Below are 60948 nucleotides of genomic sequence, written 5' to 3'. Positions count from 1 at the left end.
ACTTAGGATCAGCTCCACCCAACCTGTGCTGTTCCAGGTGGGTTTTCCTTTGCTCACCTAGTTTACACAGAACAGCCTGATTTACACCATTTACTCAGAACGGCTGTAAATGGACAGTCCGTCTGCTGGAGGCAGGCAGGAGCCTGAGGCACAAGTAGCACAGGGCGCCATGCCAGTTAGTTCCCAGTAAGAAGAACCGCCATCAGAGGAGAGATCATAAATGGGGGAAGGAGGTGCCCTTTGCTGGGTTCCTGCAGGCAGCAAAACACTGTGTGTGCAACGATCTCCGCTGTTTTTCCCATCCTCTGGGGTGGTGGAGAGGACAGGACTTGGGGCCTCCAAAAAGTGGGATACTTAGAGGGGAGCAAGAGAAGGGTTATTTTTCTGCCTTGTTTGCATTGCAGGAACAATCAAAGGAAATGCAGGGAAGGGAGGGCCTCACTATGCTGGATGCGCCTGATCTCATCTGATATTGGAAGCTAGTAGGGGTGGACGAAAGTCCCTTACCTTTCCCCGAAGCTTGTTCGCGGTAGGGGGGAGGTGCTTCGCTGCTCTCCCCGCGAAGTTCAGGCCGGGGGGGGGAGGCTTCCCGCCTTGCCCCGGCCGAAATTCAGGCTGGGGGGGAGGCTTCCCGCCTCGCCCCGGCCGAAATTCAGGCTGGGGAGGAGGCTTCCCGCCTCGCCCGGCCGCGAACGTGAAAGTTTAAAAAAAACAAAACAAACGCCCCCTGATAGGCTACGTGACGATTAACGTAGCCTATCACGGCTAGATTTGCAAAGTCAGCCGTGATAGGCTACGTCAATCGTCACGTAGCCTATAACGGGTGACTTAAAAAAAAAAAAAAGCACGTACGCTAATGGCGGCCCACATAGGGAGCCGCCATTCGCGTTCCTTATTTGGTCGCTGTAGTCTACGTAAAGTTTTACGTAGACTACGGCGAAAATAAGGGCAACGCAAATAGCTTTGCCGTTATTTTTGCCATAGTCTACGTAAATCTTTACGTAGACTACAGCGACCAAATAAGGAACGGGAATGGCGGCTCCCTATGGGGGCCGCCATTATCCGTACGTGCTTTTTTTTTTTTTTTTAAGTCACCCATGATAGGCTACGTGACGATTGACGTAGCCTATCACGGCTGACTTTGCAAATCTAGCCGTGATAGGCTACGTTAATCGTCACGTAGCCTATCAGAGGGCATTTTTTTTTTCTTTTATTGCAATGGCGGCGGCGGCGGCAGCCGGTCGAAAGACCGGCTGCTGCTCCCGCCCCGCTCGAACACCCACCGAACCGCCGGCCGGACCCGCTGCCGGGAGGGACATTCGGCGAAGGTAAGTCCCGTCCCGGGGGGGGTGCGGGGTGCAGGGGGGGTTCGGAGGATTTCTCCCTGAAACTTGTTCGGGGGGCCAAACACGTTGGCGCTCGGCCCCCCAAAGTTTCGGGGAGAAATTCTCCGCCATCCCTAGAAGCTAGGCAGGGTCAGCCCTGGTGAGTACTTGGATGGGAGACCGCCTGGGAATCGGGCTTCCTGCATTGAGCAGGGGGTTGGACTCGATGGCCTTGTAGGCCCCCTCCAACCCTACTGTTCTATGATTCTAAGTCTTATGGCACTTTAAAGACTAATGAGGTACATCAGAACCCAGTTCACTGTTAGTTGCAAGCATAAAACTGCTCATCTTTAAGGTGCTCGGGGGCTGTTCCTTTGGGGACTGGCCCAGGGGCAGGGCTATGATATGCCTTTTTTTTTTGGAAGCCTGTAGGAAATCCCAGCACACTGCATTTCTCGAGGAAATGCACACAGAACTGCAGCCTTATAGCCTGCAAAAAGCGCTGCCAAGCGGGGAGAGGAGAACAACTGTTTCCGGAGGGAGAGCCAGCATAGCCTTTTGCAGCAACCCATAAAGAGCGGTGGTGTCAGCTGCCTAGCTGAGCTGGTGGGGTGGAAGGCAGGGCAGCTAATGGCAGGCGGAGCCAGGGGTCACAATAGGCAGGGGTAGGGGTGAATTATGAGTGCAAAGCAGAGGGTTGGGGTAGGGGTCTGACCCACACACCAATACAGAAGAGCACTTCTCTGAACCCACATGTTTCTGCAATCCGAAAAGGCGAACCGAGGCAAGCGTGTTCAAGATCATGAGTGCAAAGCAAAGGGTTCAGGGCAGTGTGACCCATGCAACAACACAAAAAAACATGCCTGAACCCATTTTTTTCTGCTCCAGCAGCAAGCTGTTGAACAGAAAAGGCAAACTGAGGCTTTAGAAAAATACCGAAAGGCTTATATCAAAATAAAGGTATTAGTCTTTGAGGCCTCACACGACTCTGTTGATTTCAAGAAAGAAGTGGCTGGTAGCTTATGTTTCTTGCCAGAATTACTTCCAACATTGTTAGATAAAAAGGGGAGGTCATAAGTAGCTAGTGTAGCTAGTGACTCGGACATGTAGGCATGACATGTGACAGATGGGTCAGCTTAAACAGAGCAGGCAAAGAAACAAAGAACAATGGGTCAGTTTATACTGAGAGCAGGCAAAGAGACAAAGAACAATGGGTCAGTTTATATTGAGAGCATGCGCAGAGACAAGAACTGATGGAGAAGTATTGAGCCGTGGGGGGGGGGGTATAAAAAGATTGGGCATGCCACACTCTGGGTCCAGACTGCTCTGCACCCGTTTTGCAAAACGATCAATAAAACTTTGTTGGCTCCACTGTCGCCTGTCTGGCCTCTCATTTGACCAGAAGCAAGAACTCTTTCTAACAATTTGGTGCCGTGACTCGGATTGTGCCTTCTGGGGCATGTTCTCGTGCGTCGAGCCGAGGGGCTGTGGTGGGGAAGTGGCCACAGGCGGTTAACTTACACTGCCTTCCCCTCCCTGATGGCGGGGAGACGCTCGGGGACCAACGCCATTGTAAGGGAGACCGAGAGCACCCTTTTAAGGTACCGGCAGTGGATCCATGAGGCAGCTGGACGCAGCTGCGGGTGGAGTACTGAGACTCCAGGGTAAGTGGCAACTTACACTCGGGGAATTTGCGGGACAGTGGTGTGTGTGCGTGAGGTTTGTGTGAGACGCCTCTGGGCGAAGCGAGTGAGGAGCCCCGATTTGCATTTCCCTACCCCAGCGACGGACTGGGTCAGAGAGGGGCGAAGCGTACGAATTGTTGGCTGAAACCACTGCTGTCATGGGCGGATCCCACTCTAGGCCTGAAGAAAAGTCTCCAACACCCTTGGGATGTTGTTTGCGCAACTGGAATAAGTTTAAGTTAGATTATGGTGTCAAGATGACAAGAGCTCATAAAGTTTTGTAATGGGGAGTGGGTAACATTTAGTGTTGGCTGGCCAACTGGGGGAAGCTGAAAAAATGTTGTGTCCAAAGTATATAATAAAGTGATTGTTGATAATCATAGAGAACAGCTAAAGAAAGAGATTTGTTTAATGTCTTAAAGACTGTGGCAAAATTAAAAGAACAAAGACAGCAATGTCTGGGTCTGTGTAAGCTTATCTCTGCCAGTCTGCTGAAAGCAGAGCTAAAAGGGGGGGTTGCCTGGCTCGGCTAGAAAATGTCTGTAAGGACCTAATAGAAACAGTAAGATTTGCAAAAGAATTGCTCAAGTTAAAACATCACAGCTAGAAAGCTGAGCAGTCCTTGCTCTTATCTGTCGAAGAATCTAAAAGAGGTGTAAGGTTACACTTTCCCCTTTTAAACTAATGAAGAAACAGAGAGCCTTTACCAAAAGCTAAGCTTTTTTTGTTTGGATCCATTATTGTTTAAACTTTTAAGAGGCACTCTGCACATAGATTAAAACTTTAGACTGTTAAGGACTTGCCATAAACAGTACTGTAAGGCTTGTCATAGCCTTAAACTCCCGTTGTTGTAGTTTGTGTGTTTGTGATCAGATAAGTGCACAGTTTAATTTGTAACTTCAAAACTCAGATAAAAAGCTGTATTTCCAAGGCTTTGATTTCGTTTACCCTAATGAAGCATACAGATGCAAATTGCTAGAGATTCACAGACTACAAATGAAACAGCCTTCAAAAAGTTCAAAGAGAAACTACAAAAGTTAGTTTCCGTTTAGAAAAAGGGAGGGGCAATAAATTCTCTTAAGAAGTGAGAAAGAAAAATCCCCCCCCTTCTCCTGTGGCACTTCTAAGCCCAGCTGTGCTTCTAAAGCCTGAGAAAGTTCCTGCCCCACGTGTTCCAGCTCTTTCTCAAAATCTGAACTGTCTAGACACTCTATATGCTCAGAGGCAAGCCTAACACTCTGTCAAAATTCATGAAGTGTGGAGTTGCCGATGCAAAAATGGTGGCTTAAAACTTTTTGCATATATAAAAATGCCCTTCCCTTGATCTTGATGGGCCCTAACTATGCAGCCGGAAAAACAGTAGGATTGCTAGATCTGCTCCACTATGCCCTACGATGAAAAAAATATTTTTCAGTCATGCTGTTAGATTTCAATAGTGTGAAGGAGAAAAGGCAGAAAAAAAAAGGTCAAACAGAATGCAGCTTTGATTGCAATGGCAGTCACAGGGAAACTCGGAAAAAGCCGCGTTTAAAAGAGATGAATGTGCTCACTATAAAGAGGGGGTGTTAATAAAAGTGGGGCCTGTCTTACAAAAGGCGGATAGCCCAGAGAGTGGAGGGGAGAAGGGGGGCTCCACCTATAATTTGCAAAAGGATCCACAACCACCAACCAAACTGACGGTCCCCATAAGAGAGATCCCAGATCCTACTGCTCAGCATCCCCAAGGGACTATGTTCATATATGTCCCTTTTACGACATCTGATTTGTACAATTAGAAACAGTTCAACCCCCCTTTTGATGAGGATCCTGGGCCGCTCTTATCCTTAATGGAGAATGTGAGGCTTACTCACAACCCCACCTGGGACGACACTCAAATGTTATTGAACACTTGTTTTCTCAGTCAGAAGCCTACTATTCAGAGCTCCCCCTTGTGACCGAAGATGAGATAGCAGTGGTGTTGCCTTTAGGACGGCCTGATTGGAGAGTGGCGACTGCTGCACAAAGGCAGAGGCATGCCCAGTACTTTCGGCTCATTTAAGCAGGCATGAGACAAGCTGCGCAGAAGGCCCCCAATTTACAAAAGGTTTTAACATTAAAACAAGATAAGAACAAAAAGAAAAGAAAAGAAGAAAAAAAGAAGAAAGAAGAAAGAAGAAGAAAAAAAAAGAAGAAAAGCCTGCAGCTTTTCTTCAGAGACTGAGAGAAGCCTTTGGGAAATATACAGACATTGATCTGAGTGATCCCAATAATTTGAGAATTCTCACGACTCAGTTGGTGGGTAATAGTTGCCAAGGTATTAGAAAGAAATTGCAAAAAGTCGAAGGAGGGTTGGCAGCGGACCTGGGAGTGTTAGTGGAAGTGGCCCAAAAGGTGTATGAGAGACGTGAAGAAGAAGAAGATAAAGTGCGTGAAAAACGGCAGGCAAAGCTTATGGCAGCTGTGTTGAAAGGGGAAGAAGAGAAGAAAGGAGAAGGGAAAAGAGGGAAAGGAAGGAGAAAGGGGCCTCCCCTTGGGAAGGATCAGTGTGCCTTCTGCAAGAAAACTGGGCATTGGAAACGTGAATGTGAAGCGTTGAAACAAAAAGAGAGGGATGACGCTGAGGGAGGAGCTCAGGGAGTCCTCCATGTTAGGGAAGGCTAGGACAGACCGGGGCCCGGCCCCCTCCTGGCCATAACAGAGTCTAGAAGGGACCCTATGGTCAGAATAAAGGTTGGGGACCGTCCTTACAATGCCCTCATAGACACGGGGACCGCCCTGTCCATCCTCCCTCTTGCTCGGCCAACAGGGGGAACAGGAGGGACTACCACCATAATGGGCGTTGAAGGGAAAGCTGCCCGGGTGCCCTTGTCCCAACCACTCCTCACAAAGGTTGGAAACACCCATTTAGGGCATGTGTTTATTTGTACCCCCTCTTGTCTGGTGGCATTATTAGGGACGGACCTATTGGCTAAACTCCAACTCGAGATTGCATTTACCCCAGATGGGGAAATGGAGGTGCGGCTCCCCAAACAGCAGAGTAGCAGTTATCAGATGGCACTATTAAACACCATACCAGAACCCCATGCAGAAAAGGGGGGAAAATGGAAAGATAAAAAAAACCGAGTTAATCCCCTGGTTTGGGCTAGAAAAGGAGGGGCGGCCCGCACCAAGACAGCTGCACCCTACAGAATACCTCTTAAACCAGGAGCCAGGCCAGTTCATGTGAAGCAGTACCCCCTATCGCGACAAGGAAAAATTAGACTGCAGCCAGTAATATCAAGACTGCAAGAAGAGGGACACCTAATCAAGGTAATGTCCCCCTACAACACCCCCATCATCGTGGTATCCAAAGGGGAAAGAAAAGGGTACCAACTTGTGCAAGACCTCCGCCTCCTCAACCAGCAAATAGAAGCCCCCTACCCCGTGGTGCCAAACCCACACACTCTCTTGACAAAAATTCCAGAAAGCCATGAATGGTTTACTGTCATAGACCTGAAAGATGCTTTCTCCAGTATCCCACTGCATCCAAACTCGAGGCCGTTATTTGCCTTCCAATGGGAGGACCCAAGAGGCGGGGCCAAGGTTCACCTAACATAGACAGTGATTCCCCAGAGACTTAACTTATCGCCTGTCGTCTTTAGCCAACAGCTTCAAAAAAATTTAGGGCCATGAATCCATCAACACCCTGAGATAAATCTCTTGCAGTATTGTGATGACCTCCTAATTTCGTCTCATACCAAGGACGAATGTCTAGAAGGGTCAATCTCCCTTCTGAATCATCTGGCCGAAGGAGGCTACAAGGTGTCCAGAGAAAAAGTGCAGCTAGTTCAACAAGTCGTGAAGTTTCTTGAATCAACTAATGAAAAGAACACGAAGCTTGGGCCAAGACAGGGTTGAAGTTATCTGCACTTGCCCTGCTCCCTCCTCTCCTCGCGAGCTACGGGCCTACCTGAAACTGACTGGGTTCTGTCGATTATAGATTGCAGAGTATGGAGAAATAGTGCGACCATTATATGAGGCGTTGCAAAAGACAAACTAAAGGAGTGGAGATGGACCAAAGAGATAAATAAGTATTTCCTCAGTCTCAAAGCTGCCCTTGTGAATCCACCTGCCCTGGCTATACCGAACCCCAACCGGCCCTTTAGGCTCTATGTACACGAAAACAAGGGATAGCTTCGGGGGTTCTCTGCCAGAAGAAAGGGCTGGCCTGGAGGCCTGTGAGATATTACTCCAAAGTCTTAGACGTTGTGGCAAGAGGTTGGCCGAGGACCCACTGAAATTTGGGTCCCCCACGGTGTGCCGCAGATCCTGAAATCCAGAGGAGGAAGTAAATTCCTCAACCCTGCCAGGCACTCCAGATATGAGATAAGCCTACTCCTAAATAAGAGCCTCACCTTTAAAGCGTGTTCCAGCTTTAACATCGCCGCCCTACTGCCAATACTCCAGGGCCCAAATAAGCCCGGACCACCCGACCATGATTGCCTTGAGATATTGAATTTAGATACAAAAGGCCGACCTGATCTAGAAGATGAGCCAATTGAAGGGGCTCAAGACTTGTTTGCTGAAGGGTCCAGTTACATGCTATACAGAAAGCAGTATACAGGAGCAGCAGTCATCACTCAAGACAAGAGCATACATGAAGAACGGCTACCGCCACATTTCTCCGCCCAGTCCGCTGAATTGGTGGCCCTAACAAGAGCGCTCCAGGCCGGAAAAGGGAAGCGAGTTAATATCTACACTGATAGCAAAAAAGCTTTTGCCATCGTACACGCCCATGGGCAATTATAAAAAGAAAGAGGCTTCCTCATGGCTAATAGATCCCCGGTGGCCAACGGGGGCCTAATAGTGGATCTCCTCGATGCCCTTCAATTGCCCCTACAAGTGGCTGTCATCCACGTCCAAGCTCACAGAAAAGTAGGGTTGGCAGAGAATTTCTCCCCGAATCTTCGGGGGGCCGAGCGCCAACGCATTCGGCCCCCCGAAATCAGCGGTGAAATTCTCCGCCCCCCCGCCCCCCCCCTCCGGGATGGGACTTTCCTTTGCCGAATGTCCCTCCCAGCGGCGGGTCCCGGCGGCGGTTCAGCGGGCTTTCGGCAGGGGCGGGGGTGGCAGCCGGTCTTTTGACTGGCTGCCGCTGCCGCCATTACAGCTGAAGTAAAAAACAAACAAACCCCGTGATAGGCTACGTAACGATTATCGTAGCCTATCACGGCTAGATCTCCAAAGTCAGCTGTGATAGGCTACGTTAATCGTTACGTAGCCTATCATGGGTGACTTTGAAAAAAAAAAAGCGCATACGCAAATGGCGGCGCCCAATAGCATTGCCCTTATTTTCGCCGTAGTCTACGTAAATCTTTACGTAGACTACAGGGACCAAATAAGGAACGCAAATGGCGGCGCCCCATGGGGGCCGCCACTTGCGTACGCGCTTTTTTTTTTTTCAGAGTCACCTGTGATAGGCTACGTAACGATTAACGTAGCCTATCACGGCTGACTTTGCAAATCTAGCTGTGACAGGCTGCGTAACTCGTTACGTAGCCTATCACGTTTTTTTTTTTTTTTTTTTTACTTTCGTAGTTCGCAGCCGGGGAGAAGGGGCGCTTCTCCCTGGCCTGAATTTCGGCCGGGCGAGGCGGGGCGCCTCCCCCCCCAGCCTGAACTTTGGGGGAGAACTGAAGCACCTCCCCCCCACCGTGAAGCAAGCTGCGAGACCAGGTAAGTGACTTTCGTACATCCCTAGAGAAAAGAGAAGGAGGACAGATAGGAAAAAAATAAAAATAAAAAAGCAGATGAGGCGGCAAAGAGGGCAGCCCGAGAGGGAGTTCAAGGGGTGTTCCTAGTCCTACTGGGGCAGGAGGACCCACCCACATATTCCTCCTCTGAGTTGCAGATGGTGCAGGAACACGGAGTATATCCTCGGGCCGATGGGTGGATCCAGATGACAGATAAAAAGTTACTTCTGCCATAGACCTTGCAGAAGGCCGTCTTAGAACAGGTGCATCACTCCCTCAGACACCCAGGGGCCTCAGCTATGATTGAATACTGTAAAAGACTGTTTGTGTCCCCAGGCTTGACAGTCCGCGCCCATCGGCTAGCATCAACTTGTGAGATCTGCCAGAAAACTAACCCTACAAGATCGCCTCCTCCACCCAAAGTGGGGAGGCCTTGGGCATATTATCCCTTCCAGAGGGTCCAGATTGATTTTGCTGAAATGCCACCTTGCAGGGGTTACAGATACCTGCTTGTCATTGTGTGTCAAATGACAGGATGGATAGAGGCATTGCCATGTAAAAATTGCCAGGCAAAAACTGTAGTCTCCAAACTATTGCAAGAGGTAATACCACGGTTTTCTTTGCCCAAAACTATTGAGTCAGACCAGGGTTCGCACTTTACTTCCACCGTTACCCAAAGGTTGGCCCCTGGAGACCCCAGGCGAGTGGCCAAGTTAAAAGAGCCAATCATAGCCTCAAGTAAACTTTAACTAAACTCCAGAGAGGGGTTAGGCTCACGTAGGTTGAGGCCTTGCCTGTCGCTCTGACAAAGGTTCGAAGGATGCCCAGAAAAGAGATAAAACTTTCTCCCTTTGAATTAATGTTTGGATTCCCCCCCCCCCAGGTGCATTGCAGAAGAAGGGAAGAGGTTAAATGAGAATTGGGGGATCAGATGTTGAGGGGGCAATTAACTACTCTGCAGTCTGTTCTCTCACAGCTACGAGCTTACTCTGTGCCGTTCCAGAGGCTACCGTTCGATGCACCAATCCACCAATTCCAATCAGGGGACGAGGTGCTGCGGAAAAAGTGGAATAAAGAAACTCTAAAGGAGAGGTGGGAAGGGCCTTATTTAGTGAGACCTACTAGTCACTCATGCATAAAACTTGTAGGATCAAGTAAGTGGACCCACTGCAGTCGAATAAAACCTTTCTGGAGGCCCCTGTCTCCTCCTGTCACTAGGTGGTGATGAGTGCGTGAGAAATTGTCACAGAGAGAGAGAGGAAGGCCAGGATCTCTTCTCGATCATCCCAGAGTGCAGGACCTGGAATAATGGGCTCAAGTGACAGGAAGCCAGATTCCGGCTGAACATGGGAAAAACTTCCTGACTGTTACACCAATACGACAGTGGAACCAATGACCTAGGGAGGCGGTGGGCTCTCCCACACTGCAGGCGTTCAAGATGAGGCTGGACAGCCATCTGTCAGGGATGCTCTGACTTGGGTTCCTGCATTGAGCAGGGGGTTGGACTTGATGGCCTTGTAGGCCCCAACCAACCCTACTATTCTATGATTCTATGAAATGTGAAAGACTATGCCCCGAATCAGGATATCAGAGGAATCCGTTTGGGGGAGGAACTCGGCGAGCTTTCGTTGGCTTAGCCCCCTGGGCTCCGAACCTGACACCCACCAGCAGGCCTGACTCGGTGTGGTCCGAGTCGGGCCAGCTGGCAGATTTTCCACCTTTGCATGGTGGCAGGGCAGAGGGGGCAGGAGGCTGAGAGGGGAGCGGCCCTCCCCTCTCCTCCTCCATTTTGCGCATGGTGGCAGGGCTGCCGTGTGCGACTCTCTCCTCCTCCCAAATCCCAGGGGAAGGAGCGGCTCACGCACAGTTACCCCACCACTGTGTGCAAATTCATTCATTCATTCATTCATTCATTCATTCATTCATTCATTTATTTCATTTCATTTCATTTCATTTCATTTCTATACCGCCCAGTAGCCGAAGCTCTCTTCTATATATTTCTATACCGCAAATGGCTCCTTCTCCCCCTCCTGGGTCCTGGCAGCGGGAGAAGGAGCCACTTGTGCATGTTCACATGGTGGTGGCGGTGGGTGGCAGTGGTGGGGATTCCTGCCGCTGCTGCCTCCCACCCCTGCCTGCTGCCTGCGGCCTCCACCGCCAAACCGGTGTCGGCAAGGAGGGCGTGAGGGGTTTGCGCATGGCGGCGCTGCCTGCTGCGGCAGGTGGCCACTTGCTGCCCACCACTGTCATGGGCAAACCCATTGTCGGCAAGGAGAGTGCGAGTGATTTGCACACAGCAGCGGTGCCACTGGCTGTGGGGACTCATGCTGCCGCCGCCCACTGCCATTTTGCACAGAGAAGGTACCGGGTTTGGGGAACTACTGGGCGGCTCGCAAATGGGAGCCAAGCCAGATCCATCGTGGAGATCCACTGGGCCCCCAAAGGCCTGGATTTCGACGCGATGGACAACCCTAGCCAAATTAGGCCAGAGATAACTGTTTATATATACCCGTCCTTTTTCTTTCTTTCTTTCTTTTTTTAAAAAAATAGATATGATATATGGTACTTAAAGCTCCTATGTGAGGGTGTATAGAAATGTGCACACGCATTTATATATTTAGAAATGATACTATCTAAAATATAGATAGTACAAAATACATAAGTGATTGTTCTATTTTTTTATCCTTTATAATCTCTTTCTTTCCTTTTAAATTAGTATTATTATCATTAATATTATCAATATTATGATACTAGGATTAGGAATATTTCTGGCTGGTTGATTTTAAGCTTTATTATTATATAGTACCTCAAGGGCATTATATGGCCAATGGAAATTAATTGTAAGCTTGCTTCCTTATTATAAGCCTGAAGATAAAATATTGAAATTGATTACTTATGCTGTATTGATTTGTAAGATTGGTAATATTATAGATGTAATTTCTAAGTAGAGTGATATTTGAAGTTTATGTGTAATGTAGTTTAAATTTAAGTTTTTTATGTAATCTTTTGTTTATATTCTGCTTTGTTTTCTTTGTTTTTGTTTTTGTTTTCTGTTTCTTCCCCCTTTGTCCTTCTCTCTCCTTTTTATATCTTCTCTTTTCCTTTTCTCTTCCCCCCCCCTCTATTTTATTATTGATGGGTCCTCTTAAGAATAATGTAATGTTGGAAACTGTAGAAGATGATTATGTCGCTGGTGTTCTTTATTTCATTTATAAAGATAAAAGTAGAATAAAAAGTATTATAAAAAGACAGGAAAGGAAAAAGTTTCCTCCTGTGCAAGCACCGAGTCATTGCTGACTCCTAGAGGGACGCTGCTTTCGCTGGCGTTTTCATGGCAGACTGTAGCGGGGTGGTTGCCTTCCCCAGTCGTGACTACCTTTCCCCCAGCAAGCTGGGTACTCATTTTACTGACCTCGGAAGGATGGAAGGCTGAGTCAACCTGAGCCGGCTACCTGGGACCCGGCTTCCGCTGGGATTGAACTCAGGTCGTGGGGAGAGTTGCAATACTGCCGCCTACCACTCTGCGCCACACGAGGCTCTATAAAGACAATCCTAGCCAAAAATAGCCTTGAAACTGGCTAAAATCTGTCTGTATAAAACAATGAGCTTCCTTCTAGCTGATTGAAAAAAAAATGTTGCCCTAGTCAGACTTGCACCTTCACTGCTAGTCAGTGTAATGCCATCCTCAAGAAGCTTGACTAAAATACATCAGTAGCTTTCACCAACACATGAAGGAAATATCTGATGTTCCTGTTTAAAAAAAATGGATTAAAAAATAAAACGGGCCAGTTGTCAGTACTATTTAACTTTCTGTTCCTATAGCAATTTTCACCATACCAATTTGACATTTGGTACAATCGTAGACCTCATCAAGCACATCATGGATTCCAAGTTAGCTCAACAGGTGTCATAAGAACAGAATAATTGTGGCAACCCTCCTCCCCCCCTTAACTAAAGAGGCACTCCTGTGCCCCTTGAATAGAGAGAAAAACACAAATGGAATAATGAAGGGACAGTAGTTTATGAAGAAGGAAAATGGTTTTGGGAGGGAGAAAATTAAGATATTTGTAACCCAGGATCACACCAGTGTAAATCAGCCATTTGCATTACCTGCAGTTACCTTCAAGAAACTACTTCTTTTAGGAGCACAGTTACTAACAAAACTTAATTGCCTTAGACAATCAGTAACATGTACTTCCACCAATGTGATCTTTTTAACTGAATGTAAGAAAATGAATTCTACATGCAATGTGTACGAAAAACTATAATGGGCCTAAGAGAAAGGCTCCATAACCACACATCTGCAATTCTTACCAACCCCCCCCCCCCCCAAAACTAGAGCAGCCTGTTGCAAGACATTTCAACTCACTTGCACATTGTCTCTCAGACTTATAATTGCTTCGGTCGAACAAACAAAAGAAAGTGACTTGCTTGACAGAAAGGAAAACTTCTGGATCTACAGACTTGGGACTCTTAGTCCATATGGCATTAACCTGGAGGACAATTCCTAAGCCTTATACCACTCCACCTGTTTTTCTTTGTAGGAATTTTTAACTCCTAGCGTTCCAAACTGCCATTCCTGGTATGCATCTAACATCACAGCTACTGATGAGGGTGGAAGCTGAAACGTTTAGCTTTAAATATAATTTTAAATTACTCTGTTATTAATTTATCTAAGCTGAACCTTAATCTAAACAAGATGGAGGTACTGTGGGTTGCGGAACTAACTACTCTGGATGGAGGACAACTAGGCTTAGATGGGATTGCGTTCCTTCTAAATGACCAAGTGCGTAGTCTGGGAGTCCTCCTAGACTCTCTGCTCACTAGGGAAGCCCAGGTGGCTGCAGTGTCCAGGACTGTGTCTTTTACCATCTTAGGCTAGTATGCCAGCTGTGGGCCTATCTGGAGAGGATGGACCTCACCTCAGTTATCCACGCACTAGTTGAGATGAGTACTTTCTTCTCGCTCCATCCGAGTAGGTTGTTTCCCAAGCTTGAACGGGTGTATCTGAGATTCACTAGATCAAGAGAGAATACAAAGGCTTTAAGGACAGACCCCACTCAGTGATAGATTTGCAAATCTTTACCAGATGTTTAGGGCTTCAAGAATTAATGTATGGGTAGTGGTCCCTGAAAGCTCTCACAAGCCAGACAACACAAATATGGCATTAAAGAATATGTATTTATTGCTTAAAACAGTCTATTTATTTATTATTATTAATTTAAAATATTTCTTGGCTGCCTTTCAGGGCAGAAGCCCTCCCAAGGCAGCTTATAACAATGAAATACATAAAAACAATTAAAATATTGAAAGTGATAAAAATATAAAAACAACAATAAAAGTCAACAATAAAACCAACCATGATGTTAAAAGCAGCAACAGCGATGTTAACAGCAGCAACAATAGCAGTCATATTGTTGGTAAAATATGTTTTCAAGGCCTTCTTAAAAGTCTGCAATGACAGAGCATCGCAGACCTCCAATGGCAGCTTGTTCCAAAGGTGTGGGGCCACTGCAGAGAAGGCCCTCTCATGCATGGTCACCCACCTGACTGCTCTCATGGGTGGGCAAATGAGAATGGCCTCTCCTTCTGATCTTAAAGTGTGGGCAGGCTGATATGGGTGTAGGCAGTCCTTCAAGTAACTTGGTCCCAAACCATTTAAGGCTTTAAAGGTAAAACCAGCACTTTGAATTGGGCTCAGAAACACACCGGTAACCAGTGCAGCTGGTGCAGTATAGGCGTTATATGATTGAATCGCCTTGCCCCCCACCAATACTCGGGTGGCCTCATTCTGTACAAGCTGGAGTCTCTGAACTGTCTTCGAAGGCAGCCCCACATACAGTGCATTACAGCAGCGGTTCTCAACCTGTGGGTCGCGACCCCTTTGGGGGTCAAACGACCCTTTCACAGGGGTCGCCTAAGACCATCGGAAAACACTGCTAAAGCAGGGACACAAATGGCAGCTGCTACGCCATTTGCACCCCTGCTCTTTGCCATGATAGGCTACGTAAATACTTACGTAGCCTATCACGGCTGCCTGCAAGCATGCAAATAGTGGCCGCTACGACGGAGGTAAGCTCCATCCCGGGGGGATTCCGCAGGGTGGCAGGGGGCAGGAGACCATTCCGCCATGGATTCTGGGGGGCCAGATTCTAAAGAATCCGGTCTCACTGGAGTCTGTGGCGGAATTCTCTGACATCCCTAGCTGTACAGGAACTTCAGCTGGTGCAGAACGCGGCTGCCCAAGTGTTGGTGGGGCTGATATGATTCAATAATATCATACCTATCCTGCACCAGCTGCACTGGGTACTGGTGTGTTTCTGAATCTGAGCCCAGTTTAAACTTTAAAGAGCTGCTTTTGATCTTTAAAGACTGAAATGATTTGGGACCAAATTGTCTGAAAGTCCATCCTCACCCAGAACAGCCTGCCCAGCAGGGATGGCCATCGTGGGGAAACCCAGCTTGCATTTGCAAACCGAGTTGGGGGGGCTCCCCACCCCCAATCCAGGGACTTTCCCTGTCTTTTTTTCTTGTTAAAATCGGCATTCATGTAAATTGTGGCCACAATTTGTATAATTTATGCAAATTTCAGCTGCAATTTGTGGCCGTAAATGTGCTTAGCTTTTCCTGTTCCTGAAATCCTACAGCAGCAGCTGCTGGCAAAGTTATGTCTGGGATGCTTGGTTTCACCCTGAAGCTGGAATGCTGCCAGTACTCCAAGGTGGGATGTGATTCCAGAGGGCTTCCGTGTTCAAGGGCTATTCCTTTAGTTATGGAATGTGACCTCACAGGATGAGGTTGCATGTTCTCTGTCGGGTGTCTGCGGTGCGAGCCTGTGCCCATTTGCTGTGGTGTCAGTCTTGGTGGACTCCGTGGGGGTGCTCTGCGCTGGCCCTAGAATAAAGGGCACCCTGGGCAAGCAGTGCCTTTGGTGCCCTCCCCCGCAGTCAGCTTTGCAGGGCTACCCAGAAGGTTCATGGGGCCTGGTACAGGTGTGATGCTGGGGGCCCTGGTGCTGCCCCCTACAAGGACCCATCCGTATGTGTACAAAGCTGGGGGCTGCCCGCAGGAATGACCGCATGCCAGGACTACATCTGAGAATTCTCACCTGCACCTCCTCCTTGCCCTGGGATGAAGCAGAATGGCAGATGTGCTTAGTGATGTCATGAGAGTCCAAGAGGGGGGTAGAGTCTGGTGGACTCCCCACTGCTCGGCCTCCTGGACTCCACTCGCTGAGCCACCCACCGCACACTTCCCAGGCTGTTCACCGAGCTGCCATTTTGCTAAAATGGTGGCTCGGGATTTTCCGTAAAAGTAAAGTTGTGTAAATGGCGGCCGTAAAGGGGCCATTTACACAACGTTGCAGCAATTTATGCAATGTCACTTTTATAGAAAACTCCGAGCCCCCATTTTTTCCACAAAATGGCATTTTGGCGAGGGGACGGGTGGCTGCCAGGCACTCACTGGGTGCTCCCCAGGCTGTGCAGCAGCTCGCATGGCGTACCAAGCGGGCAGCAGCAGCTTGGCAAGTGCCTGGCACCCACGGCCTGCAGTGAGTCCATCCATCCCTAGATGTGCTACATTTTTTCTTACATGCGGATAGTGGAATAGGGTTGTGTTTCTGCTGAGTACCTCCTCCAAATTCCAAGCCTCTTTTGGCAGAGCTTCTTTCTGCTTCCTGGGCCTCCATCTCGCAGGTCTTCTGGTTTTGGCCTGCCACTGGCCTACTCCACTACTCTCAGGCAGGAAGGATTCCTCCCTGAAGGCCTGGCCTCACACCAGTCCTGCGCCTTTCTTTGTGGTGACGGCCACAGAAAATTGGCCGTCTCCAGCGGCACCTTGCCTGGAAATCTTCGATGGAGTTCATTCACTTGCTCCTTGAACTCTTTTCATGGTGGGCCTGGAGTTCTTTCTGTGACATGGACAAGCCTCCTGCTCTGCTACAGAATCCCTCCTTAAAACCTTCCCTGTACCTTTTCTCCTTACAACAAACTCTGTAACTGGGGCTACTTGGTCTGAGCCAATCGTTAAGTCTGCCTGCCCAGTCTTATCTTTATTTCTGCACAGTTATAGAGAAAGATGTTACCTTAAGAAGGTAAGAACATAAGAGTGTGCTCAAGTTCATATTCATTGCATCCGTGATGCTATCTAGCCATCTCATCCTCTGCCGTCCCCTTCTCCTTTAGCCTTCAGTCTTTCCCAGCATCAGGGTCTTTTCCAGAGAGTTTTCTCTTCGCATTAGGTGGCCAAAATATTGGAGCTTCAGCTTCAGTATCTGTCCTTCCAATGAGCAGTCAGGGTTGATTTCCTTTAGGATGGACTGATTTGACCTCCTTGCAGTCCAGGGGACTCGTAAGAGTCTTCTCCAGCACCACAGTTCGAAAGCATAAATTCTTCGGCGCTCAGCCTTCCTTATAGTCCAGCTCTCACAGCCATACGTTGCTACTGGGAAAACCATAGCTTTGATTAGACGGACCTTTGTCGGCAAGGTGATGTCTCTGCTTCTTACTATGCTGTCTAGGTTTGCCATAGCTTTCCTCCCAAGGAGCAAGCGTCTTTGAATTTCATGGGTACAGTCACCATCTGTGGTGATCTTGGAGCCCATGACAATAAAATCTGTCACTGCTTCCATTTCTTCCCCTTCTATATGCCAGGAAGTGATGGGGCCAGATGCCATGATCTTATTTTTTTTTAGGGATGTATGAAAGTCACTTACCGTTTTGCAGATCTGGTTCGCGGTGGGGGGGAGGCGCTTTGTCCCTCCCCTCGGAATCCTCGACGGGGAGGAAGGTGCTCCATCCTTCCCCCCAGAGTCCTGCCCGGCCGGCTCCAATCCATGGGGATTTTGCGGAGCCGCCGTCCGGCTCCGCCCGCAGCCGGAAATCCGGCCACTGGACAGCAGGGACGCAAATGGCGGTGGCCGTAGCCACCGCCGTTTGCGTCCCTGCAGTCAGCCGTGATAGGCTACGTAAATGTGATAGGCTACGTAGCGTCTACGCTATTTGTGTTTCCCTTATTTTTGCCGTCTTAGTCTGTATAAATGTTTATGTAAGATGTGCCAAAATAAGGAACGCAAATGGTGGCGGCTGTGGCCACCGTCATTTGCGTATGCACGTTTTTGTTTTTTTTAAAGTCAGCTGTGATAGGCTATGTAAAGATTTACGTAGCCTATCACGTTTTTTTTTAAAACCTAGCCGTGATAGGCTACGTAAATCTTTACATAGCCTATCACTTTTTTTGTTTTTGTTTTTAAACTAAGGATGGATGAAAGTCCCTTACCTGGTCCCACAGCTTGCTTCGCGGTGGGGGGGAGGCGCTTCGGTTCTCCCCCCGAAATTCAGGCATGGGGGCGCCACATCCCTCACCGCCGAAATTCAGGCCGGGGAGGAGCGCCCCATCTCCCCAGCCGCGAAATAAAAAAGTAATTTTTTTTAAAAAAAACACACACATGTGATAGGCTACGTAACGATTTACGTAGCCTATCTGGCTAGATTTTCAAAGTCAGCCGTGATAGGCTATGTAAATCGTTACGTAGCCTATCACGTGGTTTTTTTTTTTACTTTACTTTGTAATGGTGGTGGCGGCGGCCGGTCGGAAGACCGGCTGCTGCCCCCGCCCCCGCCAAACCGCCGCCGGGACCCGCTGCCGCGAGGGACATTCGGCCACGGTAAGTCCCATCCTGGGGGGGGGGGCGGGGGGCCGTCAGAGAATTTCACCACCAATTTCGGGGGGCCGAATGCGTTGGCATTCGGCCTCCCGGAGATTCGTGGAGAAATTCTCTGACATCCCAATTTTAAACTGGAAATGGCAGCGGTGGCAGCCGGTCGGAAGACCGGCCGCCGCCGCCGCTGAACTGCCGCCGGAGCCGCCGCCGCAAGGAAGATCCGCCCAAGGTAAGTGTCGTCCTGGGGGGGGGGCGGGCCATTCCGCCACCGATTTCGGGGGGCCAAATGCGCTGGCATTCGGCCTCCCTGAGATCCGTGGCGGAATTTTCGTACATCCCTAGGGTGAAGTCCACCGAGCTTTCAGCAGACACTGGCTTGCTCACTCACTAGCTGGCCTGACTCAATCAGCATTCCTTTTTGCCTTAAATCACTATTTACCCAAATTGTGGCTGCCATTTATTGCGTATTTAGACAGGAAAAAAGCCTATAACTCCCAGCATGCCCCAGCGAGAATGGCTGGCTGGGGCATGCTGGGAATTGTAGGCCTTTTTTTCTGTCTAAACATGCATAGGATTGCACCTTACGAAAAACTTTCAGAACAGCCACCTTCTTGCTCTTTATTGATGAAATACCACATCACATATACAGATCTTCACTTTCATACTGCACAGTACACACATTACCAAAGCAGTAGCCACGTTAGCCTGTTGCAGCACCCTAAAGATGAACAAATTATGGTATAAGACTTTGTGGACTACGATTTACTTCATCACATGCATGAAGTGTTCATCTGAGTTACAAGTATTACATATATGGTGAGGGTGGGTAGGAGTTGTAAATACTGAGGTCAGAGGAAAATGAAATGCAGAAAGTACAGACAGTGATAATTCACAAAACAGTTTTCAGTGATAACACAGACATCTTTGCATCTGCAGATATTTGAAGTAAGAATGGGTGATAATTTTGTTTGGCTTGTTGTTTTTTTATAATAGCTTGCCAAAATTTGCAAATTACTTCATAAACAGAACAGAAAGAACTTGAGCTTTAAAAATTGCAGTGTAGGAGAAAGTGAAGCTGACAGTTTCATCAGAGGGCTTTGATTGTTTCTCTCTTAAAGGTCTGGGTGTATTCAACCACATTTGTGTTGCTGAATTGGGGTTGCAACCTCTTTTTCTCTCATGATTTCATCATCTTTAATGAAATAAATGGTCAAAATGGTCCTCTCCATGCTGGGAATAGCTGTACCTGTTGAATTTGTCTGATGCAGATGGGTGAGAAATTCATTCTGGTTTAAAAAAAAAATATTCACACATTTCCTCATATACTTGATAGAAAGAACTTGAGAGTTAAAAAATTCAACTGTGGGAGAAAAAACTGACAGATTCATCCATCCCTAATTTCAAGTGAACTCATTTTTGCTAACAACATTTGTGTGTGCAAGTCACCTCAAATAATCATATAATCATGTTTCACAGAGCTGGTACAGCAAAATAGATCCCTTAGGAAACCCACCCCAGGTTGCAGCAAAGCTAAATCCCATTAAATAGCAGGAGCCATTCACATCTCCCTCACTCCCAGTTTTCAGGGGTCAGGACATCCCCAATATTGTACAAAAGCATGCTGTGAGAACACAAAGCAGTTTCTGTTTGGATCTGCACCAGAATGCTATGTTTACATTGTTTCCCCCCTCACATAACCCATGGCTCTTCACACACACACAGTGTAGGTACTGCAAGCCGTAGAGAACTACTGTGCCTAGGACTGACTGAGGTGCATTGCTGGCCAAACAAAACTGAACCCTTCCACACGACAAAATTGCAGATTTGTCTATAAAGATGCTCTCCACTTGTTGCTATATCAAAGGGAAACAGGTAAGAGGGCTACTGAATTGTGTGTGTGTGTGTGTGTGTGTGTGTGTGGTGGTCTCCTCCATGCTTTGATTCCTTTTTCCCCTCTAGGTCCTTTCAAATTGCACCACCTGCAGAATCTGCAAAAAGAGAATCTGCATTTCTGTCTGTCCCAAGCAAAGATGCAACACTGGCACACATCGGGGTGTTTTCAGCAAGCAAGAGGGAAATGAAAGAAATCAGGAAACAATCTGCCAAGAATTGTACTAAGTACAACAATATTGTTTTTGTTTTTTTTAAAGTAAGATTCATTTAAGGAATAAAAAAAAAATCAGTTATCAACTTCTCCTGAGTGAAGAGAGAAAAATACCTGCAGGTTTTGTCTTGTTGTGTTAAGGCTGAAATCTTAAGCACATCATGTACCACCCAACATAGAGGGACAAGCCTCTGAGAAAACACACATATTTGGGGGCAAGTTGTAGTGGCCTCAGTGGGACTTACTTCTGAATAAACATGCACAGGATCAGGATGAACAAAGGAATGGGGGAACTTGCGCCTTAGTTGTTGGGTTTTTCCCCCCCTGAGAGCCCAACATGTGTCTTTAAGAGAGCAATTCTATGCCTCCTAGAGGCATAGAATTGGGGGGAACATAGGATATTTCAGATTCCTGGCTCCAAAGTCAGAGACAGCACCCCGACCTCAGAGCCAGGAAACCAAGCCCCCTCCCCTCCCCCTCCCCCACACTGGCTGCTTCTACGAGCTTGCTAACCCCTTTATCATCCTGCCTTTGAAGGCCAAGAACCATGACCCCCCAAAAGCCAAGCCTATTGATATGTTTGTTTTTTAAAAAAAGAGTTTTTGGATAGTGGTCGTGATTGCTTCAAAGCACTACAAGGAAGGAGAAGCTTTTAAATGCCTGCAGTCAGGAAGCAGAAGTCCTACTTGGAAACCATTAAGATGGTAGCTAGATAGCGGCCTTGATGGTGGTGGTGTGAGGTTCTCCTCCAGATTCAGCACTGCAGATGGGCTCCTGGCTCCACCCAGAAAAAGGGATGGACCTTCTCCCCAGAGAAGGAGGCCGAAGAGAATGTGAAGATGATTTGGTCGGTATCAGCATCAAAAAATTCCACGCAGCCGTCTTCATAATCCAGGGACACCTGGATCTTTCTGGGGTTGTGTCTCAGGGTCAAAGCCGTTGGCTTAGGAGAAGTAAAAGCCCAGAGCTCACAAGGGGAGAATGAGGCACTTGACGGCTTCCCTACAACCCAGATCCCCTCATCTGGACTGGGAATGAAATTCCCCTTCCTCCTGACAGTCTCTCTGGCGACCCCCATAGCCCACATGTCTCCTTCCTTTTTCACCTCCACCTCCCACCAATGATTTCCTGAAGTAAATCTGTTGTAGCCCAGCACACAGGGCTCAGGATCAAATCTCTCAGGGCTGTTGGGAAGGTCCTGCTCCTCGTATCCCAATGCAATGTCCTTCAGATTCTTCGAGGAAAGGAGGAAGTCATTGGCTGTGTCTGGATCCAGAGTCACATTCACTGCAGGGGAAAGAAAGGGAGTGGGAGTGAGAGATAGAGATGAGGGGGCTGAATGTAGCGCTGGATCAAGACATTTTGCTGCCTGAGGCGAAGAACAAGATGAGCCCCCTCACCATTCCTCATAGAGAAGCCAACTGGACTGCCATTTAACAAGGTATTATCCTCACCATATCTAATTCAGGAAGCTAGCTCAGGGTCACCAGAAGGGGCCATGTGGCATCAGCAGTTCTGCTCTCCAAGAGATGGGAATGGCTGGCGGCTCAAGAGGAACAGATGCTTGGGCATCTGCTGTCTGAGGCAGTTGCCTCATTCTGTCTAATGGCAGAGCTGGCCCTGGCTCAGTGGTGGATGGTGTCAAGGGAACAACCTGTGTCAGGTGCTGGAGAGTAAACCACAAAACTGATTCACTTCAGGCTTCACTGGAGTCTGGCTAGCAGGCGGAGCAAAGACCATAAATTAAGGCCGAATTAGACATTACTTTGAATCCATATCTACAGCTACACCTCTTTCCCGCCCTCATTTTTCCTCTAGAGTAGGTGCAGCAACTGATCCAGATTAGTAGTCTAGCATGGGGGCTTTAACCCCTTCCCCTCCACTATGGGCCCAATCCAGATTGTGGAGTCTGTCCCTATTCTAGAATGAAAATAGGGGAGGGGAGAGAGAGAGAGAGACACTGCTTCTAGAAACTGATTTGGAGTAACATGTGTTTTGGCCCCTACTCTCTCAAGCACAGGCAAGTCAAGGGCCAAGAGAAACTGCCAGCTGATGGAGGCATTTGGGCCTGGGTTATTGGGATGCTTAAGTTTCCATACCCCCGAATGAATCAGATACCACATTCTAGTATCACAGAACAGGATGGGACAAATGGCATATATCATACAACTTGCCACTCAAAGGAATGACCATATTAATAATGTCAGGGCTTTACATATCGCATCAGGGTGTTCCGGTTTTTCTCAGGCACCAGGAAGTACCCAATGTAACATACATGCCAACATAATTGCATCTCACTAGCGTAAGGGACCTCTATTGCAATGCCAATAGAGGGTGCAGCAAGATCCCCCAGAAAACCAGTTGTGGCAGACAACGCTATTGATGTTACATTTGAGTAAGCTGACTGGGTGACCTTGGGCCAGTCACTCTCTCAGCCTCACCTACCTGTTGTTGTAAGAACAGAATGTGTGTGTGTTGGGGGGAGAACCATGTATGTCACCTTGAGTTATTTGGAGAAAAGATTGGACATTAAATCTCTTTAAAAAAATAAAAAAATACACGTTACAGAATGTGTGTGCGTGTGTGTGTGCGTGCGTGCGTGTGAGAGGGAGTGTCCTTAATTCATTCCAGATAGTTACCTACCTTTGTACTTTGCTTGTTTTGGAAACCATGCTATATGGAGGAAAGAATGACAAATTTAAAGTCAGACCATCATGCACACAGTAATGTGTTATTTAATTTTTGTTAGCTGCTATTTTTTAAAAAAAAATACACGCAACTAAAATTCCTCATGAAGATCAATCAGCATTTAACTTAGGCCTATACTGAATAAATTAGTATTTTGGAGATTACAGAATGTGATATATAAGAGTGAGGAGAAAATATACTCCTTCTACACATACTTCCCAGCAAAATTTCCATTTTTATTAACTCCCAGAATATTACCTTTGGTCAGTGCATACTCTAGAGAATCTGTTATGTGGAGAAAAGAGTAACAACTTTAGTAAGATTATCATATATAGAACATCTCATTTTGTTCTTCTTCTTTTTTTTTAAAGAACCACAGCCCAACCCTCTCACATACACAAAACAAATCCTCATTAACATTCATTCATTCATTCATTTATTCATTCCATTTCTATACTGCCCAGTAGCCGAAGCTCTCTGGGCAGTTCAAAAAATTAAAACCAAAGAGCACATAATAAAACAATATAAACATATATAAACATTAAAACCACAGTATGAGTATTATGTACATGAGCACATAAATTGTTTAAATCTGGAGTCTAGATTAGGAGAAAAGGGCAACCCAATAAAACAAGGAGAACTTGGGAGCAGGATGAGGAAGCACCCTCCATTTTAACTTGAACATTTTGAGTCTTTTTGCTAGTAGGAATATGTAAATCAGCAAAACTCAAAATAGGCAATTTCCACTTTGAAGCTTGTTCTGACTCGTTTATGTATCGGATTATGAGCATTGTTTTGTTCTTTTTGCACAAACATTTGTGTGTAGTTTCGATATCAATTGTGCACATCTTTGAAATGTATGCATTTCTCCTCATTGTCTAAAGCATGTAGGTGTGGACTTTTCAAATGGACACATTTTTTCATGCACATTTTTCAAATGGACACGTTTTTCCATGCACATTTTTCAAATGGACACATTTTCCATGCACATTTTTCAAATGGAAACGTTTTTCCATGCTCATTTTTCAAATGGACACGTTTTTCAAAGACGTTTTTGTTGTTGCACAAATCATACCACAAGCACAGAAATATAGGGACTTCAACAGTAGATTGCGTTTGGGTCTGCATTCAGTTTCAGAAGGTGTGAGCTGGACAAATTCTAGTCAAAAACGACCTGAAAGAAACAAATTTCTCACCCATCCCTAGTTGTTAGCTGGGGCTGGGAGGAAGAGGGCTGTGGAAGTTTGATATGCACCTTTACCTATGCGTAAGATTGCCAAGGGACTTGATATTGATTCCATGTATTGTTTACATGGCCATTGGGAAATAGAATCCTAATCCAGCAATATGCAAAAGAGGGGAGGAGCTCTGGCTTAGTGGTAGAGCACCTGCTTGGCATGTAGAAGATCCCAGGTTCGATCCCCAGCATCTCCAGGCAGGGCTGGAAAACCTTTGCCCGAACCCCTGGAGAGCAGCTGCTGGTCCGTGTTGATAATACTGGGCAAGGTGGACTAAGTATAAGGCAGCTTCCTATGTTCCTGGGTGGGAATATGTGGAGAATAGTCTCTTCCCTAACTCAGAAAGGAAGATGAAGAAGCATTGACCAGAAAGGATTATTGCTGAACTGAAATTTCCTTCCCTGACTTCAGGGGGCCTGTTCATTCTCTGTCAAATTAATTGGGGGATTTCTGCTTCTTTTGGGTGTGGGGCAGGTGAATTTCATTTACATTTTGGCTGCGGGGGAGGGTTTGGCTTACCTTACACCAAAGTGGCTGAGTTTTGTTTAGAGAAACCCCCCCCCCCGCCCCATTTTGCAATTTTGAAGAAAGCCTCGCACAGCTGCCCAAAATGGGTGCAAAGTGAACCTGCCCTTCCCAGCCTGGTCGAGTTTCCTCCCTGGGGATGTTCTCTAGCAAGCAGGAAGTGGAGGATGAAATGGACAAGCACTGTAGCAAGTTCAGAATATGGCTCTGCTGGGCTAAAGGAAGAAGTGTCTGGAGAGGATGAAACTGACAAGGATTTTACAACAGGAATACATAGCACATAGGCAGGCTTGCAAAAGGCCACCAATTAAGGCTTTTTTTTAACCCATCCCATTTGCACAAATTTAAAGACTCGGGAGGAGGGGATATGCAAGAAATTACAGATATATCTGGAATTGGGGAAAAAATCCACCACAGCCCACTGCCGCTTATCAGAACAGAAACACTGAGAATCTCATTGGGCTGAAATAGAACAGAATTCTCAGTATCACATATCCTTACCCACCCTGCCCAAACCGCTTTCTGCCCCCTAAAAACTTCTTCCCTTCTTTGGGGCTTTCTATTTTTGTCCCTCCACCTACAAATGTCTGGGGAAAAAACCCTCACCCAAAAATATTGGCTGAGCAGTAGACAGGATTCATGCACAACCTTTGTAAGTTTGTTGGGGTGTTATCAGTATGGCTGTGCACAGCTTTGGCCTGAGGCCTGAACCCTGGGTCAAAGCAGCCCACTTCGGGTCACTTTGAGCCACTTCTGAGGTGAAGAGGAGGGGGCACGAAGCGACCCGAAGCAGGTTGAGGGCTCTCCGAAGTGCTCGGTGCACTTTGGAGCTTTGGCACCTGAAACCTGGACTGTTATTACAGGGAGTCACCATTTTTAAAATGGCAACTTCCAGGAACTTCCAGGCGGTGGCCATTTTAAAAATGGCAACTCCCTGCAATAAGAGTCAGCACATGCCCAGGCCTCAGGACCTGGTGGTGGCGATGAGAGTGGCAGCAGTGGTGAAGGCAGAGAAGGTGGCAGCGAGGAGAAGGCGGCGGTGAGGGTGGAGAAGGCAGCGGGAAGGAGAAGGCAGCAACGGAGGTGGCGGTGTCAGAGGAGGCGGTGATGGAGGAGGAGAATGAGGCAGAAAGGTAAGGAGCTGGGGGGTTGTGTGGCGGTGGTGGTGGGGACCTGAAGCGGGGTTCTGCATCCAAATCCCAGTTGTGGGGCTGAGTCGGGTCGGCCCAAGCTGAATCAGCCCAAGGCGAATCGGGCCCACCTCCGAAGCAACGAAGCGGCTTCCGAGTTGGATCAGGGCCCCCCTGCACAGCCCTAGTTATTAGCACATTCTGGGAATTACTTGTAAGCAAATAGTGGCAGGGGGGATTCTTCTGCTTCAGAGTTCCTTCTGGTGAGGAGGGCAGTTGCATCAAAAGCCAGCTGTCCTCTTTAAGCAATGTGCAGGTATAGGAAAGGTGGGGTCAGGGGTGCCTTGACTCTCCCTCATCCAGCAGATTTGTGCTACCTCCAATATCGGAGGCAGTGAGCCTATGTACACCAGTAGCTGGGGAACATGGTCGGGAGGGTGCTGTTGCACCCATTTCCAGTTTGTGGGTTTCTCACAAGCAGCTGGCTGGCCACTGTGTGAACAGAATGCTAGACTGGATGGACGCTTGGTCTGACCTAGCAGGGCTCTTCTTATGTTCTTGTCTATTAGCAGGAAAGATGGTAGTTTGCCTTTAATGCAGCCTCCTTCCTCCTCAGAAGTTCCACCAACAGAGAATGGGTGGTGACAATGTTTCTTGAGATGACACTGTTTTTAGGGGTGTTGGAGGAATCCAGCTGAGGGGTGGAGCTGGGTGTGCTTTCACTGGCTTGGCCCCCTCGGACGCCAACCTGACATCCGCCACCTGGCCCGACTTGGCCTATGCTGAATCAGGCCAGCTGGCGGATTTTCCACCTTTGTGTGGCAGTGAAGGAGGGAGGGATGGGAGTGCTATGGCCCAGGGTGCTCCCTCTCACCCTCCTGCCACTGCTGCCGCCATGCAACTGTCATCCCTCTCTCTCTGCTGGGTTGGCCCTGGAAGAGAGAGAGAGATGGACAGTGGCTGCATGCTGCCGCACTGGCAGAAAAGTAGGAGTGGAGCATTCCCCTCCTGCTCTTCCCCTGCTGCCACCTCCATGGCCGCAATGTTCCCTCCATCCCTGCCACTAGCAAGGGCAGGGGGAACATTGCACCATGTGGCAGTGGTGCAAGAGTAGGAGATGAGCATTCCCCTCCTGCTCTTCCTCTGCTGTGCTTAGGGATGGCACGGGTGCCTGATTCATTCCAGGAATCTGGTGGAACCACCCCTGCCCACACCCTGGAGCCCTGCTCGCCAAGCCCTTGCCCTGCTCGCCCCTTGCCCATGCTCGGCAAATGGGCTGCACTCACCCCAGTGGCCTCATCGAGCTTTGCAGTCACCATTTTTGGAGGAATAAAATGGTGATTGCAAAAATGTGCGTATTTGCGCACACACAAAATGCACATTTTGCAAATGCGCATATTTGCATATGCACAAAATGCCCATTTCCCCAAAATACACATTTTTGCACACACAAACATGCACCTTCACAAAAATGCACATTTCACACATGAGAATATGCACATTCGCAACATGTGCATGTTCGCGCACACAAAGACATGTGCATTTTTGCGATCACCATTTTTTTCCTTTTAAATGGCAACCATGGAGCTCGACAAAGCCAGTGGGGTGAGTCTGGGCTGCTTGTTGAGCACGGGAGGAGCTCGAGTGTGGTCTGGGGACCAACAATCAGGAGCAGGGGCAGGGGCTGAGCAGGGAACCAGAGAACCCAGACAGAGGTGAGTTTGCACATCCCTAGCTGTGCTGCCACTGCCACTGTGACTGCAACATTCTGTCTGTCCCTGCCACTGGCAGGGACAGAGGAAACATCATGCTGCGGTGGTGGCGGCAGTTGCGGTGGGAACTTGGGGGGCAGTTTCCCTTAAGCCAGGAAATGTGTATATTCCAGCTTAGGAGGGGAAAAAAGAAAACCAAGGCAAGTTTCCAGATTTCAGGGGTGGACTTCTGGCTCGGCTCGCAAGGACAAGCTAAGGCGGGGCTAGCATGGGGATGCAACGGGCCCTAAAAGGGCTGCATTCCCATGTGACAGATATCCCTACTGTTTTTAGTAGGGATGGCGGAGAATTTCTCCCCGAAACTTCGGGGGGCCGAGCGCCAACGTGTTCGGCCCCCCGAACAAGTTTCGGGGAGAAATCCTCCGCACCCCCCCGCCCCCCGCACCCCCCCCGGGACGGGACGTACCTTCACCGAATGTCCCTCCCGGTGGCTGGTCCGGCCGGCGGTTCAGCGGGTGTTCGAGCGAGGCGGGAGCGGCAGCCGGTCTTTCAACCGGCTGCCGCTGCCGCCATTGCAATGAAAGGAAAAAAAAAAAACGCCCCCTGATAGGCTACGTGACGATTCACGTAGCCTATCACGGCTAGATTTGCAAAGTCAGCCATGATAGGCTACGTGAATCGTCACGTAGCCTATCACGGGTGACTTAAAAAAAAAAAAAAAGAGTGTACGGAAAATGGCGGCCCCCATAGGGAGCCACCATTCCCGTTCCTTATTTGGTCGCTGTAGTCTACGTAAATGTTTACGTAGACTACGGCGAAAATAAGGGCAACGCTATTTGCGTTGCCCTTATTTTCGTCGTAGTCTACGTAAACATTTATGTAGACTACAGCGACCAAATAAGGAACGCGAATGGCGGCTCCCTATGGGGGCCGCCATTCGCGTATGCGCTTTTTTTTTTTTAAAGTCACCCGTGATAGGCTACGTGACGATTCACGTAGCCTATCACGGCTGACTTTGCAGATCTAGCCGTGATATGCTACGTGAATCGTCACGTAGCCTATCAGGGGGCATTTTTTTTTTTTTACTTTCGCGTTCGCGGCCGGGCGAGGCGAGGCGCCTCCTCCCCGGCCTGAATTTCGGCCGGGCGAGGCGGGAAGCCTCCCCCCGGCCTGAATTTCAGCCGGGTGAGGCGGGAAGCCTCCCCCCCTGGCCTGAACTTCGCGGGGGGAGCGCCTCCCCCCCACCGCGAACAGCCTTCGACGACAGGTAAGTGACTTTCGTCCACCCCTAGTTTTTAGACAGTTCCTTTAACAAGGAAGTGATTTTCCCTGCAACCCCTCTGGAATTCAGGCATCCTACAGATCTGCATCCATCCCCCACCCAGAGAAGTCCCCATTACCTTGATATTTCTTCATAGACCTATCTAGAGCAGACACTTTCTGTGAGTAAGTTACAAGATTCTCTTCCAGTCCAGGGAAAAGATGCAATTCACTGCCCACTTGGTTCTTCTCATACCTGAAAGGGATGATGGGAAAGTTCAATGATACATTAAAGCAAGCTTCCCCAACCTGGTGCCCTTTAAATGTTTTGGACTTCAACTCCCAACAGCCACAGCCATCATAGCCAGTGGTCATGAGTGCTGGGAGTTGTAGTCCAACACATCTGCAGGGCACCAGAGAGACCTTGGGGTTGCGGTGGACAGCTTGATGACAGTGTCAACCCAGTGTGTGGCTGTGGTGAAAAAGGTGAATTCGATATTGGGCATAATTAGGAAAGGAATTGAAAATAAAACTGCCAATATCATACTGCTCTTATACACATCTGTGGTGCAACCGCACTTGGAATACAATGAATGGCCTGGGCACCACTCCTGAAAAAGAATATTGTAGAGTTGGAAAAGTTGCAGAAAACGCCTGGAGTGTCTCCCATATTATAAAAGGTTACAATGCCCGGGGCTGGGACCTGGGGTCATCCCATGAAGCTGAGTGGTGGGAGATCCAGGACAGATAAAAGGAAGGGATTATTCACACGGCACGTAGTTCAACTATGGAATCCATTCACAAAGAGGTGCCCCACCCAATTAAAGGTGCTATTTAAAGGCTCCCCTTCATGGATCACTGCATTGTTGTAGCGAAGGGGCTTGCGTAACTCAGTGAAGCCATAAGCTATGCCGTGCAGGGCCACACAAGACGGACAGGTCATGGCGGAGAGTTCTGACAAAATGTGGCCCACTGGAGAAGGAAATGGCAACCCACTCCAGTATTCTTGCCAAGAAAACCCCATGGAACGTATCACAAGGCTCAAAGAGATGCCGCCGGAAGATGAGCCCTTCAGGTCGGAAGGTGTCCAATATACTACTAGGGAAGAGCAGAGGGTATTTCCAAGTAGTGCCAGAAAGAGTGAAGCGGCTGGGCCAAAGCCGAAAGGACACTCAGCTGTGGATGTGTCTGGTGGTGAAAAGAAAATCCGATGCTGTAAAGAACAATATTGTTTAGGAACCTGGAATGTCAGATCAATGAATCAGGGTAAGCTGGAGGTGGTCAGACATGAGATGGCAAGATTGAACATCGACATCTTGGGAATCAGCGAACTAAAATGGACAGGCATGGGCAAATTTAATTCAGGTGACCATCATATCTACTACTGTGGGCAAGAATCCCTTAGAAGAAATGGAGTAGCACTCATAGTCAACAAAAGGGTGGGAAAAGCAGTACTGGGGTACAATCTCAAAAATGATAGAAAGATCTCAGTACGAATCCAGGGCAAACCATTCAACATCACAGTAATTCAAGTCTATGCCCCAACCACTGAGGCCGAAGAAGCTGAGGTTGATCGGTTCTATGAAGACCTACAACACCTTCTAGAACTAACACCAAAAAAAGATGACCTCTTCATCATAGGGGATTGGAATGCTAAAGTAGGAAGTCAAGAAATCACCGGGATAACAGGCAAGCATGGCCTTGGTGTACAAAATGAAGCACGACAAAAGCTAATAGAGTTTTGCCAAGAGAACATGCTGATCATAGCAAAAACTCTTTTCCAACAGCACAAGAGGCGACTGTACACATGGACATCACCAGATGGTCAATATCGAAATCAGATTGATTATGTCCTTTGCAGCCAAAGATGGAGAAGCTCTATACAGTCAGTCAAAACAAGACCTGGAGCTGACTGTGGCTCAGATCATGAGCTTCTTCTTGCAAAATTTCGGCTTAAATTGAAGAACGTAGGGCAAACGAATAAACCATTCAGGTATGACCTAAATCATATCCCTTATGAATATACAGTGGAGGTGAGGAATAGATTTCAGGGATTAGACCTGATAGACAGAGTGCCTGAGGAACTATGGACGGAGGTCCGTAACATTGTTCAGGAGTCAGCAACTCAATCCATCCCAAAGAGAAAGAAATGCAAGAAAGCCAAGTGGCTGTCTGAGGAGGCTTTACAAGTAGCTGAGGAAAGAAGGGAAGCGAAAAGCAAGGGAGAAAGGGGAAGATATATCCAACTGAATGCAGAGTTCCAGAGAATAGCAAGGAGAGACAAGAAGGCCTTCTTAAATGAACAATGCAAAGAAATCGAGGAAAACAACAGAATGGGAAAGACTAGAGATCTCGTCAAGAAAATCGGAGCTCTCAAGGGAACGTTTTGTGCAAAGACGGGCATGATAAAGGACAAAGAAGGCAGGGACCTAACAGAAGCAGATAAGATTAAGAAGAGGTAGAAAGAATACACAGAAGAACTATACAGGAAAGATCTGAATGTCCCTGATAGCCATGATAGTGCGGTCACTGAACTTGAGCCGGACATCCTCGAGAGTGAAGTCAAGTGGGCCTTAGGAAACATTAGTAACAACAAAGCTAGCAGAGATGACAGTATTCCAGCTGAGCTATTTAAAATCCTAAAAGATGATGCTGTTAAAGTGCTGCACTCAATATGCCAACAAATTTGGAACACTCAACAGTGGCCACACGACTGGAAAAGGTCAGTTTACATTCCAATTCCAAAGAAGGGCAACGCCAAAGAGTGTTCAAACTACCGCACAATTGCTCTCATTTCACATGCCAGCAAGGTGATGCTCAAAATCCTACAAGCTAGGCTTCAGCAGTATGCGAACCGAGAACTACCGGAAGTACAAGCTGGGTTTTGAAGAGGCAGAGGAACTAGAGATCAAATCGCCAACATTCGCTGGATCATGGAGAAAGCAAGAGAATATGGAACAACTGAGTGGTTCAAAATTGGGAAAGGCGTACGACAAGGCTGCATATTGTCACCCTGCTTATTTAACTTATATGCAGAGTACATCATGAGAAATGCCGGGTTGGATGAATCAGAGGTCGGAATTAAGATTGCCGGGAGAATTATCAACAACCTCCGATATAAAGATGATACCACCCTAATGGCAGAAAGCGAAGAGGATCTAAAGAGCCTCTTGTTGAGGGTGAAAGAGGAGAGTGCAAAAGCTGGTTTGAAACTCAACATTCAAAAAACTAAGATCATGGCATCTGGCCCCATCACTTCCTGGCATATAGAAGGGGAAGAAATGGAACCTGTGACAGATTTTATTTTCTTGGGCTCCAAGATCACCGCAGACGGTGACTGTAGCCATGAAATTAAAAGACGTTTGCTCCTTGGGAGGAAAGCTATGGCAAACCTAGACAGCATAGTAAGAAGCAGAGACATCACCTTGCTGACAAAGGTCCATCTAATCAATGCTATGGTTTTCCCAGTAGTAATGTATGGCTGTGAGAGCTGGACTATAAGGAAGGCTGAGCGCCGAAGAATTGATGCTTTCGAACTGTGGTGCTGGAGAAGACTCTTACGAGTCCCCTGGACTGCAAGGAGGTCAAATCAGTCCATCCTAAAGGAAATCAACCCTGAGTGCTCATTGGAAGGACAGATACTGAAGCTGAAGCTCAAATATTTTGGCCACCTAATGCGAAGAGAAAACTCTCTGGAAAAGACCCTGATGCTGGGAAAGACTGAAGGCAAAAGGAGAAGGGGACGGCAGAGGATGAGATGGCTAGATAGCATCACCAATGCAATGAGTATGAACTTGAGCACGCGCCGGGAGAGAGCGCAGGACAGGAAGGCCTGGCGTGCTATGGTCCATGGGGTCACGAAGAGTCGGACATGACTGAACGACTGAACAACAATTTAAAGGCTGGAGCTCTGCTTTTAATATAGCTTGCACTCTAATTATTTGCATAGTGGGTATCTAAGAATGTAAGAACATCAGAAGAGCCATCCTGGATCAGACCAAGGGTCCATCTAGTCCAGCATCCTGTTCACACAGCAGCCCACCAGCTGTCGACCGGGAACCCAGAAGCAGGACATGAGTGCAACAGCACCCTCCCACCCATGTTCGCCAGCAACTGGTGTACATAGGCATACCACCTGGAGGTATAATAGAAGCATTAGGTCTAGTAGCTACTGATGCCCTTCTCCTCCAAGAATTTGTCTAACCTCCTTTTAAAGCCATCCAAATTGGTGACTATCACTACTTCTTGTGGTAGCAGATTCCATAGTTTAACTATGTGTTGTCTGCATCAGTAACAGCTTTGATAATGAAAATGCCATTGGCAGAAAGGGTTAGGTATGTCAGAGGACTCCATTTTGGGCTTTGAGCTCGGCTAGTTGTCAGCAGCTCAGCCCCCCGAATGCCAGCTTGTGGGCCCCCGAGCTTCCTCGACTCAGCACACACCAAGTTGGGCAAGCTTTGTCCACTTGTCCGCAAACCACTGTTTTACGCAAAATTGCGATTTACGCAATATTGCAGGTGTAAATGGTCTAATTCAACCATTTATGCCTGCAATGCTGTGTAAATCACACTATTTACGGCTGCCATTTTGCACAAAATGGTGATTTTTGTGAAAGGCTTACTTGCCATTTTGCGCAGAATAGTTGCCTGGTAAAGCAGGATGCCATGTGCTACTTGCCAGGTGCTCGCAGACCATCCGGTGGCTTGCCCCACATGCCTTTCAGGGTTGGGCAAGTGGCAGGGGTCCAGTGCATGGCGTGCAAGGCAGGCATGGGGGAGGTCGCCCATCCCTAGAAAGGGTTTAACAATCCTCACTTCGTGATGCCGCCCTTACCAAGCCACACACACCCTACCCATGGCTGCTCTTCAACCCTTAAATGATCTCCCATGTCATGTGTAGCTTGGCTCTAAGGAGGGGACATGATAGAACTTTGGAAAATTATCCATGTTGTGAAGGAAATGGAATGAGACCCCCCCCCCCGCACTTCCTTTTTTCTAAATATTAGGACAAGTAGTCTGCTAATGAAAATGATTGGCAGTGTATTCAGGACAGAGAAAAGAAAATATTGAGTACTTGGGGAATTCTCTGCTGCAAAATGTAGTGAGGAGGACTACTGAATTAGATGGCCTTGGAATGGGATTACTCAACTTCCTGGAAGATTTGGGCCTTGAGCTCCAATGGTGTCATTTCACAAACTCAAATAGTGCTATAGGTGCTCTGCTGAATCTTTCAATTGCACAAGCAGTTGCACAACTGGTTGCACAAGTGGAAGGTGAAACAGTTTACACAATGAGTTGACCAACTGGTCGCACAATAGATTGCATAACAAGCTGCACAACAGGTTGTGCAATAGGTTGCACAATGGTTGCGCAATGATTTGCATAAGGATTATGTGCAGCTAGTTGCACAGCTGGTTGCAGAAGCATAATGCACAGCCACTTGGGCAATCACACTTGCACAAATGTAGCTTTAGTTGGATTCTTCTCTCGTGCATAGTTCAGAACCTAGTTTCTGCTAGAGCAACGTTATTTGTGCTAACGGAATGACACCATTGGCCCGTTGTCTATAAATGGCTGTGAGCAATGATAGTTAAATGTTTTCATTTTTGAATCTCCAGTGGTTGGGATGCAAACAGTGCAGTATTGCTGTTGGGCTTCATATCAGGCATGTGTTCTCCAGAGAAGCATGGTGAACAGCTTTTGGAAGTGGGATACTGAAGTAAATGGTCCCTTGGACTAAGGATGGGGGAGAAATTTGTTCACTTCATACATTAGTGTAAGCTTACCTGGTTTTGTATTTTCAAACCCATATGCAAACCAAAACTCAGTTATCCTTCACATTTTCCACTTGATCTTTGCCATGGAGTTCTCCAACCAAAAAACAAGTACAAAAATGTGGATATTGGGGAACGTGCACAGACGAAATGCATATATTACTGAATATAATGTTCAGAAATGTATTATATATGGAAAAATGCTTGCAAAAAATGGTAAAATAGGAAAAATCATGCACAAAAGTAGCATTAAGAGAAATGAGTGCTAAATGTGTATGCATTTTCATGCATTTTTAAAAAATCAATATTTGGGACAAATTGAATTTACGACTGGAAAAAATGAGAAACTGGAAAAACAAAATTGACAGATTCATCCATCCCAACCTTGGAATAACCCAGCAGCAGCTCTTCTTACAGCCTTATGTAGGTTACATCCACATCCCATTTTAAAAGATCTTATACATCAGGGCTCGGAAACATGTAGGAAAGCCACTACTGGCTGGAGTAGGCCAGAGGTAAGCAACCTAGTTCCTTCTAGACATTTTGGACTACAGCTCCCATAAGCCCAGCCAGCCTGGCCATTGGTCAGGCACTGTGGGAATTGTAGTCCAAAATATCTGAAGGGCACCAGGTTGTAGAGAGCTTCGGCTATTGGGCGGTATAGAAATGAAATAAATGAAATAAATGAACTAGAACTAGAACCAGAACCAGAAATAGATAGATAGAGAGACAGACAGAAGACAATATAGGTCAGATGGACCAAATATCTGATTTAAGTAGAAGGCAGTTTCCTATGTTCACACTATTCTAGGGATGTCCATAGTTTGGAAATCCAGCCGTTTGGGGGCTTGGTGGATTTTCACTGCCTGCCCAACTCAGCTTGCATTCGCGAGCTGAGCCATGGGGTTTCCCCAAACTCTGGGCCTTTTTGTGGATTTGGAGGGGGGTGGGGAGGCTGCAATTTGTGCAAATAGAGATTTGCACAGATCATGGTCAAAATTTGTGCAAATTGCAGCTGTAATTTGGGCAAATTGAAAACAATGGAAAACTGAGTTGAGCCAGTCAGGCTGCAGAACAAATCAGGCCAGTTACGAGAAAACAGATTGAAGTCCCGGTGGGCGGGGGGGGGGGGGAGCCAACAAAAGCTCATCAAGTTCCACCCCCAAATGGATTCTTCCAACATCCCTACACTGTTCACAAGGGAAAGTGCTTGGTCTCTGGGGAAAGAGACTGAATTGTGAATAAAATTCCAGGGTAAAAGTGCTCTGTCCACTCTCCAGAATTGGAAGGGTGCCAGATCCCAAGGAAGTCAGCAAAGGGTGGATTTTTCACCCTGCAAGAATGTATTTAATTGTGCTGTGCATATCTGGTTTGCTGTAATTGTACATTTGATTTATTATGTTCTGTGGTCAAGACGATAAAGATATAATGTACCTTACATACCTGCTGTCCTTCTTAAGAAAACTATCTCTAAAGGTTAGCTTTGCATATTTGTTACTCTGAACTGCAAAAACATTTTTAACAAGCAAAAAAGGCAAAAAGATCTTTAAAAGCAGAAAAAAGCACCAAAGCTCTTCCAGAAGAGGTGAAAAAGAAAATGAGTGTGAAACAGAGACTCGTACCTGTTCAAAGTGCTTTTGATGTCCTGAAAGAGAACAAAAGTGGGTCTTGGCAGCTATACAGACAGAACACATGAGGGGGATTTCTTGTTGCAAGAAGGTTTAACCCACACTTACACAAGGGAGATTTAGCGCTTCCTAAGGGAAGCCTCCAAACATGTGGAAACTCTCATTTCTGGAAGGAGGCAGGTCAGCAGAGCTCCCTTATGCGCGCTCCACCACTGAAGCCCAGCGCTCCCTCCAATGACCACTGCTTGTGCAATGGCGATTTTGTACTTCCAGAACAACCTGAAATGAGCAGAAACCACCACGCAGAGAGTGGCAGGTGATGGTGCCAATGGACAGTGGGACCAGGGTCAACACTTGGGCTGGCATAGGCATGCTGGGCCCACCAGGGCTAACGCTGGCCATGCAGCATCTTTCTTCCCCTCATTTTTTTTTACACAAAGTGTTTTCTATTGAGGGGGCAGCTGCCCAGGCACGTTCATGGTTACAGATGCTCTTTTTTTTATGCATTATCATTTTCTACAGCAAAATGGTGCCCACGTCCAAGAAAATGTGTTGAGTGCCAGGGCAGCAACAGAAAACTCCATTGTATTCCTCTGGTCATGATGGTGCTAAGATGTGAGTGAGTTCAGCCATGGCTTGTCTTTTAGGATGTGGAGGATGGTGCCCTCCCCACACATCTCCTCCACTTCTTCCAGTCTGAAGGAGACCCACCACATATGGACTTTTCAATGGAAATTGCTGGCGTGAAAGGATGGTCCAGATTGGTCCCGAGTGTGGGGCATAGGGAGGCTTTAACCCTTTGCTCCCTACTGTGGTCCTGCCCTAAATTGGGCTCCCTGTGCCTGCTATTTGCACTGAAAAATAAAAAAGCTCCCATTTTCCTTTCTGCACAGCCTCCTCCCTTCACCTCTAGATGCCCTGCCCTCTGTCAGACCCATTGGCACCACCCACCACTGAGTGAGTTTAAAATGTGAAACTGCATATGCTCAGAATATTTCTTTGCTTTTAAAAAAAATCAGGGTTGGCAAACAGTTTTTGTTTTGTTTTATTTTTTTGCTGTAATGTGCCAGGAACATAGAAGCAGTCGTCAAAGCACAGAATAGGTGATGAGTGGGGAGAGAAATGTTAGTTGTGTGCTTCACGTGGCTTTCTAAAGGCCCCCCCCCCATAAGACCACTAAGTCCAGGGTCTAAATTTACCAAGCTGCACCACTGCTGCTGATCATGAAGCAATGAGAAGCAGAAACCACAAGAAGCTTCTAATTAACATTACAGGGAACCTTTGCTGGAGGAGACTTTCTTCTGAGTAAACATGACAGAAGAGCCTTGGTCACGGGGACAAATATTGCCAAATAATGGAGCAGAAATGTTGCCTGGAATTGCCGTTTCAGTTCCGCTTCTAATTGTGGGAAAGCAATGCCTGAGCAATTCTAAGGATTCCTAGTGTAGAAGCAACCTAGGAGAACCAAGGGTCTTTCCCAGGATTAGGTCTTCTTTGTGAGTTATCTTGGGATTCACAACATCTCCATTCTCCCTGCAGAGACCCATCAGGAGGGTTTGTCTTAAGTCTTACCTGTAGGAATTCATTTGGAGGCTGCTGGCACTTTCCCTCCATCTCTGTGATCTGGGTATTGAGATGGGAAATCTCCTCTGAGAGTCTGGTGACATTTTGTTTCTGCCTTCTCTTGATCTCTTCCTCTAGATACCTCAGCTGATCCAGCCAGAAGCACTTCTTTTCATCAAGGAAGTTCTGCATTTGCTCAAAAGCCAAACGGATCCTCTCATTCTCCACTTCTAATTTTACCTGAGGAAAACACAGAGAAATTGTGGACCATGAGGATGGACCAATGAGGATCAATCAAGGGCAATTAACTGCAACAAATGAATTTAGCATTTAACAATTATTTACGTCTTGTGGGTACTGAAAAGCAGGCCCTTTCCACAAGTCTCTTACAGTGCGAGACACACATACACATTGTCTACTCAGGAGTCCTATTGAGTCCAGTGGAGTTTACTCCCAGGTAAGAAGGTTTAGGATTGCAGCCTTGGATATAATCTTTCTGAAAGGGGCACATGCTGGCTGTGTTCAGCATGCTTGACCTTTTTCAAAACATATAATTGTATTATATATAGACTATTTTTCTTTATAAACGGATCTCAAAAGAGCTTACAAAAAGTTCATAAAATACATAAAAACCATAATAAAACAGTTCAAGTTCCTGAAATCCATTTCATACAATAACATTAAGAGCAGGATAAAGCTATTATTTATTTATTTTTGAAATGGATAAACCACCCTTCATCCACAAAGATCCCACAACATTATAAAAAATGACCAATACATTACAGTAAGAATGATAAAATTACAAGATAAGAGGTATAAAACGTTTCAACTAGCAAACAAACAAATGATCACAACATTAAACCACATTAAAAGCTCAGCGACAAAAAGGGTTTTAGCAGCTTGTTCGGAGCTTCAAAGAAAGGGAGGGCAACCAAGCCTCTTTGGGGAGGAAGTTCTACAACCTGGGTACCACAACACAAAAGGCCCTGTCACCCAACTAATAGTGCCTCTGATGCATAGTAGGGCCCTTCTAATATAGAACTCAGCATACAGAGTTGTATGCGAGAAGATGGTCCTTCAAACATCCTGCTCCCATACCTTTTGGGGTTTGTAGGTAAGAACCAGCACTTTGAATTGCAGTTGGAAATGAACTGGAAGCTAGTGCAGATGAAACAAAACTGGGGTGAAATGGTCAACAAAGTGATTCCAGAAATCAAGTTAAAAAGCAGGATCATAGAAAGTCTCAAGTCCATAAAAGTCAAAATAATTGATTTTAAATTGCACAGGCAATTCTAAGCGAATGGGAAAGACAAGTGGAATGAAAGAAACATGTTGGGTGAATATCAACTGGAATGCATATGTGTCTGACAATACTTTTGCTTGTGACCAGTTGAAATATGATGGGGCCGGATTCTGCTATCTACCCAGGCAGCATAATATCTTCACATGGTGGAGCTTCAGGCACACACTCCCCCCTCCCCCCGGGATGCTCTCCTCCATACAGCTGAAATAATGTGTGTTGTCTGCAGTACAAATGGAGGCCCATCCATGTGATGGCTTCATGAATACAATTCGTCTCCCAGAGTGAGATCACAGGTTCTGTTAGCTGTGTGGTAGAAACAGAGGGTGCTCAGCAGTTTCCTTCATCACCCAAGGAGGTTCATGTCAGGGGATGTGTCTGAGCCAAGTCCTAGATTGCTTTCAGCAGGACCGAGCGGCAAAGTCACCTTGGCGGCCAACCTAGGCTGGCTGTTCTCTTGGCTAGGCTACTGAAGACTTCATTTGCACCTAGGCAATTGCTGATGGGACTCCTGATGAAGACCAGCTTCTGGAGCTTTTGCCTTTTCTCTAGGGATGGGGGATAAATTCTTTGGGTTCACATTTTAATGCAAACTTACCTAATTTCACACTTCCAAACTAATCCTTCGAAACTCACACTTCTCCAAATTTTGCAAATTTTTAAACATTAAAATGTGTACTTCTAGTGAAGACTGCACACAAAAATGTGTATATTACTGAAAATAGCATTCAGAACTCTATTATATTAAGAAAATCCCTTGCAAAAATATGTATAGCTAAATTGGGTACAGAAATGCATTTATTCAGAGAAAAGGACACAAAAATGCATACATGCAAGTATTCCTTTGAACTTAGACAACAAACAACCCCCCCCCCCGCAAAGTTGAACCAAACTCAGCATTCCAGAAATGAGAAACAGAGAGCAACTGAAATTGACAGATTTGTCCACCCCTTGATCCTAACTTTGTCCTGCTACCAGGAAGAACTATAGAGCGGTGACTGTATTCCTGGGGATCTCTACTGGGCCAGCTTCACACTTCAGCCCTAACTCACTGACTCAGATTGTGTTCCTGATGTGTTGGCCCACCCTCTGGGGGATTTCTCTCTCTGCTGCCTCCAGGAGTGTCATTGGTTTGTACCATGTAAAACACACATATGCGGCATAGCAATAAGAAATACGTACCAAACATTCCTGACTTCTGAGGTCCTTCGCCAATTTCTGACTCGCAAGATGGTTTCTCTTTATCTTCAGAGACATCAGGTAGGCCCTGATTTTTTCCTGTACAAACAGAAAAGGGTGCTGGTGAGGCAGGAGGCCATCTTCTGATATCAGCCAGTGGCTTCCATAGAAAACTGTATCTACTCTGTTAAATGCGCCATTTGCTGACCTCCCCATTTCACCTTAGGAAAATCAGGTAGCTCTTCTGAGACTCACACCTTCACCTCTTCTTGGTCTTAAGACTTTTAATGATAACTTGCATCTTTTGTGTCATGCTTAACTGGAGATGGAGCCAGGCTATGGGTTTAAAATGCAGCTATATTAGCTAACAAGTGATACCTGTAATAAAATGTTGCAACGTGGAATGGTCTTGTGCAGGGTTCCAGGCAGCCACCCATGTCCTTTCCCTGCTTGTGGGCTTCCTGTGGGTTGCTGGCTGGCTGCTATGTGAACAGAATGCTGGACTAGATGGACCCTTGGTCCGATCCAGCAGGGCTCTTCTTATGTTCTTATATTCTTAATATACTCCATTCCATTCCCCTTTTCCCAGTTTACCATTTTTTCTCCCAACAGACAACATTCCATCCTCACTGAGCACTGTCTGTCCTCACTAGGACATTTTGGTGTTTGCCACCTTAGGGTTTCTTCCTTCCTTCCTTCCTTTGTATTTCTGCAAATTTCTTGGGGTTCTCATGAACCCGCTGACACCTCCCTGTTGTGCATTGATGGTGCCATTTTGGCTACCTAAGGATCAGCATTTAGAGAATGAATTCACCATTCTCTGAATTCCTGTATCCTATATACAGGATATAGGATTCCTGTATGCTATATACAGGATATAGATACTTAGGGCTGCACCAAACATTCTCTAATTTTGACATTCATATAAAACTCCCTGCCCCCGGAAAAGAACAGAGGATGGCTGTCTGTACTGCTTCCATAGATGGTCCAACACCTTTAATCCAGACTGCGGCTCCAAACAGCAACTGGACTTGACCTTATTTTTATTTTTATTTGTCAGTGCTGCACATACATGGGAACCACCTTTAGGGCACAATCCTATGGACTGCGCCCTCAGTGCTCAGAAGCCCCAAACTTGGAGGCTTCCGAGATTCCTACACTCTGCCAGTAGGGATGTGAGAACACATCCCAGTTTGGATTCTCTGGGTGCCCCTGAGCTTTTCTCCTGCTCTCTGGCCCTCTGGGCTGCAGTCAAGTGCCCCCCCCCATGCTCGATGAGCAGCCCGCAACTTACCCTGGCCTGTTCGTCTCTGTGCCAATTGCCATTTTTTTTAAATGGCGATCGGCAGCACTTGCCCATAGAGCTATACGCAAAATAGCTCTGTGACCTAGAGCCTATGGGCAATTCACAGAGCTTTTTGCATATAATATTTTTATATGCAAAAAGTGCGGTGAATTGCCCATAGACTCTAGTTCACAGAGCTATTTTGCATATAGCTCTATGGGCAAGTGCTGTCGATTGCCATTTTTTAAAAAAATGGTGATCAGCACAAAGATGAACAGGCCAGGGTAAGTTGCGGGCTGCTTATTGAGCACGGGGGGGGGGGGCACTCAACTGCAGCCCAGAGGGCCAGTGAGCAGGGGGGAGCTCGGCAGGCACAGCTCGGCGGGCATGGGCACCAGCAGTCTGTCAAATTTGTGGACCAAAACGGGTGCCTGCCACATCCCTACCTGGCAGGCTGAAGCCAGCAAGGTGGGAGAAACAGCTGAGGTGATCTTTGCCTCCCTGTCCTCTGATCTATGCTTTTTTGTTTCACTAGATAGGCTTTTCAGCTTGTTTAGTGAGGGCACTTCGGAGGGGGAGGGGAGGAGGCTGGAAGAGGCTCTGGATACATCGTATCCTGGCCTTTTTGGTCTCCTCCCCTCTTCACCCACTGGAACGTCCCTTTTTTGCCCTCTCCGAGGTCAGTTTTCCAGCCTTGGAGAGACAGCTGGCATGGTTCTCTCCATGCCGACTGTGAGGGGGCAGGGGAAGGAGGTAAAGTGTCTGACGTCCCCTTCCGAGTTTGTAGCACTGCCTATGACCTCAGAAGGGGAATCCAAACTATCCTATGGTCCATGGGATGCTCAACCAAGGACTGTAGGATTGCTCTCTCAATGTAATAAAAGCATAAAATTGCAGAAGGGGAGATCTTAGACACAGCCTTACCCCTATGCAAGGACCAGTCAATAGAAGATTTAAAATAGGTACCCAAATGCTTATAGCTTGAGACCTGTCCATTCACTTGCTAGTCCTCCAGCATTTAGAGAAAATCCACATCTAAGTTTCACCACAACTAACCAATAGTTGTTTCTTAGAACTATAAGCAACAAAAACTTCCAAAAGGCGTAAGAACCCCAGCCTTGTCTGACAGAGAAGAACTGTATTGTACACATAAATACCAACATTTTCAATAAGATTAGCCGTATTGTGCCAGGTGTGCATGAGGTTTCTTCCCCAAACTCAATAATTTATTATTACAACTCACTGGGAAAACCCAGGGCAGAAAAGCATGGATCAGAAGGAGTGGGTGGGGGACAAGTGCAACTAAATTGAGAATTGTCCCTTTGAAAAATATCCTTGGGGGGTGGAAAACCATTTGAAAAATACACTAATAGGAGCTCCCCCCTCCCCACCTGCCAACAGTGCAATAGGGACAGTGTGCTCTTAGTCATCACAGAAGGCTGTTATGCTGACTAATTGTTGGGGCAGGGGGGATAGACAAACAGGGGGTGGGGAATGAAATCGAGAGACTGGAACCCAAAAGAAGGACCTCCCCATGCTGCAACATTTTGTTGCAGGTCCCACCTGTACGTGATAAGAGCAATACCAATTCTCTGAGTGCCGGTGCTTATGTAGCCAAAATGGGACCACCCATGAACAAGAGGGAGGTATCAGCAGGTTTGTGGGAACCCAAAGGTTTGCAGAAGTAGAACAAAATCTGAGGAAAGGAACCCTAAGGCAGCCTTCCCCAACCTGGCACCCTCCAGATGTGTTGGATGACAACTCCCACCATCCAGAAGTGTAGTCCAACACATCGGGGGGTACCAGGTTGGGAAGGCTGCCCTAAGGGGAGCGGGGATACCCCGCCAAACAACCCAATGAGCATGCTCAGTGTGCACGGAATGCTGGTGGACTGTTAGAGGAGGCAGTAAACACAGAAGAGTGGGATGGGGAATGGCATGGCAGGAAAGTCAACCAAAACAATGACACCCCACAGTGCAAACCATTTTGTTGCAGGTCCCACTTGTGCACATTCCTTTGTACAAAATATGCATTTCAGAGAGAGCACTCCAATGGTCCCGAGAGAGTGTCCCATGGACCATACAATTCTTCGGAGTTCTGCCCCACCCCTCTGAGGACATAGACACTATTACGATCTTGGGAAGGGAACTCCAGTATCCAATTGCTTCCCCCACCCCCTCCACCATCCCCTTGCAGCCACTGAGGAAAGCACCATGATGCCTGCATTCTAGGGTCATAAAAGTGGGGCGTTCTAGACTTCAGGGAGGGGAGGAGAGAGAGGAGAGGCCAGAATATGAAGAATCCTATGGCCTCTTCAGTCCCAGTCCTGCCCCCCGCCTTGCCCCACCAGCACACCCTCTCTAGATGGGCTTTCAGGCCCATCTAGGGGGGAAAAGGCAAAACACAAAACACAACCCCCCCCCCCAAACACAGAAGGTGGAGAGGGAGAAATGAACTTTGCTGTTTCTCCTGGCAGAGCACTGGATACATGGAAGCCTCTGGAAGCTTCCATCTCGCAAGGGCCCAACCCTTAGGATTACACTCCAAATGTAATTTGATACATTTTTGAGCTAAGGACTGGTTTGGAACATTCAGAAAAGCGCAGAAGTCAGTAGATAACTGCGTTCTGATCATTCTCAGAGGTTTGGATCAGGTCGATTATTGTTGGAATTTGCTGAATTCCCATTCCTCAACCATCCCTAGATTTCAGTCCACAAAAATGTGTGCCGTAATAAATGCATTCATCTTTGAGCTGCTGGAAGGCTCTTCATTTTGTTTGCTGTGACAGCCCTCCCACACCCCTCTGGGACCTTGTAAACAACAGAAAATCTAACAGGAAGTTGTGGGAATTTACACAAAAACCTCCAAAAGGAAAACCAAGTTATTTCCTGCACGCCCCTGCAGCGGTGATTTCCTACCTGGTACTCTGGGGCAACATCTTCCGCTGGAAGCACTGCATGATGCATGTGCTCCTTGGATCGGTCACACACCAAGCAGATGAGGGCTTCGTCATCCTGGCAGAAGAGGTTCAAAGGCACCTGGTGCTTCACACACACTCCCCTCTTCCATGCGGCCCTTTTCTCCTCCTCAAGCTTTCTGACGGTCTCTATAATGCTTGCCAGCTGCCGGTTCGGCCTGAAGTTCCTACGCTGAACCGTTGCTCTGCACTGAGGGCAGGACACATCTGGAACAGAATCCCCCCAGTACATGTTGAGGCAGGCTTGGCAGAAATTGTGCCCGCAATCTATAGTCACGGGATCTTTGAAGGATTCCAGGCAGATGGGACAAATATATTCCTCGCAGGCATCCATGATAGGGACTTCCGGCTGCTGCGACTGCCTGCCTCTCCCTGAATGGAACACTTTCGTTTCATTTTTTATTTCAAGCAGTGTTTGAACAGCTGGGGGCAGGGAAGGAGAGAATTTCACAGAGCAGAGATCACTAGCAGGAGGAATAAAAGCAGGAAGAAACAGACCCAGCTCAGATTACCAGCAACCTTGGGTGTTTCTCAGCCCACCGCTTTTGTCTTTGGGGTGGATTAGCTGAGGGGGGGCTTTGTCTCCTGTCATTTTTGTTTCACTGAAAATGAAAATCCTTTGTGAGAAGTCATGGAAGGGTGGAAGTTTGACTAGCCTCCTCACCTCCCTGAAGATAATTACAGCCCTCGCAAAGGAGGAGGGAGCTGGCTGCCAGGTGCAGTTCTTGAGCACATGCAACAACAGGCAAGATATAAGAACAGAGGAAAGACCCAGGAGGGGAGGAGGAGATCCTGAAGAGTCCTGTCTGTGGAGCCCAACAACTTACAGGCAACTTTTCTGTTGGGAACAGCCATTGAGATATCTTCGATAAAACCTTAGCCTCTATGATGAGCCAGCTATCTCTTGTGTAGTGCCTGTCTGGAAAAATATTTAGCTTTCTCGAAGGACTGAGAGAAACTAAACATCTCTGAGAGGCATTATTGTTAGCAGCTTATCCCATCCTTCTTCCCCACCTCCTAATTCTTTTGAGGGATAGTCCGTCCCTTCCACACACACAAATACACATGCCTCCAAACACTGGAGACTGGTGACAGAGATCTGTCCACAGTTTCTCTATTTTCTTCTTAAGAAAAGAATGGGGAAAAGCACTCTCTTTTTTTTCTCCTCCAAGAAAAAAGAACAGGAGGTGCTGTCCTTACGATAACCTGTTCTTGATTTGATCTGGGAGGAGGAGGAGGAGAAATGGCAGCCCTGTTTCATTCTCTCTCTCTCTCTCTCTCATCTGCAGCTGTAGCTGAGCTAGACTTCTTTTTTAAGCATTCATTCCCACCTCTCTTGAGGTCTAGGAGAGGAAAGGATGTGGCCACCTGTTTTTCTTTCCTTTTTCGTTTATTAAATGATACTTTTATTGCATCTTCCTCCAAAAGAAACAATATACTTAAACAAAACAAAACCATCACACACAAATCTAAAGGAGACCAGAAAATACAATACACATCTAAACAAAACTGAGCAATGTCATTCAGACAGATCATAGAATCATAGAATAGTAGGGGTGGAAGGGGCCTACAAGGCCATCGAGCCCAACCCCCTGCTCAGTGCAGGAATCCAAGTCAGCATCCCTGACAGATGGCTGTCCAGCCTCGCCTTGAACGCCTCCAGTGTGGGAGAGCCCACCACCTCCCTAGGTCATTGGCTCCATTGTCGTATTGCTCTAACACTCAGGATGTTTTTCCTGATGTTCAGCCGGAATCTTCATAGAATTTACAAGCATAAAAGAATTCATAGAGTTATCAAGCCCATCAAAAACGATCTGGATTGACTTGAGGAACATTGTACTGAAGCATTGTTGCTAATATATGTAACAAACTTTCATCATCTATCAATAAATGAGTCCATTTGTGCTCATCCATCAGACGTCCAAACGTGTTCTGTCAATGTGTCCATCAAGGTGAAAACACACATTGTGTGTTTATTTTGGGCTGAAATAAGACCTTTCTTTAAAAAAAATCATTCGGTCAGTAGGATTCTTTTTAAAAATCTGCTTCTGTCTGACCCTTCCACCCCATAAGCACAATGCATTATTTTTAGTGTGAAGCTGCTCCTGCTGAGTATTATTAATCATGACACTGATTTTTAAAATATGCTTTAGGCTATTCCTGAGCATGTGCAGAGTGTCTTCACACTTTCTCAAGAACCAAGGAGCAGGATTTACATCGGGAAACATAAGGCCATTAAAATGTTCAAGGTGGCTTCCAAAAGTTAAAAACAACAAAATGAAAACAAAAACAACAATAATACAAGGCAGGAATAGATTAAAAAGCAGCAGCAAGTGTGAGAGTGTTTTTTTCTGAGATTACACAGAATTCTCTAAAAGAAAAACCAAGTTATTTCCTGTACCTACCCACTGTTACTTGCTACTGTTTCTTATCCAATGCTGCCTTGTATTAGTGTTATTTTTTTAGTCATCCACTCAAAACTGTGTGACTGGGGTTTGTGGCTGGGTGATGGAAATAAAACTCTCTTGACACAGTAAAGTGACAACTAATCCAGGGCCCGGAGCCCAGGGAGTTCCCCTGAAAAAATGGAGATGTGAGGAAAACACTCCAACACCTCAGATTAATAGGGCACCACACAGGTGGGATGAAGTTGTTAGTGTGAAACCATTGCTGAACCTTTGAAAAGTGTAATTAATCAAAGTTGTTGCCCATTTGAAATCCAAACTTGTGTCTCATTTCTTTATTGCTGGGGTCCCAGTGCAAAAAGAAGTTCCCATTCCTAGTTAATCATTGAATGGTACTGGTGGTCTGGGCAGCTGGTATAGCCCCTCAGCAGTGGGGACTTGTGGGGCTGCCCTGATGTGTGTGAATTTGATTAAGAATTCTCAGGCACAGATGGCCATTTGGGGTTGTCTCTCAGCCTGTCCCCTTCATCTGTAAAGTGGGTGAATGTCTTCTAGAATGTCTTCTACATGCATAATACCCTGAATGTATACTGCATGCATGCAACTTGACTTGCTTTCTTGCATGGCCTCCTCTAATCTTTTGTTTGGCTTAAGAATGCTTTGCCATGGATATAGGATTGTATGAGAATTCAGTTCTGTCACCAAAACATGCATGCATTCCCTGTTTGTGACCCCAAACATGAGCATGAGTAGGAGATTGCATTGCCGAAAATGTTCACAAATTCGCAAACACATACATTCAATTTCTGCAAATTTTCCTGTTCTTTTTTGCGCAATTTTCAAAATTGCACATATTTTAAAATCACCCACAGTTTAGTCTATGGAGAAATTTGCGCAACTTTGGGTGGGTGGGTGGGTTGCAGAACATTCATGTTTGATAGTTGTTCATTTTGTGCAATTTTCCCATTTGCACAAACAGCCAGCAATTGCAAACACAAGCACAACTCAAGGAGAGATGAGCAGCAAGCTGATTTTTGTAGAATTTGGGTGAGCTCAAACTTCACTCACTCGCCTATCCCTGCATAGAGTTGTGGGCTGAGTTGTGGTTAAGAATTCTTTGGCATGGATGCATTGACTGACAGCCTTGGGCAAAGTAATTTGGTGTTTCCCAGATGGAAAATGGAATAAATGTTTCCCAGAATATCATACACACTCCATTATGTGTTATAACTTTATTTTATTTTTTGACCTGCAGTCTCTAGCTTTTTTCACTTTCTTATTTGCTAGGCGTGCAATATTTATAAATTTGCACTTCTTCACTGGGGCAAAGCTGTAGGCTGGATTGAGCTGTGATCTGTGGAAGCCAGATATGATGTGTGGATACTATTGATCACCATTGGGGGGTGAGCAAAAAAAAAAAAAATGCATGTGCAACTGAAATTGCTGCATGTTGCTTCTCTGTTTACCCTTGCTTCCATTTCTCTCTACTTCTTCTGTTGCTTCCTCTGTGCCAAACTTTAGATGACAAGCTCCTTGGGGACAGGGACTTGCCATTTTGTACAGTTGAATTGCCATGCACAGCGAAGGCACTATATAAGTCAACCTTCCCCAATTTGCTTCCAGATGTTTTGGACTTTGACTCCCATCATCCCTAGCCAGCATGGTCAAAGATCAGGAGCTGTAGTCCGCAACATCTGGAGTAATGATGGGTGAACAAGCAATGTTTGAGATTGTCAGATTTCTCAGAACACCGTCTCACTGCTTGTCTCATGCCCAATCTTTGTTCGCATTTGTGGTCATCATTCGCTCTGTGCAAACAGGAAACGTGTGCAAATTGCGCAGTGATTAACCAGGAAATTTGTGCAAGATTCCCCAAATTTGTGCAACTTTCCTGAATGTGAGCACATGTTCGACAATTTACAAATATTTCTGGTGGAGACAGCCTGGTGCTTAGAGGTTCGAACGGCATGTTTTATGAGCAAAAACGAAATTCTCAAACATCCCTAATATAGACAGTACTAGATTGGGGAAGGCTGAAAATAAATTAATATAATCTGGAAAGATCATAAACAGGAAATGAATATGATTTGGAAAGATCAAGCAATTCAACCACCCTGGATAGTAATACTCTATTACCCATATCTAGGGATGTACGAAAGTCACTTACCTGAACCCGAAAGTTGATTCGCGGTGGAGGGGAGGCGCTTCGTCCTTTCCCCTGAAATTCTGGCCGGGGGGGAGGCGCCCCGTCCCTCCGCCCCAAAATTCTGGCTGGGGGGGAGGCGCCCCATCCCTCCTCCCCGAAATTCTGGCCAGGGGGGAGGCGCCCCGTCCCTCCCTCTGCAAATCCTGTCCTGCCGGGATGCAAATGGCGGCGGCCATAGCCACTGCCGTTTGCGTCCCTGCTGTCAGCCGTGATAGGCTACATAAATGTTTACGTAGCCTATCACGGCTGAGTGGGAAAAAAAACAACAACCGTGCATACGCAAATGGCGGCGCCTATGGGTGCTATTTGGGTTCCCCTTATTTTCGCTGTAGTCTACGTAAATGTTTACGTAGACTACATGTGCCAAAATAAGGAATGCAAATGGCGGCACCCATGGGTGCCGCCATTTGCGTACGCACGGTTGTTTATTTTTTTAACTCAGCTGTGAAAGGCTATGTAAACATTTATGTAGCCTATCACGGTGTTTTTTAAAAATCTAGCCGTGATAGGCTACGTAAATCTTTACGTAGCCTATCACTTTTTTTTTAAAACTTGTAAATGGCGGTGGCAGCAGCTGGTCAGAAGACCGGTCGCCAGAGCCGCCGCCACCGAACCACGGCCAAACCACCGCTGGAGCCGCCGCCGCCAGGGACATTCGCCTAAGGTAAGTCCCGTCCCGGGGGGGGGCGGGGGGATGTCAGAGAATTTCTCCACCAATTTCAAGGGGCTGAATGCGCTGGCATTCAGCCTCCCTGAGATTCGTGGAGAAATTCTCTGACATCCTTACCCATATCAGAAAGTTTTTTAAAAAGAGGAGACATAGTGAGCTTTGGGTTAAAATTTGACCACAGCTTTAATGATTGCATCAATGAATTATGAAAATCATCAGGAAATAATGAAACCTTGAAATTATAAAATCAGCTAATCTTCATTGTATTAGTTGGCATCAGTAAATGGGTGAACTACCTTTACCCAACAAACTGGTCTGGCTATTCCACCAAAATGTCTCCAGGATACATTGCTCAAGCCTGAGCTTTCTCGCCATGGTGAAGTGTTATGCTTAGTCCTATGGTTACCAAAGGCCTGACTTCCTCCCCAGCAGCCTGGACTTTGAGGCCAGGCCATGTGGAGGATAGAGATGGAACTATCTGTCAATTTTGGGTTTATTGCCGTTTCTCATTTTTTCAGTCTTATCTTTGGTTTGTCCTGATATATATAAATTGCATGAAAATTCACACATGCTTTTTTGTATACAGATTTTGCCTAACAACACATTATTTTTGCAAACAATTTTCCTAATATAATGCACTTGTGAACTTTATTTTCACCAAGACACACATTTTATGTGCATTTATCCCTAACATACATATTTCTGTAAGCATTTTTTTAATTGAAGAATTCCATTGCAAAATTTAGGGAAGTACGAATTTCCAAGGGTAACAGTTTCAATTCATGTATTGGTCTGAAAGTACAAATTCCCTAGTGGAGGAAAGCCCCTTTCCGGCAAATAGTTGTGGAGTTATAGCTCCCACCCCGTTTTTCCCATTCTGCACACTTTTCCACGAAGAAGGCAAAATCCCAGGTTATCCAGCACAGCATCTGAAGGCTCCCCATGAGACCACCCCACCACCCCAATTTTGTCCCATTCCTGCAAACTGTCATGGAGTTATAGCTTCCAACCTGTTTTTACTGCAAGCATCAGAGAAGCAAAGTAATGCAAACATCAGAGAAGCGAAGTAATGGAAACAGCAGAGAAACACATAATCATAGCTCTCAATGGGGAAACAGAGCCTAGTTACTCCCACATGGCGAAAAGGAAGTGCAGCATGATTCTAACAGCTCAAAAGAGTGCAAACAGCGCTTTGATGAGTTGGAAAGGAAGTCTAGTTACTCTTCCTGGGGATAGTAGTGCCAATGGGGAAAATGAGTGAATGGGGGGGAGGTGTGGCCCCACCCCTTGACCATGTCACTGCCGGGTCACAAAGGCACACCCAGGAGTTAATGTGGAGGAACATGGCACAGTGCAGCGGAACCACCTGGGAGCCACTTTTAACTAAAAAAATCCGGAGTAAAACAACTTTCTATAGGGATGTAAGAACTCACCCTAGCTCGGTTTCTCCGGGTGCTCACCAAAGTGGTGCCCCACTTGCACCCCCCGAACCCACGCTTGGGCTGCCCACGAGCTCGGTGAGTTCTAGGGATGTACGAAAGTCACTTACCTTTCCGCGGATTATGTTGATGGTGGGGGGGAGGCATTCCGTCCCTCCCCCCGGAATCCTCGACGGGGGGGAGGCAATCCATTCCTCCCCCCCGGAATCCTCCATGGCCAGCTGTGCTCCGCGGCAGCTCCGCAGAGCAGCCGGCCAGGCCCAGCCCAGCCCAGAGCCGTCCGCAGCCGGATTTCCAGCCGTGGAGGGCTCTGGGGGGGGGGCGGGGGAAACGCATACACAAATGGAGGCAGCTCCAGCCACCGCCATTTGTGTTCCTTATTTTTGGCTGTCTTAATCTACATAAATATTTACATAGACTAAGATGGCCAAAAATAAGGAACGCAAATGGCGGTGACCGTAGCCGCCGCCATTTGCGTACGCGTGTTTTTTTAAAAAACCCAGCCGTGATAGGCTACGTAAGTCTTTACATAGTCTATCACGGCTGGGCAAAAAAAAAAAAAGGCGTATGCAAATGGCGGCAGCTACAGCAGCCGCCATTTGTGTTCCTTATTTTTCGCCGTTTTAGTCTATGTAAATATTTACGTAGACTATTACGGCGGAAAACAAGGGGAACGCAAATAGCGTAGTGGCTGCCGTAGCTGCCGCCATTTGCGTACGCCGTTTCTTGTTTTTTGTTTTTGATGGCTTGCCATGATAGGCTACGTAAAGACTTACGTAGCCTATCATGGCAAAGACCAGGATGTAAATGGCAGCCATGGCAGCCGGTCGAAAGACCAGTCGCCGCCTCCGGACTTGCTGCTGGACCCACTGCCGGACCCGCCGCTGTCCGGAACATCCGCCCCATGTAAGCCTCGTCCCGGGGGGAATCCGTGGGGGCGCGGGGGGGTGGGCCTTTCCGCCACGGATTTCAGGGGGCCGAATGCCAGTGCATTTGGCCTCACTGAAATCCGTGGCGGAATTCTCCGCCATCCCTAGTCCTATCCCACCTTCAAAAATGAATAGATGCAGTGGCAAACACACTGCAAGGGAAATTGCAATATATCATATTAACCAGTAAAGGAAAACTCTTTCTCAAGGTTGATTGTGGCCAACAGAGTTTACCACACAATTTGGCAGACATGTCCATTTTCCAAAGTGGACTGAAGTTCCCCTACAGCAGGTGAAACACGAGCGAGGGAATTGCGGGGTGGGAGGGGTTAGAAAGAGCCATGTACCTGTTCAATGTATTTCTGATGTCATCAAAGAGAGAAACAGAAAAGTCAGTCTCCACTAGGGATCTGCGAACACACCCCAGCTTGGGTTCTCTGGGCACCCACTGAAATGCTGCCTCCGCTTGCCCCCCCAGATCCACACGGGCATCTGCTTGCACCCTCCTGGACTCACCACAACCCCGTTTGGAGAGCACCTGCCACTTTGCCACCTTTTTTTCCTGCATAAAAAAGGGAGTTCTACAAATGCACGTATTAAAATATGCACAGTTTGGGGGCCAGAAGAACTCAGTATGTGCAATATTAGAGGCATTATGTGGCTGGATCTCCCAAAGTTATATTTCTCTGTGTTCTTGCACAGTTCACTTGCTTCTTTCTCATCTGGGAGACAAGCAACTGCTGCTCCCAGGATCATAGCTATTGCATTTACAGGGACCTGGGCAGTATTGTCCTCCATCATTCTCACCTGAAGGAATTCACTTGACAGTTGCTTCAGCTTCCCCTGCATCTCAGTGATCAGCTTATTGAGACGGGAAATCTCCCCAGACAGTCTGGTGACATTTCCTTCCTACCTCTTCTTGATTGCTTTCACCAGCTCTTCCAGCTGGGTCTGCCAGAAGCACTCTTTATCCTCAAGCAACTTGTGCATTTGCTCAAATTAGGGAAGTACGAAAGGTACTTACCTTTCGCGGATTACGCTTATGGTTGGGGGGGAGGTGTTCCGTCCCTCCCCCCGGAATCCTTGCCGGGGGGGGGAGGCGCACCTTTCCTCCCGCCCCCAGAATCCTGGCCAGCCGGCTGTGCTCTGCAGCGATTCTGCGGAGCCGCCAGCCGGCTCCGCCAGCAGCCAGACATCCAGCCGCTGGCTAGCAGGGACGCAAATGGCAGCGGCCATAGCCACCGCCGTTTGTGTCCCTGCAGTCAGCCGTGATAGGCTACGTAAATGTTTACGTAGCCTATCATGGCTGACTTAAAAAAAAACAGAACGCGCATATGCAAATGGCGGCGGCCACGGCCGCCGCCATTTGCGTTCCTTATTTTGGCACGTCTTAGTCTACGTAAACATTTATGTAGACTAAGACGGTGAAAATAAGGGGAACGCAAATAGCGTAGCGTCTACGCTATTTGCGTTCCCCTTATTTGCGTACGCGTTTTTTTTTTTTAAGTCACCCGTGATAGGCTACATAAACATTTACGTAGCCTATCACGGTTTTTTTTAAAACCTAGCCGTGATAGGCTACATAAATCTTGACGTAGCCTATCACGCTTTTTTGTTTTTTGTTTTGTTTTGTTTTTTTAACTGGAAATGGCGGCGGCGGCAGCCGCTTGGAAGACCAGCCGCTGCAGCTGCCGCTGCCGAACTGCCGCCAAACCGCCGCCGGAGCCGCCGCCAGAGCCACCACCAGAGCCGCCGCTGCCAGGAAGATCCGCCCAAGGTAAGTCTCATAGATTCATAGATTCATAGAATAGTAGGGTTGGAAGGGGCCTACAAGGCCATCGAGTCCAACCCCCCGCTCAATGCAGGAATCCAAGTCAGAGCATCCCTGACAAATGGCTGTCCAGCCTCGTCTTGAAGGCCTCCAGTGTGGGAGAGCCCACCACCTCCCCAGGTAATTGGTTCCATTGTCGTATTGCTCTAACACTACAGTCAGGAAGTTTTTCCTGATGTTCAGCCGGAATCTGGCTTCCTGTAACTTGAGCCCATTCTTCCGTGTCCTGCACTCTGGGATGATCGAGAAGAGATCCTGGCCTTCTTCTCTGTGACAACCTTTCAAGTACTTGAAGAGTGCTATCATATCTCCCCTCAGTCTTCTCTTCTCAAGGCTAAATATGCCCAGTTCTTTCAGTCTCTCTTCATAGGGCTTTGTTTCCAGTCCCCTGATCATCTTTGTTGCCCTCCTCTGAACCCTCTCCAGTTTGTCTGCATCCTTCTTAAAGTGTGGTGCCCAGAACTGGACACAGTACTCCAGATGAGGCCTAACCAGTGCTGAGTAGAGGGGAACTAGTACTTCCCGGGATTTGGAAGTGATGCTTCTATGAATGCAGCCCAAAATAGCATTTGCCTTTTTTGCAGCCACATCACACTGTTGGCTCATATTCAGCTTGTGATTGACAACGATTCCAAGATCCTTCTCACTTGTAGTGTGGTTGAGCCATGTATCCCCCATCTTGTAACTGTGCATTTGGTTTCTTTTTCCTAGCTGCAGAACTTGGCATTTGTCCCTATTAAATGTCATTCTGTTGTTTTCTGCCCAGCGCTCCAGTCTATCCAGATCACTTTGAATTTTGTTTCTGTCTTCCAAAGTATTAGCTATCCCTCCCAATTTGGTGTCATCTGCAAATTTGATCAGCATTCCCTGCACCTCCTCCTCCAAGTCATTAATAAAAATGTTGAAGAGCACTGGGCCCAGGACCGAGCCCTGCGGTACCCCACTCGTTACCTCTCCCCAGTTTGAGAAGGTACCCCACTCATTACCTCTCCCAGTCTCGTCCCGGGGGTGGCGACGGGGGGGTGGCGGGCCGTTCCGCCACTGTTTTCGGGGTGCCAAATGCACGGGCATTTGGCCTCCCTGAGATCCGTGGTGGAATTTTCGTACATCCCTAGATACAGACCTGATCCTCGGCTTTTCCTGTTCTAACTGTGCCTGGAGAAAACACAGTGATGTTAGAGGAGGCGTAAAGGTGGATTATGAGGATCAGACAAGGAAAATTAACTGGTAGGGCTGTGCACCACTTCAGCTCTGGAGCCAAATCCTGAGCTGAAGCGGGGTGCTTTGGGGTTCTTCAGGCCACACCTGAAGCAGGTCGGGATCAGCCCAAAACAACCTGAAGTGGGTCAGGCTGCTCCCAAGTGCTTTGGCATGCTACGGACTGATCCCGAAGCCCAGCTGCCCCCCCCTCTGCACAAGCCCCCTGCTTCCCGCCTGGACCCTCGGGATGCGTGCCAGCAGCTGTCAGCCTCTTCGAGGGAGCCGCTGTCGCAACTTCCTCTATTTATGGAAATTGAATCCTGCACAGATGGCGGCCGTAATGTCTCCTATTTTACAGAGGACAGCCCTCTATCTGATGGGCGGTCCTCTATTTCAAGGCATCCAGCTGATTTTAAAGATAAAGAGACAGGTGAAGTTGCCCATCAACAATCAGAATAGGAAGGCACACAGATCACCTGGTGGCGGTCCTCCCCACGATGGTGAAATGTATTGTATTTCTATTAAAATTATACTAATCATTTCTAAATGGGCATCTAATGCAAATTTAATGCAGATCTATGTCCTCTTTTGGGGGGATGTGTAAGTGGCCACCCTACTAAGAACTAAACCATGTACACTACACTCACATATGCAAGACACCACGTGATACTTCAGTGATCAAGTGACGAATGTGCATGTCTGAACCAAACCATGGACACTGCAGAGCAACTCACACTTATATCCAACAGCGTCTTGCTGATTGAAAGAGTGAGGAGTCTACCAAACAACACTCAGCCCCAAAATGTGAGTTGTAACAGTAGTACAGGCAAACACATACCTGACATTTCTTGTTTCCCATTGCCTCAGCCATTTTGCAGTCTACAAGACTTGCTCTCACATTCTCCAGAGACTTCAGCTGGGACTTGACTTTTTCCTGCACAAAGAGAAAAGGCTTTTGATCTGGCAGGAGTTAGCCCACCAAACAGTGATTTTCGTAGGGTGTCAAGGGACGTGGGGGGGGGGAGGAGAGATGTTTGCTCCACCAGATGTTTGCTCTCAACTTTCTGATGAACCTTCCTGTTTTATTTCAGGAAAATCAGGTAGCTCCCCTGTGAATTGGCACCTCACGTCAATGGCATCAACAGAAATGGTAGGATTTGAGGAATATGGGATAGATCCAGATATAGTCATATTTAGAGTAGACCCATTGAAGTCAGTGTGACAAGTTACATCCCATTGATTTCAATGGGCTTACTCTAAGTATGAGAAGATCTGGATCTGACCCAATGTGTTAAGAGTTTAGAGTCATGCTTATCTGAAGATGGAGACATGAAATAAATTGATAATGCAATTCCTGGGGCTGCATATTCTCTACTTAGAATAATAGAATCATAGAACAGTAGGGTAGGAAGGGGCCTATAAGACCATCGAGTCCAACCTCCTGCTCAATGCAGGAATCCAAGTCAGAGCATCCCTGACAGATGGCTGTAGGGATGTACGAAAGTGACTAAACTTTCGCAGATTATGTTGATGGTGGGGGGGGGAGGTGTTCCGTCCCTCCCCCCAGAATCCTGGCTGGGGGGGGAGGCGCTCCATTCATCCCTCCCGGAATCCTTGAACCGCCGGCTGTGCTCCGCAGCAGCTCTGCGGAGCAGCTGGCCAGGCCTGGCCCGGCCAGGCCAGAGCCGTCCGCAGCTGGATTTCCGGCCGCGGAGGGCTCTGGGTAAAAAACAAACAAACAAAACAACAACAACCACGTACGCAAATGGCGGCTACGGCCACCGCCATTTGCATTCCTTCTTTTTGGCAGTCTTAATCTACGTAAATATTTACGTAGACTATGACGGTGAAAATCAACGGGAACGCAAATAGCGTAGTGGGCGCTATTTGCGTCCCTTTTTCATTCACCATTTTAGCCTACGTAAATCTTTACATAGCCTATCATGTCTTCCCCCCCCCCCACAAGCCTGGAAATGGCGGCGGCGGCGGCAGCCGGTCAGAAGACCACCCACCACCGCCAGCGGCGGCAGAGCTGCCGCCGCCTGGACAATCCGCCCCAGGTAAGTCTCATCCCGGGGGGGATCCGCGGGGGGGTGGGGGGTGGCAGACCGTTCCGCCACAGATTTCGGGGGGCCGAATGCACTGGCATTCGGCCTCACCGAAATCCGTGGCGGAATTCTCTGACATCCCTAGATGGCTGTCCAGCCTCGTCTTGAATGCCTCGATATGACAGTGCCTTTTCATATCCATGGTGAAAGTAGCGTATTTGATACAATTGAACAAATAACTGAAAATATACTTACTTTGCTGAAATCCATATGGTTTAATACCCTTTGTTCCCTGGGCAACTGCTTCTTCACAGCAACGTTTTCCTCCTTTGCCCTCACTGCCCTTGTCCTCATTTACCCACACTGCCATTTCATCCAGTTTGGTATTGCACAATTTATTATTTTATTTATCAACTGATATTATTTGCTTATTTTGTCTGTGTCACCATAACATCAAACAAGATATGGCGATACCATTGATAAAATCGGTGTCTCATTAATGTGATGCCATTAATAAAATCATACCCAATACAATTAAACAATATGGGCAAATGAGGATGATGACAGTTAAGGCAAAGCAGGAAAATGATGTCAAGAAGAATTGCATTGAAATAACTCACCAAGGGCTCCAAAAATTACCCCAAATCATGGGAGGTGCATTTTGAAACCCTAGGTATGAATACATCATATGAATACTTTCCCCGCTTCTTTCAAGAATTCTCAGTGGAGGCTGCTAGCTCCGATGTCAGTGGTGCAGTGGCAAATCCACCCCAGGTTTCAGCCAGAACCAGTCAGAACTCTGAAGGAGCTATCCAAGGTGTTTCACACCTTAGATAGCTCCTTTAGAGCTCTGAGTGAAACCTGGAGTGGATTCACTGCCCCACTGACATCAGAGCTACCAGCCTCCACTGAGAGTTATACTGTATGTGAGGAAACCTAGAAGCAGTATTTATGAATGGGAGGTAACTACATTTTTTGTTAAATTATTATTACAAATTGTGGCTGGAGAAACAGTACAAGTTCTGCTCTGAGAATTCGCATAAATACAAGTGAAATGTGCTGAATTTTATGAACTGCAGGTGAAGAATGTTGAAAGTTGTCTTGGGAGAGCTTCTGCCCTTAAAGATAGCATAGAAATATTGTAAATAAAAATGTAGTTAGTTACATGTAGGATGTACAAAAACCCCTTACCTGGAGTCCGTGTGGGGTCTGCGGGGGGGGGGGGAGGCGATCCCTCCCTCCCCCTGGAATCCTTGCCGGCCAGCTCCACTCCGTGGCGAGTCCATGGAGCTGCCGGCCGGCTCCGTCCACTGGTGGACTTCCGTTTGCTGCTGGTCTGCGGACGCAAATGGCGTCTGGCGTTGCGGATCTTTGCCGTGATAGGCTATGTAAAGATTTACGTAGGGGATGCAAATGGCATAGCGGACGCTATTTGCGTCACTGCTCTTTGCTGTGATAGGCTACGTAAATCTTTACGTAGCCTATCACGGCAAAGACCAGGGATGCAAATGGGGTCCGCTACACTGGACTCCATTTGCGTCTGAAGACTGGCAGCGGCTGGACCCGGCCGGACCCGAACCCGGCAGTGCCAGGTAGGATCTGGTTGGGATGCACTTTGCAGGGTGGTGGAGATGAGTGGTCCATTCCACCATGGACTCCGGGGGGGGGGGGGAATTCTAAGAATCCAGCCTCATTGGAGTCCGTGGCGGAATTCTTCGCCATCCCTAAGTTACATGTATGCCCCTGCAGTAGGCTTCCAGAATGGTGCCGAGATAATGATAAGCCAGATCCAGGTCTGCTTACAAGGAGACTTTATTGAGTACTTACAGAGCACAGGCGTACTCAATGGTTGTATCAGATAGCTTCTCTGAACCCAGAGCCAAGAGGTAAGATGGGCTTTATATGTCAGCAGCGAGGCAGCATGACAGCAGCGAGCGTTAATTAGTGTTCATTTGCAACTTTCCCAGCTCAGATACCTGTAGCTTAACATAAACATAGGGATGCCACGGAATCCTCTGTGGAACGGCACAATGAGGTCCTGCGGAGCCAGCAGTCATGCGGCTTCTTTTTTTTGTCATCTGCACAGAGTCGCGAAATTTTCATAAATAAAAACGCAAGGTAGTATATTCTGATAATAAATACGTACGTATTTTTTTTAAAAAAATGAATTGTGCTCACTGCCTTGTTTGTGGGAGTTCTTTTTCAATTGAAATCCTCCGTCTCCGTTTACTTTCAGCCATAACATTTCCTCCTCCTCGGGGTTTCCCAAAACAAGGCTGCCCCAGGTGTGCCTGAGCGACACACTCTTTTTTTAAAACAACGCTGTTGGAAAGAAAGAAAGAAAAAACCTTTTAAAATGAACATGCCAGTCTGGAGCCCTGCACGAGGTATTATGCTCCCTGCTAGGCTTTCTATTTCCACATCCCTTGTTGGTGACATTGTGAGGCTAAAATGGAGAGGAGAACCAACTCTGTGAATGTCTACTCAGAAGTAAGTCTTACTGAGTTCAATGCAACTTACTCCTACACATGTCAGCACCCCACTTGACCCCAGCTCAGCTTTGTATTTCCACATCCAGCTCATTAGCAAACCTCCTGTTAGTTATCTCACTGGGTGACTTTGGGCTGGACTCTCACCACTACACCATACTTCTGTTATGAAACTCATGAAGAAAAAGAGACAGTATAATGGAAAGTTCTTTCTGAAGCAGTCACACTTCACTTGTACAATTGCAGCATGAAGGGGAAGCTCAGCAACCTTCTCTTTGTTTGAATAAAAAGCACACTCTGCACATGCTCAGGGAATGGACAAAATGAGGAATAAACATACCAGGGAATATGAAGAACTATATTCTTCTTTTGTGTGTGTGTGTGTGTGTGTGTGTGTGTGTGTATAATCTCCCTCCATCCAGCTGTTCCCTGGAACCCCCCCCCCCTTCACCCAAGGGTCTTCTGAGATAACTAACAGGAGGTTTGCTAATGAGCTGGATGTGGAAATACAAAGCTGAGCTGGCGACAAGTGGGGTGATGACGTGTAAGAGTAAGTTGCATTGAACTCAGTAAGACTTACTTCTGAGTAGACATGCACAGAGTTGGTTCTCCTCTCCATTTTAGCCTCACAATGTCACCAACAAGGCTGGATGTGGAAATAGAAAGCCTAGCAAGGGGAATAATACTCATGCAGGGCTCCAGACTGGCATGGTCATTTTAAAAGGTTCTTTCTTTCTTTCTTTCTTTCTTTCTTTCTTTCTTTCTTTCTTTCATAGCATTGCTTTAAACAAAGAGTGCATTGCTCAGGCACACCTGGGGCAGCCTTGTTTTGGAAAGCCCTGAGGAGGAGGAAGTGTTTTGGCTGAAAGTAATTACTGCATGTCTCAGGGCAGGGGAAAGAATATGTAAATATCTACGAAAAATAGCCTTTCTTACGGAAGTTATGCAGAATTACAGCTGTCGGTACGGATTTATCTTCGTAAT

At 47.1% G+C, this 60948-nt stretch overlaps 1 protein-coding gene and 1 long non-coding RNA gene across 2 annotated transcripts; one reads left to right on the top strand and one right to left on the bottom strand.

The window, feature by feature from the left end:
* Window positions 1-2638: 2638 nt before the first annotated feature.
* LOC146355399 (uncharacterized) lies at window positions 2639-20595 on the top strand. The gene is made up of 4 exons (XR_014787168.1): window positions 2639-2989; window positions 8567-8704; window positions 9698-9813; window positions 20345-20595. It is a non-coding gene; the product is annotated as an uncharacterized LOC146355399 (long non-coding RNA).
* LOC146355398 (zinc finger protein RFP-like) lies at window positions 18990-45126 on the bottom strand. Its single transcript, XM_084830567.1, has 8 exons — window positions 44689-45126; window positions 40489-40584; window positions 38016-38246; window positions 36438-36460; window positions 29183-29298; window positions 23436-23462; window positions 23133-23162; window positions 18990-21776 (listed from the first exon to the last, which is right to left on the bottom strand). Exons 1-8 carry the CDS (start codon window positions 45079-45081, stop codon window positions 21244-21246), a joined length of 1449 nt encoding a protein of 482 aa, XP_084686693.1. The 5' UTR covers window positions 45082-45126; the 3' UTR covers window positions 18990-21243.
* Window positions 45127-60948: the final 15822 nt, after the last annotated feature.

Source organism: Heloderma suspectum, chromosome 2 (genome assembly GCF_057233095.1).
Source record: "Heloderma suspectum isolate Gila_16-S chromosome 2, 16-S_ref, whole genome shotgun sequence".
NCBI classification, from domain to species: Eukaryota; Metazoa; Chordata; class Lepidosauria; order Squamata; family Helodermatidae; genus Heloderma; species Heloderma suspectum.
Note: the sequence above shows the minus strand (reverse complement) of the source record. Positions and strands in the feature narration are given on the sequence as shown.

Bases quoted from the DNA above. Each gene is read 5' to 3' on its own strand.
- LOC146355398 (XM_084830567.1), bottom strand. From the start codon at position 45,081: ATGGATGCCTGCGAGGAATATATTTGTCCCATCTGCCTGGAATCCTTC. The intron at 29,299-36,437 runs GTACGAGTCTCT...CATCCCTTTCAG, and splicing joins ATCAAAAGCACTTTGAACAG to GTATGAGAAGAACCAAGTGG. The intron at 23,163-23,435 runs GTAATATTCTGG...TCCTCCATATAG, and splicing joins AGAGTATGCACTGACCAAAG to CATGGTTTCCAAAACAAGCA.